At 41.4% G+C, this 72,089-nt stretch overlaps 1 long non-coding RNA gene, 1 other non-coding gene and 1 pseudogene across 2 annotated transcripts; all 3 read right to left on the bottom strand.

Moving 5' to 3' along the window:
- Positions 1 to 5,412: 5,412 nt before the first annotated feature.
- LOC149998741 (uncharacterized) lies at positions 5,413 to 14,016 on the bottom strand. The gene is made up of 4 exons (XR_016514365.1): positions 13,992 to 14,016; positions 7,852 to 7,967; positions 5,785 to 5,922; positions 5,413 to 5,533 (listed from the first exon to the last, which is right to left on the bottom strand). It is a non-coding gene; the product is annotated as an uncharacterized LOC149998741 (long non-coding RNA).
- A 26,400-nt stretch (positions 14,017 to 40,416) lies between these two features.
- Positions 40,417 to 57,850, bottom strand: LOC149998740 (proline-rich protein 11-like; annotated as a pseudogene).
- Positions 57,851 to 70,913: 13,063 nt separating this feature from the next.
- On the bottom strand, positions 70,914 to 70,986 carry TRNAK-CUU (transfer RNA lysine (anticodon CUU)). Its single transcript has one exon. It is a non-coding gene; the product is annotated as a tRNA-Lys (tRNA).
- Between the last annotated feature and the right edge of the window lie 1,103 nt (positions 70,987 to 72,089).

Here is a 72,089-nt window from a genome sequence, read left to right as displayed (position 1 = left end):
TTTACCCTAAGGCCACGTGGCTTTTCCTATCCCTCCCCCAGAGCTTCTACCACCGGCAGGAACAAGTATAACCAAGACCTCCCCCTTTGTTCCCTGTTTCCTTAAAGGACCAGTGGCAGCAGATGCATCTGTGCCAGTCACACACTCTGTCAGCTTTGGCTACGGAGCTCATTTTGCAAAGTCCAGGCAAAGCACCAGAGTGAACAAGTGTTGTTTCCAAACTTAGCGGTTTCCTCACTGTAAAATGAGACTGAGGTAGAGTTCTAAGTTCTCCTCTAGTTCTTTCTTTTCTTTTTCTTTTTTTTTTTTTTAACTTTTCTAAGCATTTATTTTATGATAAATTTACTTTCAAGTCTTTCTTTCTTCAGTTCCTTATGGGACTTTTTATTTTTCTTTTATTTTCTATGCATCTTCCTCTTCTGGTTCAGGACCAAGCTGCTCTTTTTCAGGGAGGAGCATCTCAGTGCGGCAGGCCTGAGAGCCCTTGTGGGGGTTAATCCACCATGAGCGCCGTAAGCTCTGCGCTGCATCTTGGGAGCTTTGCTCACCTGGATGTGCTCAATGCCCAGAGAGTCTGCACCCCAACCCTTAAGTTCAGCACTGCTCTCTGCAGTTTTAAGCATGTGCAGCAAAAACGCAGCACTCTTTTGGGGGCACCAACCTGCACCCAGCCCCAGTCTTTGGCCTGGGCACTCCTACCAACTCCACCATTGTAAGGAGAGAATGGCACATATTGCTTCTGCAAAGTGACATCCTTTAGCTGCTTGGTGGCTTTTCAGATATGCATACCCTTTTGGCCTGGCAGTTTCCCAAGTGTTCTCAAAGTGAACATGAATATTTAAAACTCTTGATTTGCATGATTTTGTGGGGTTTTCTGGGTCAAATGAGTAGCGCACCATTTTCAGAGGTCACCTCAGGCCACCTCCAGGAAGAAGCTCCTCTAGTTGTAAACTCCTACTTTGAAAACTGTCAGACTAATATTTACCTTGGCTTTCCTCCATCATTGTCCGCAGGTGTTCTTTTGGCACAGGACTGTTTTAGGAAGAAAGCGACATCACAATTATTCATCACAATGACCACTCTCTCTAAATCTTTATTTGTTCCCTTCTAAGTAAGGTGATAACTTTCTTGAGGACAGGAATTTGTTGAATATCCTTTGACTCTTCTTCCATAGTCCCTAAGTTAGGATCTTGCAGGGAGCTGGCAATGCGTTTCATTGGCTGCTTTGGATAACATTCAGCAGTTAGTCCCTAATAAAAGCTCTTAGAAGTAGAAAAAGAAACTAAAAGTATCTACCGGAAACAACGCAGCAGCTTTGTTTTAAGTTCAAGAACAAGAGTAGGATGCCTACTCTTATTACTGTTACTATTCATCATTGTTGAGGAGGTCCTAATCAATTTAATAAGAAAAGTGAAGTATTGGAAAGAGACAAAACGCATGTGCATAGGAGATGATGCCAAACCTAAAAGTGCAAGAGCATCGACTAGAATTTTAATGTCAAGTAAAATGGCAATTCAGTAAGTAAATCCAAAATCAAATGATTAATACGCAAACCTCAAGAGTTTTCCCACGTACCACAAAAGACTAATTAAAAAATGAAAGAAAGATCCCACTTGCAACATCAATAAAAATGCATCAAGTACCTAGAAACGGACTTAACAAAAAATGCGTAAGACCTACGTGATCAAAACATTAAAATTCTTCTGAAGGACATTAGGAAGAATACACGACGTGAAGATACCGTGTTCCTAGTTGTTGTGAAGATGTCAGTTCCCTTCAAATGAACCTACCGATGTAATGCAATCTATTCAAATTCCAAGAGAGTTTTTAAACAAAACCTGGCCAGCTGGTATTTGGCAGAGAAAATATGCAGCAATAGCTACAAAATGTATGAAAAAGAAGATAAAAAAGCAGCAGCTTACCCTACCAGACATCAAAATATGTTATAAAGAAATTGGAATTACATAGTGATACTGTCACTGGTACAAAAAAAGATAACTAGATCAACAGACTAGAGTCCAAAGAGAGCTTTTTAGACCAGGAAAGAAAGAATGAGTCATTCAATAAAAGATTTTAAAACAATTAAATCTTCACGTAGGGGGAAAACAGTCAACCACACTAAAAACAAAACCAATACTAGACAGACTTCTTTTTTAAATTATGAATAAAAGAAATATTATAAAAAGGACTAAAAGACAATATCAGAGACCACTTTCATGCCATGAGGTAACAAAGGCCTCGCTAACAAAACCCATACCCCATAAGCCGTGAGATGATCGGCAGATAGGGTGACAGAAAATCAACACACATCCTGCTCCGCACAGCCCTTGCCCTCTTCTCCCCTTGTTTGTTTGTTTTCTCCCTGTTGATTTATGGAAGTCCTTTGATATTAAATATCTTCATAGTTTCAGTGGTTTTCGTTGAATTTCAAAATTTCAAATATTTCTCAGTGTTGTGGTCTTTAAGGAGACAGAACAGTCAGGCAAACCATCCTCAAAAAGCTTATCATCTAACTGGGGAGAGGAAATAATGAAACCACATAAATAAACACAAATGCGAGATTAAACTCCATAGAAATTAAATGCATTATAGGAGTTTATAGAAAATCCAAAAAAGCAAAGGCCATATGCTCACTAGAGAGGGAGAGGGTATTGTCTGGGCACTGGCCAATGACTTCTTCCCAGAGACCTTGGCAAGCCGCCCTCATGCTAGTCCCCAGCCCCTAGGCTCAGAAGTCAGACTCTTCACCAAGAGAGGGCTCACTTCTTCCGATCGGGGTAGTCTCACCTTGTCAATACTGCAGTGCTAATAAAAAATCAGAAGGCCGAGATTACGGCCTGACAGTGAGAATTACATCTGTTCCACAGACAACACCTGTGTCTACACGATCAGGGAAATACACTCAGAAGCACAGTCAGAAGGCTACTTGGTGAGAACAGAATTAGAACAATAGGAATCAGCTGAATCCCATGTTTAAAGGAAAAGACTGCATTAGCTGGATCCATGCATCTCCCCAACAGGCACAGCCTGGCTAGTGGGACGGACTCTCCGCATCTGCTGCCTGAGGTGCCATCTCTACTCTTAGGCACTGCTAGGATGGGCAATGCCCATGTCAGACTCTCCCTCACCTGTTCTGAGCTTTTATTGCTCACCAACCCTCCTGCAAATAGACATGTTTTCTTTAGCAGTTACACATCCAGCCAGGTATTTCTCAAGTCTGGTAGACCAGGAGGCCATTTGGTCCGTACACATCTCTGCTCTGCTCCATGATGTGTTGACCTTGGGGAGCTGCCTTTTAAAAACTTACTTACCATATTTTTAAGTTCTCATGGCAGGGGAATGCCTCACTACTGCCCACGCCCTGAAAGGGTGATAAATCTCACAGAAGAAGGAGGACTAGCAGGGCTGAAATAGGAATTTGAGCTGGCTTTTGAGAGATTCACAGGACTTGCAGCAGAGGCAGAGCAAAATAAGGGAATTTTAGATGGGCAAAGGCATGAACAAAAGTAGAAATGGGCATGGTGTGGCTAGGTTATGGTGGGGGGCTGCCATGACCATTGAAAATGTAAACAAGGTATTAGGTTGGATTAGTAGGGTAGTCAAGATTGTCAGCTAATTATATCACTTTTAATATTAGCTCCTACCTGTTGGGAAAACAAGCCATTGTGTAATTGAAGAAAAGGCACACAGGCAAGCTCCAGGAAGAGGTGAGTATAAATACGACATGCTTTAGAGAGGCCTGATGCAGGATTTAGTTTGCTATGTTTTAACTGAACCTATTTACACCATGCTTTTTACACACTGGAGAAGAAAACCGCTAAGTAAATCTAATCAATTGACAAGATCACACTTTTATCTTTTAGCCATGTCCTTTTGACCAGGGTGACATAACTTTATGAGGGTGGAGAGTCTAAATCTCTCCTCAGTTCAGCCAACAAGAAATCAATGGTAGAAAGAGAGTAATTGGTAATACATCAAATCAACATCATCCATTTTGAGTTGAAGAAATTTTGCTGTCATGTCTACTCTGCCCTAGTATAAGTTCTCACAATAGTACAGTGGCTTGTTATCTTGATTTCAGTTCCACACAATCTCTGGGAGTGGGCTTCCTTTAAAAATCTCTGGAATATAATGTGTAATAAAATAATAAAGCATATCTCAGCATTCATGACTAAAGAAAAATATCAAGGAGGAGTAGGTGGGAAAGTGGCTTTGATTTTCAGTTTGTGGGTTCTGACTCTATGCTAAAGACAGAATGTATTCTGGGAAGCTGAACGAACCGTTCGTTGTCTTACCGTAATGAGACAGAAGATTGCAGTTAAACCTGTCGCCACTACGATAACAGGAGAGGCTAATAGGAGTATCTCCTTATAGCCATATCTTGGCACATTTCTGATGACCTTAAAAGAGAAAAACAAGCAATAGTTTTAAAAAACAAACCAAAGAGATGGAAAAGATAAAAATTAACTATTCTTAAGCCTGTGCTAAAGAATAGCTAACTATTCTTAACTACCACTCTAAAATCCCACTCTTTCAGGTGAATGGCTTACGAGGAGAGACCCCAAAACCCCCAGAATTTATTTAAAAAATATTGTGTGTTTATCCTTACATGCTTAAACTTCAGTCCCCTTTACAGTACTCTCTATTTGATGCAATACACCTATTGAGACATTTTTTTCCACTGCTCAAAACGGTTTTTGAACTTGTCAATTTTGATGCCATTTAGTGCTTCTGCTGTTTTTTTTGTTTCACTGATTCCACATTGGCAAAACAAATCCCCTTGAGGAATTTTTCATCCAGGGAAACACAAAAAGTCACTCAGGGCAAGACTGGGTGAATAGGGAGGGTGGGGTGTGGGGGTCATGCCGTTTGTGTCCAGAACGGCTGAACACTCAGCAAGGTGTGCGCAGGCGCACTTGTAAATCACCCATCAAGTATGTTGAAAGAGTCTTCCAAAAAAAATTCACTGATGCCTAACACACCCTCTCACAACAAAACCAGCTGGTACACTCTTACAGATGGGTTCCTAGAATACTCCCCTAGTGGAGGAAACCTGTACTACAAGGGGCCCGCCCTCCAGAAGACAATTCTGGGTTTTGGGGGGTTCCCTCTCATGTAGGTTCTTAAAGAGCATATCGTATCTAATGTGTTATGCAATCATAGTATTAGCATTTTCTTGTGCAATTTATTTATCTTGTGTGTTAGGTCCTCTTGGTGTCTACCCTAGGAACAGTGGCACCACTGTCTAAATGAGCAAAGTAGAAGATCACTGTCATGGGTCTTGGCCAAAGTCACATGGCTAAGACAAGAGACAGTGTGGGTGCCTCTGGTCTTCCTACCTCAGTGCTTTCATGGCACGTCCTCACTAACTCACTGTCCAGGCCTCGTGCCTCAGGAGCTGTCCTTACCTTACGTGGCTCCTCCTCTTCCTCTTCACCCTGGGCTCCTGTCTTTCCATTTGCCCATTTGTTCATGTCCTCTGGCTTGGAGACCTCTTCTTTTTCTGGTTCCCTGAGCAAATCTTTTACTAAATCTGTTCCAAAAAATAGTTTCCTCCATTTATTTTTGTAACTTGAATTGTAAAATTTAGGTTTAAGAAGGGTCCCTCTGTTGTTTTTCAAATGACTCAAGGGCATACCTCCATCTTGTACATTTGAAAAAGGGAGTTTAATGAATGGTAATAACATTGATTCTATACCTGCTTTTTAATCTCCGAGAAATAAGGCAGTCTGTACTGTAGTGCACTAATGACATCACTGTTATCATTAAAGTCTAGCTGCTTACCCAGAATGGCTAACAATTTCTTCTCCTTTTGGCCCAAGGAGACCTCCTCTGGCTGAATTGTCAGCTCACTGCCCGCATTCTTATTGCCTTGTAACCCTCTCATGAAGGAGCCTTTTGGATTTTTTAAATGTGGTTCATCTGTCAAAAAAGAAGAGACCATTTTTGATCATGAAGGACTCATGGGACAGCTTTTTGTCAGTCCAAAGCCCTACATGCCAGTCAAATAAGTTGGGAATCAGCAAATATCGGAATGTTGTTCAGAGAGGAGAAAAATAAACCCCAACTTAAACCCGATTGGCAACACAACAAAAGGAGAAAAGGTATGTTTTTAAAGGGCGTTCCACAGCATGAAATAGAGTAACCATATTTAGGATGATTCCCTTGATCCCCAAGGGCCAGTTGCCAGGTACTGAAGAAAAACCAAGGCTGGAAGACCCCACTCAGTTACACTCGCTGCAGATCTACTGCGATTCCTCACGTTCATGGTCCCCACCCTGTCCTGCTCAGATGCAGAGGGAGCATGAGGCTTCCCCGCTCCGCCTCTTCGTGTGCTCGTGTTCTTGCCTCCATCACAGGTGAGCGTGATTAAAACCCACGGCTAACAGGTCTTCATCTGGACATGCCCTTCTCCACTTACCCACCAAAGCATTACTTTGGTCATTGCTTCTACACATCCCTGCCCCCAGAACAAAAGGCTCTATACAGAAAAATAACTCTATGTCCACTCTTGCTCTGTGCTTAAATTTAGGCACGCATCTGGAATGTGGGTTAAGAGACTTGGCAGGTTGTGTGCCACTGTGGAATGTTCAATACATCTATGGAATAATACTTTGGGGTCCTAATATACAGAAGGGAAAAGGCAACTGTTGTCAGATGCCTGCTTTGCTTTCCTTTCATGTCTTTTCTTACATTTTCAGCTTTACTTGGGGAACCATCCAAAACTTCTGACTGCATGAAGGTCAAGTGTATCATTGTACAACTGGGTTTCCATTCCAGAATAATGAAAGTATTGCTGTGGAAGCTGAGGGTCAGAGAAGGAGTTGAGGGTCCCAAAGTGGGGAGCTTGTGGAGCCCCAAAAGGAAAGCCAGAGATCTGAGTACTAGGTGACAGCACTTAACACTCTCTAACCTTGTTTTTACTCTCCTGTTAAAGGAGATTAAAATGCCTGCTCTGCCCACCTTTGGGGTAGAAGAGAGTAATATAATAGGCCAAAAATTTGTTTTTGAAAAATGAGCCACACTCTCTTAATATAAGTAGCACAGTGTTATTATTTATGATGTGCCCCAGATCACTGCCAGAGACCCACATTCACACTATCTGGGCATGAAAGCACATTTTGGAAGTTATCAGATGGTGTGAATAAGCCTAATTTGTAGAAAAATACTTAAAAGCACCCAAGTGTTTGGTGGATAGAAAACCGTGCGCTTCAGAGCAAGTTCAGAGTTGGACAGTCTAAGAATACAAGAGGCCTCCCACCCATTAGAAGGATTTGGTAGTCGCTTCTGATAATAAAACCAGAAATTCAGATCCCAAATAGAATTTTCATAAAATACAATCACTCGTACTCTTTTTATAAAATTGCAAAACAAACAAAATAAAAACATAGCTCTACCTGTCCAACGAGGCAAAGGACAGACGAGGCCTAACGCATCCAGAGCCAGTTTACAGGCTGTGCCACTGACCAACAGGTTCTCATTTGGACGGAAAGCGCCAGCTGAGCACCGCACGCACTGTGTGCTCATTGCTGTTAATCCCCTGCCCCCTTCCTTTCTCTTTTTCCTGCGTCTCACTTTTAGCAAGGAAGCGATTCTCAGAAATATAGGGAGTTAAACTCTGGATGAATGAATAAAAATAACACGGTGACCTTATTTGTTTAAAAACTTACCATCACTGGGACAACTGTAATAGAACAACAATTTTAAAAAAGAAAGAAAAAAACAAAAACAGCAACAACAACGAACCTTCGAAAGGTATTTTCAAAGGAAAACAACTTATCATCATCAATCAAAAATTAAAACAAATAAAATGAAAATGAAAGAATTTACCACTGGGCAATTCAGACTCACCACAAGTTGTGTGTGTCAGACAGTCAGCGGGGCAGTGTAATTTCACTCTCTGGCTGACCCTCTCAATGTTCTCTCTGAATTTGCAGAGGCAGCAGGCCAAATTATGAGGGAGGATCCTATAAAGGGAAAGGCAGAAAATTAAATTATTGGCAGAAAAGCTATTTGAGCAGGTAGAAGAGGTGGGCAGAGGCTACCAGAGGGCTGTGCAAAGAAGCGTTGTGGGGGCTTCCCACCTGAACAGTTTGGGGGGCATCAGCTGGCCATCGGTTATTCTTTTGGTAATCCTCACTGGGGAATGTGCTTATTGATTTTAGAGAGAAGGGAAGGGAGGGAGAGAGAGAGAGAGAGAAACATCTATGTGAGAGAGAAACTAACCGGGACCCTCAGCGAAACCCTAGGCTGGCTGGAAATGGAACCCGCGACCCTTTGGTTTACAGGAAGACTCTCCAACTCACTGAGCCACACCAGCCAGGGCAGCCATTTGCTCTCTTGAATATTGTCAATAAATAGAGGGGAGGACAGAAGAGTAAGAATGGCAGCGGGTATGGTATGCCTAGACTAAAGGTGATAGGCACTAGAATCGGTGACACTGATCTGTAGTTATAATTCAGATGTATCTCCTTCTCCCAACCCAGAAGTCTCACTTTGGGTGGAGAGTACACTAGGAGGGGGAAATCTTCTAAGAAGGCTCTGGATAAGTCCCTAACTTATAAATCCCTAATTGTGAGTGGTAAATGTATTAGAAGTTACTCTGGGCATAAAGAAAAACATTACGTGGTTAAATAGTAGCAGATTGCATTGGGCAAATCTAGGCAATATGAACATTCAAAAGAATAATGATAATAAGGTATAACATAATTAATTTAAAGAAGAGCCCATGAGTTCACAATAATACTCAAAAAGAAAATAGGTAAACTATTATTTATAGAATAATTCCAGCTAATAAATGTAGTAGGAATAATAAAATTAGAAAAATAGTGTCACTTTGTAACCACCAATGTAGTAATCGATCAGACACAAATTATTACTGATGCGCAATTGGGTAAAAAGTTGAGAGGAGAATGTTCACTGATCTTAAAGCAACATTCAACAGATTATTTATTAATTACCAAGGAAAAAATAACTTTACAATGGAGGGATCTGGAAAATACCATGTTCACCAAAAGATCAAATTTAGCATTATAAGCCACTTAAAATGATGAGGTAGAAAGGATATATCACTTATGTAGTATTCCTTCCAAAATATTTTACTTTGAATCTAATCATGAGCAAACAGACAAATCCAGACTATGGGACAATTCATAAGACAACCATCTTAGACACATCCAAAATGCCAGTGTCATAAGATACAGAAAATAAAAAGGGTAGATAAATATTTTAGATTAAAGGAAATGAAGACAAGACATGCGATGCCTGATCTTTGATTAGATTCTGGATCAAAACAAAACAGACTTAAAAAATATTATTGAGGCAGGGGGGAGAATATAACTGGCTTTAGACCAAGATGGGATCAATTTGACCTCCTGCCTAAAACAATTTAAAAACCAGACAAAATATATGTAACAACAGTTCTCAAGAAATTGAAATTCAGGTAATGAAGGACAGTGACTCCCAAGAGATAGGAAACAAATTAAGTAAGCCCTCTGATGCATTGTTCTAGCTTACTGCTCTGAGCTTCCAGGTCATGATGTAAGGAAGAAAAAAACCCACAGAGACTGGTTAACTCCCTAAGGAATGGATATGAGAGTTGGGGAAACCAAGGTGACTGGAATGCACAAAGCAGAATACTAGGAAAGAAAAGAAGTACACAGACAAGCACTCTGGGGATATGCAGAGAGATCTCTTGAGTATTCAACAAGGTACTGGATGGTGCCTGTGTGTGAAGAGTTGCTTGAGCCCAGGAAAAGAACCACATGAAAGGATCAGAGAGAAGAATAACTGGATATCACCCACTGTTAGGAATAGTGCCTGCTCCAAGAAGCTGGAGATTAAAAACTACAGTGTCTAAATGAAAAAGACACTGGAGGGGGGATAAATGGTAATGGGGGAAAGATGCAATAAATGCCTACATAAATATAAAACCCGAAAAGAACAAGAAAAAGACACTGGGTAGGGTTACTGGCGTATTAGACACTGCAGAGGAAGAAAAGACCGGTGACTTTACAATGTAGCAATACAAACTATACAAAATGAAACGCCAAGAGAAACAACCAACAACAAAGATGAACAGAGCCACAGGGAGCTGGGCAACAACTTCAGGTGGCCTAATGTATGTGTGCTTAGAGTCCATGAAAGGGGGGGAGACATAAAAGTCTGCATAAATAGCCCCAAATCGTTCCCATTGGTGAACACCGAACACTCACATGTCCAAGAAGGCCAGTGAACTCCATGCACAAGAATTATGCCCAAAACTATACTGAAGCACATCATAATCAAATTGCTCAAAACCAGCAATAAAGAGAAAATATTAAAATCAATCCAAGGGGGAAAATAAAACCACTATATAAGAGGAACAAAGATAAAAATTACAGTAGATTTTTTTGTTGGCAATAATGTAAGCCAAAACTCCCAGTGCAAAAATATATATATATATATATATATATATATATATATATATATATATATATATGGTAGTGAAGTGGGGAAGGGGACCCAACAACTATCAAGCTAGACATCTCTACCCATGACCTTTCAAAAACAAAAGCAAGATACTCTCAGACATCCAAAAGCTGAAAGAATTCTCCACTAGTAGATCTGCACTGTAAGAAATGTTAAAGGAGGTCGTTTTCAGCAAAAGAAAACTGTTACCAGATGGAAATACAGATTATTACAAATTCTGAAGGACACTTGAATTGGTAATGACTTAGGTTAATATGTAAGATTTTTCTTATTATTTAAGTATCTTTACAGATAATTGATTATTTAAACACAAAATATAGTGTGGTGTTTATAATGTAAGTAAAAGTAAAGTGTATTGAAAGCAACAGCACAGAGGCCAGGAGGGACAAATGGAAGTACACTATTGCAAGGTTCTTATACCATTGATGAAACCATAAAATATCATTGGAAGAGAGATTGTGAGAAGGTAAAGATGCATACTATAAACCATAAAGCAATCACTGAAATAACAAAATCTGAGCTATAGCTTTTTAGCCCACAAAGAAAACAAAATACTCAAATGTATTCAATCCAAAAGCACAAATGAAAAGAAAACAACAACAGGCAAACAGATGGGACAAATAAAAAACAAATAGCAAGACAGTAGATTTCAATGTAATTGCATCAATCATTACATTAATTGGAAATGGTCTAACACAGTTATCACACTAGATAAAAAAAGGAAAAGCCATCTTTATGTGTCTACAAGAACCAACTTCAATAGAAAGATACACATAGGGTAAAAGGATAGAAAATATACTATGCTAACACTAACCAAAAGAAAGCTGGAGTGGAGATATTTCCATAAGACAAAGTCAATGTCAAAGCATATTACCAGGGATGAAGGAGACTATATTTCATCAAAATAAATATGTCAAATAATGAAGACATTACCTAGAAACTTATACACCTGATAACAGAGCTTAAACATAGATGAAGGAAAGTGAGAATGACCAGGAGAAACGAACAAATCCACACTTATAATTGGATACTTTAACATTTTTCTTTCAGTGATTGATAGAGCAAGTAGATAGAAAATCAACAAGGATATAGAAGACTAGAAGAACACTATCCACCTACATGATGTGTGTAAGACACTCCTCCCCAAATCAGCAGGATGTACACTTTTTTCAAGTGGATGCATAAAATTTGCCAAAATAGACCATATTCTGGCCTATTACCAGAACTTACTGGCTATAAAGTCAGTTTCAATAATTTAAAAAGGATTTTAGTTATTCAATATACGTTCTCTAACAAGTAAATCAGAAATTAACAGATCTATAAAAAAAAAATCCATAGTTTTGACAACTAAAAAAAAAACATGCTTCTGAATAACCCTATGGGTCAAAGAAAAAATTCATAAGGGAGATTAGAAACTATTTTGAACTGACTGAAACAGAAAACATGAGATGTCAACACGTGGGATGTTGCTAAAGCAATACTCAGCTTCTGCAGCTTCCATCTTAAGAAACCAGAGAAAGGACTTCAGTCAAGTTGCAGGTATAGCCAGACATGCTTCAGCAGCCCCTTGCACGAGCATAAGAAATATCACAACTATCCTCAAAACAGAAAACACCCAGAACGGTCAGAAAATCGAACTGCATGGAAGTCCGACAACCAATGATTTAAAGGAGCCATATTCGTCCAGACGGGTATGAGGGATGGAGCCGGGGCGGAAAGGACACTGTGTGGTGCTGGTGAGGAAGCACCAATGGCTGGCAGAACAGGCAGTCCTACATTCATGTGTGGTGCATAAAGATCGAGTGATCCCAATCCAAGGCCAGACCACACAGCCCAGGGCGCCAACACCAGAAAAATAAAGCATAATACCTTCTGGCTATAAAAACCAGTGTGGGTTGGGGTGGAGGAAGAAACCACCCATCACTCAAGAGAGTCTGCTTAGAGGGCCCCCACAGTTCTAGAATGCACTCAAACCCACCCACTCTGGGAACCACCACCAGTGCAACAGCTAGAGGGGTGCCAGTGGGTGAAGTGACTGGAAGCAGGGTGAGTGCCGAGCAAGCCTCCAGAAGCCAGGCAGTGGCATTGTCCTCTCTCTGACCCCTCCTCCACAAACAGAGCCACAGAGTGGTGAAACGGGTTGCCCCGCCCTGGCAAACACCCAAAGCTCCACCCCATACAACTTAACAGATGTGCTAAGACAGGGAGTCAAAGCAGCTCTACCTCGTACACAGAAACAAACACAGGGAGGCTGCCTGGTTGAGGAAACAAAGGAATATGGCCCAAATGAAAGAACAGAACAAAACTCCAGGAAAAGAACTAAACAAAATGGAGATAGCCAACCTATCTGATGCAGATTTCAAAAACACTGCTGATAAGGATGCTCAGAGAACTCACTGAGTACTGCAAAAGCATAAGGGAAGAAAGGAAGGCTACACTAAGTGGAATAAAGAAAAATCCACAGGGAATCAACAGTGAAGGGAAGGAAGCCAGGGTGCAAATCAATGATTTGGAACATAAGGAAGAAATCAACAGTCATCCAGAAGAGAATGGAGAAATATGGAAGTTAAAAAAATGAGGAGAGAATAAGAAAACTCTGGGACACCTCCAAAAGTACCAACATCCGAATCATAGGGATGCCAGAAGCAGAAGAGGAAGAGCAAGGAAGTCTATTTGAAAAAATAATGAAAGTAAACTTCCCTAATCTGGCAAAGGAAATAGACATACAAGTCCGGGAAGCACAGAGAGTCCCAAATAAGTCGGACCCAAAGAGGACCACACCAAGATACGCCATCATTAAAATGCTAAATGGTAAAGGTAGAGAGAGAATCTTAAAAGCTGCAAGAAAAAAGCAGAGAGTTACCTACAGAGGAGTTCCTTTAAGCCTATCAGCTGATTTCTCAGAAGATACTTTGCAGGCAAGAAGGGACTGGCAAGAAGTATTCAAAGTGATGAGAAACAAGGACCGAAACCAAGATTACTCTATCCAGCAAAGCTATCATTTAGAACGGAAGGGCCAAAAAAAAAAAGTAGAAACAACGCAAACATCCATTAACTGATGACCGCTTAAACAGACTGGTATCTTCACACAACTGGAAAATTACACGGCAATAAAAAGCAATGAACTACTCATAGATGCAATAACATGAATGAATTCCAAAAGGATTATGCTAACTGAAAGAAGCCAACACAAAAGGCTACACTTTACATGATTTCATTTATAAGAGACTCTGGAAAAGGCAAGACTATCGTGACAAAAATCAAATTGGTACTTGCCAGGGACTAATGGTGGGAGGAGGAACTGAGTGCAAAAAATCATGAGGAGCCTTTTAGGTATGATGAAAGTATTCTGTATCTCAAATATCATGGTGGCACATAAATACACATTTCTCAAAACTCACTGAACTGTATACTTTAAAATAGTGAATTTTATTAAATAAGAATCTGACTTAAGAAAATAATAAGGCAAACCTCCTAAAAGAACAACTAAGTGAAAATAAATATAAGAAAAATCAACTTACAGTTTTTCCAAATTAGTGTTTAGCGCGAGGATGCGCTCAACTGTGGTGAGTGACACATCTGTTTTCCCCAGGTCTCTGAAGGAGAAAGTCCAAACATGCATCAAATGAACCCAAAGACAAAATTCTGTACTTGAAAGGGCACTTAATATCTGCTTACTTCAGTTTTGGCTTCTCTGTCAAGCCAGCTCGAAAGTTTACTTGCTGTGGATAATAATTTCAGAGAGCTCTTCTTGAAGAAATTTAAATTTATTTGAATCATCAAATTAATGATGTCGGTGAACAGTACAATCTACTTTTTTTTAGCCATTATTCTACTTCTAATTCTCAGTAGCATCCACCACTTCATTACTCTTTAAAAAATACATAATGTACAAGTTATTCCTTTTTCCTTTCTGAGATCAATGGTATTTCTACATGCTTCTCAAGTTACATATCAGTGTGTGTTCTTTAACACCGCTGCCTTTCTCTGCTGGCTGCCTTGTCCACCTGCTTTCTCTCTTAATCATTTTTCTGTGCCAATAACTTTGTTTTTTTCAATAGGGAAAGATATTTTATTTTTTTATTTTTAAAAATATTTTTAAATTTATTTTTAGAGAGAGGGGAAGAAAGGGAGAGAAACATCAATGTGTGGCTGCCTCTCATGCTTCCCCAACAGGGGACCTGGCCCTCAACCCAGGCACGTGCCCTGACTGGGAAGAGAGCTGGCTGCACTTTGGTTCACAGGCCAGCGCTCAATCCACTGAGCCACACCAGCCAGGGCTACTGTGCCAATAACTTTTATGCAATAAACCAGTTATAATTTAAATTATGACTTTTTAGTCAAAATGCAAAATGCTAACTCTTTGACAAAAGTAGAAAGGAGCAGAAATCATCTCACGAACCAAGAGATTGTTGCAATACTTACAGATATTTTAATGCTGGCAAATTAAAAAGATAGGGATCATCAAGACTTCTCAAAGGGTTATGGCTGAGGATTCTGAAAAAAATGCAATAGAATAAAAATTATCTGCATTTTCAATAATTGCCCCGAAAATTTATATTCATTTTATTGGTACAAAACTAGAAGGTTAAAAAAATATTATTTTCTGTCTTTACTAATAGATCACCCAGAGAATCTGTAAAACACTCTTTGTTGGGGAGCTACCCAGGTCTCTAAATGATAAAGTGGGGGAGAGAACGTGGAAGAAGAAGAAGAAGAAGAAGAAGAAGAAGAAGAAGAAGAAGGAGAAGGAGAAGGAGAAGGAGAAGGAGAAGGAGAAGGAGAAGGAGAAGGAGAAGGAGAAGGAGAAGGAGAAGGAGAAGAAGAAGAAGAAGAAGAAGAAGAAGAAGAAGAAGAGGAAATAAGCGGATAGCAAAGAAAAAAGTATGCCAAAGAACTTTCAGATGGAAAACCCTAGAGGTGACTATGCTGACAGGAAACTCTTGCTCTACAGAAAATACTTATTGTGGCATCCTCCATAATTCAAGTTGCTTTTCTTCATCTACAGAAAGTTTTTTAAATTCCGGTTTAAACCACCCAGTTAAAAATAAAAATAGGACCAACTCCTTGGTTTTAGAGCCAAAGAAGGGATAAATCTTAAGAGGAACTGGTGAAAACCACACTCTCATCACATACTCCCATGTGTATTCTTATATCACAAGCTTCCTTACATTTCATGTAATCACCTGTTTACTTGTCAATTTCTTGGACTGTTAGTGCCTAAAATTTTCTAGGTATTTAATAAATGCTTGTTTAATAAATAAATAACATTTTAACTACATCTCAATAAAATGAACAAATGTGTTTTTTGACAAAATTTTGTATTTCAAATGCTGAAATAAATTTTATTCTTGACTCTTTAAAACAAGCAAAACAGACAAAAATAAGAAAGAAAAGAAAGTCTGTTTTTAGGTTAACTCTTCTCAAGAATCGTTAGTGTAACCCTCACAATAATCTTACTGATAAATATTATTATTACCCCATTTTACAAATGAGAAAACTGAGGCACAGAGAGGTTGTATTGCTTGTCCTAGGTCATCAAGCTAGTAAGAAGCAGAGGTGGCATTGAACCCAGTTCTGACTCCAAAGCCTGTTTAACTTCTATGAAGAAAAGGGGTTTAAAATAACTTGTAATTTAACCTTACTTGTGAGACCACTAAATAAAGAAATAGATTTTCAAATTTCATGTACCCATCTGGGAGACCCTCAATGATAAATTACATTTTCTGTTTTTATTTCTGTTTCCTAATCATCCCCCACGATTAAATATTTAACTAACGTATAGTCAAGTTTAAAACCATGTTGTAGGCAAATTAGTAAAAATTATGAAGTAAGGACACCTGAAAATTCGTTTCTACAAAAGCAACAAAAAATACAACTGGAAAAAAAAGACTCAATTGTTTTTAAAGTGAAAATTTAACCAGCACGCTTGCAGGAATCCAGGGAACACTTATTCAAGAAAAGTGATTGGTTTCTGTAAGATCAATGATCTGTGTTGCTTTAATTCTTCTTAGAGCTTTGTTCTCCACCCCATGGGTAACATTGAAAAACAGCCCACATGCCCAGTACCACAGGGAACAGAATGGAATACAATCTCATTCCCAAAGAACTGTCTGGTAGTTCCCTGAAGACTCACTTAAAAGGTTTGTCTTTGACGTGACTGAGAGCTGGGTAGTGCCAAAAGCCTCTCTCCTCAGGGGCAATTTTGTGAAAACAATTGCAGGTAAATGTTTTAAGAGGGCAGCCGCTGAGGCAACAGATAACAGTTGGTGCAAATTTAAAAAAAAAAAAAAAAGAGAGAGAGCCTAACAAAAAAGCTTAAAAATCAAAGCTGAGAAATGAGATATCCATAAAAACTCTGAAGGGCTTCAAAATATGCTCAGGAAATTGGAAGACCATGGGACACATTCCTGAGAATCTAGGAAAGAACTATTAGAGCTAATAAATGAGTTCAACAAGGTTGCAGGATACAAGACCAATATGCAAAAATTAGCTGTATTTCTATACACTAGGAATGAATAATCCAGAAATGAAATAAAGAAAAAAACTCCAGCTATAACAGCATCAAAAAGAATGAAATACCCAAAGAAGTGTATGACTCACATACTAAAAACTACAAAACATTGTGTAGAGAAACTTTTAAAAGATGTAAACAAATGGAAAGACATGATGTGTTTGGCATTGGAATCATGTTTGGCATTGGAAGATGATACTGTTAAAATGACCCTCCTCCCCAAATCAATTTATGGTTTCAATGCAATCTCTATTAAAATTTCAACTGACTTCTTTCCAGAAATTGACAAGCGATTTTTAAAATCATATGACAATTCAAGGGACCAAGAATAGCTAAAACGATCTTGATAAAGAGGAACAATGTGGAAGGACACACACATCCTGGTTTCAAAACCTAATTCAGAGCCACAGCAATCACAGTGTGGGACTGGCATAAGGCTAGACATAGCAATCAATGGAACAGGGTTGACAGTCCGGAAATGAACCCTCACATGTGTTGTCTATTGAGTTCCCACAAGGGTGCCAAAGCTATTCAATGTGGAAAGAACCGTCTTTTCAAATGGTGCTGGGACAACTGTGTATCCCCATGCAAAATAATGAAGTTGGACTCTGCCTACACTTCACACACCATATGTACAAATTAACTCAAAATAAATCAAATACCTTAATGTAAGAGCTAAAGTTGTAACATCCTTAGGAGAAAACAAGGGATAAATGTCTATGACCTTGATTAGACCAACAGTTTCTTAGATATGATACTAAAAGCACAACCAAAGGAAAAATAGATAAATTAGACTTTATAAAAATGAAAAAAATTTTGTGCCTCAAAGGACACTATCAAGAAAATGAAAACACAGACTTCCCGCCAAGATGGAGGCCTAGACTGATATGCTCCGTCTCTCTCCACAACTAAGAAGGACTATAACTACCACAAAACCAGAAATAACCAGAAGTTCCAGAAAATAAAGCTACATGGAAGTCCAAGGTATGAAGTTATAAACAAATGGTGCTCGACTGAAGAGGTAGGAGAGGCGAAGCATGGGCGGAGAGGTCAAGCTGTGCTGGTGGCAGCAGCTACAGCGATGGGCGGAGGGACTGCAGTAAGCACAGACACCCGTATTTAAGGGGAGGCAAGAAGCACCTGGGAGCACCCCTGGCTGCAGACCAAACCCGTCAGCTCATGATTCCAACGCCAGGGAAGGCAGACCCCATTGCCTCGGACTGTGAGGCCCAGAGGGCGTGGGGACGGAGGAGGAGGCTCCCGGTCTCTCAGTGGAGAGAGAACGGCAGGAATCCATCTTGCACCCCTGCCCCCATGCAAAGCACCGCAGTGTGGTGAGAAAGGTTGCCTGGTAGTGACAAATGCACGGGGCTCCACCCCCTATAGCATAGAAGGTGTGACAGCCCCGCCCAGGGAGCAAAAACCTGCCAAGATGGCAGGGTTAATGATAGAGATCTCAATCATGCAGCTGACTAGAAAGCAAATACATGAATTAACAGACGAACTGATAGATAACATTTCTGAGGCTCAGTTCAGAGCTATAGTTATAAGACAGCTTACAGAAATAACAGCGGGACTTAATCAAGATGGGGAAGGAATGAAGGCTAGTCCTGCTGAAATGAATGAAGACACATATGAAACAAGTGGCGAGGGAAGGAAAACCAGGGATCAAATCAACAAATCAGAACAAACAGTCAACAAATGCAGAAAGAGGAAACAAAAAGTGAGGAAAATGAGGAGGAGCTCAGAAACCTCTGGGACAGCTATAAGAGAGCAAACATCTGAATTGTAGGATTGCCAGAAGGTGAAGAAGAACTAGAAATTGAAAAATTATGTGAAAAAATAATGAAGCAGAACTTCCCTAACTTGGGGAAGGAAACAGACTTACAGGTCCAGGAAGCACAGAGAGTTCCAAAAACACTGGACTCTGGAAGAACCACACCAAGACACATTATAATCAAAATGTCAAAAATTAAAGATAAAGAGAGAGTCTTAAAAGCAGCAAGAGCAGCAAGAGAGAAGAAGAGAATTATATACAAAGGGGTCCCAATTAGACTATCAGCTGATTTCTCAAAAGGAACTCTGAGGGCGAGAAGAGACTGGCAAGAAATATTCAAAGAAATGAAAAGCAAAAACCTACAACCAAGATTACTCTATCCAGTGAAGCTCTCATTCAGAATGAAAGGGCAGAGAAAGTGCTTCCAGGACAAAGTAAAACTGAAGGAGTTCATGAGATCCAAACCACTGTTATATGAGATGCTAAAGGGACTTGTTTAGGAGAAGGAGGATCAAAACTATGAACATTAAAATGAAAATTGTATCACAACAACCAACAACAGAAGCTAGGGAATCAAAACAAAGGGAAACTAAGTAGGCAATGAGAGCGGGAAAAGAATGATAGGTATGGGGAACATTATGGGGGGAGGTCAGCGGAAAGGGGGAAGGGGGGAAGGGGGGAAAGGGAGGGAGATGATGCAGGAATTAAGACGCATAGTAGGAGGGAGAGGAGTAGACAGGAAGATGTTGAGAAGAACTATATTCACAACTAATGGGCATGGACTAAGTGGGGGGTACAACTGGAGGGAGGGGGGTCACAGGGTGGAGGGAAGCAGAGGAAAAGTAATTGGGAGAACTGTAACAGTAAAATCAATAAAACATATTAAAAAAACTGAAAACACCACTCAAAGAATGGGAGAAAATATTTGCAACTCGTATCTTTGATAAAGGCTCATATTTAGAATATCCAGAATATGTAAAGATCTCTTACAACTCATTAAAAAGATAATAACCAAATTTTAAGATGGACAAAAGATTTAAAGAGACATTTCTCCAAAAACGATATACAAATGGCCAATAAGCACATGAAAAGATGCTTAATGTCTGAAGTCAGCAGGCAAATACAAATCAAAAATACCCTGAGATACTACCTTACATTCACTCAGATGGCTATAACCAGACAGACAGACAGTAACAAACGCTGGCAAGGATGTGGAGAAGTTGAAATCCTCACACACTGTTGGTGGGAATACAAAATGGTGAAGACACTGTGTACAACAGTTTGGCACTTCCTCAAAAAAGGTAAACGTATAATTGCTATATGACTCAGCAATTCACTCCCAGGTATGCACCCAAGAGAATTAAAAACATGTCCACAGAAACACATTCCTAGGTATGGGACTGTCATAGTAGCATTATTCATAATGGCCAGAAGGAATAGCAAATTCCTTGCAAAGCTCATAAGTGGCTCTACCACTTATTAACAGTGTAAGCCTAGGTAAGTTGTTTAACATCTCTGAGTTCCAATGGGAATAATGATACCTGCATCACAAGAGTTGTTGGGAAAATGAGATACAGCCTGAGGTAACACGTGATGAGCATTTACTGTGTGGAAAGCACTATTCTAAGAACTTTAGTCACGATATCTTACTTGTATCATAATTAAAAGTACCAAGTATACTGCCTGAAACATAATAAGCACCTAATAAATGTAAGTGTTAAAGAAACATGGGGCAGAGGATGAATTACTATGCTTTTGAGAGAAAGAAAATACCTTCTTATAAATGAGAAGACTAAGATGCAGTTGGAAAAAGAGAAGTATCATCGTAAGCTGCTGGGTTTGACAATCTCAAAACCTTTGTACTATTACAAATAAAACGACCCCCCCTGGATGATCCTAAAGGACAGATTCCTCACTGCTATTTTTAGTGTCTTGTTTATGCCTTTCAGAACCCAAGAATAAGCTGCCAAGATTCCAGTCCATACCAAAAAGGGCATCCTTTAGTTGCCCACAGCTATCTAAAGGAACCCAATCAAGGTTAGTAGACAAGGGGAGCATTAGGGTGTCTCTGTGATCAATGCTCAATTTGCCTTCAGCGTGTGGCCTGACTTACCTCACTGATATTCTCAAGAGTGGGGTCAATAATTCAACAGGGATAAGGCTTGGATTTTCCTCTCAGATCCTCTCAGTGCCTATGATCTTGGCACAATATGGAGGTACCACGGACAAGCCAGAATGTGAATGCGCTCTACCTGGATGAGGTACAGCCTTTCTGCATTATAGAGTCCTTTGTTTTCTAAAATCATGGAGCTTGTATCGTTAGAATCACTGAAGTGAGATAAAAGCATTTTTAAAAGTATTTTATTTTACTTTTAAAGAGAGGGGAAGGGAGGGAGAATGAGGGGGAGAGAAACATCACTGTGTGGTTGCTTCTTGTGTGCCCCTTACTGGGGACTTGGCCTGCAACCCAAGTTTGTGCCCTGACAGGGATTCGAACCGGCAACACTTTGGTTCACAAGCCGGCGCTCAGTGCACTGAGCCACACCAGCCAGGGCTAAAAGAATTTTTTAAAACAAGCCATCAGCCATGGCTGGTGTGGCTCAGTGCATTGAGTTTTTAACAGTAATATTATTACTTCATTCAACGACTTCCGGCCAAGATGGAGTCCTAGACAGACACCCTGCATCTCTCTCCACAACTAAGAAGGACTACAACTACCTCAAAACTAGAGACAACCAGAAGTTGCAGAAAATCAAGCTGCATGGAAGTCCAACAAACAAAGATATAAAGAAGAAATACTCATCCAGACAGGTAGGAGGGGTGGAGCTGGGGCGGAGAGGACGCAGTGTGGTGGTGGCAGCAGCAGCAGCAACAGCAGTGGCAGCAGCAGGCCGGCAGAAAGCGCAGTCACACATTTCAAAAAGCAGGGAGGGACACCTGGGGAGCGCTCCCGGCCAGACTGCACAGCTCAGGGTCCCGGCACCAGGGAAAATCAAACCTCATTGCTTCTGACTGTGCAAACCGGTGGGGGTTGGAGTGGAGGAAGAAACTGCTGGTCTCTCAGCAGAGCCTGCTTGTTTAAAGGGCCCCCACTGTCCTAGAATGACTGCAGGCCCACTCACTGAGGGCACAATGGGCAGGGCAACAGCTAGAGAGGCGCCAGTCCCATACAGAAGTGGGAGAAGTGCCTGGAAAAGGGGCAGGTGCTGAGCAAGCGGCATTGTTCCCTCTCTGTCCCCTCCCCCACATACAGCATCACAACGTGGTGAAACGGGTCTCCCTGTACTGATGAATACCTCAGGCTCCACCCCTTGCAACAAACAGGAGCAACAGCTCTATCTAAGACACAGAGGCAAACAAACACAGGAGCCTGTCAAGATGAGGAGACAGAGAAGTATGGCTCAAAAGGGGGAACGGATCAAGGCTCCAGTGGAAGAAATAAGCGATGAGGAGATAGCCAGCCTAAGAGATGAGGAGATAGCCAACCTAGCAGATGCAGAGTTCAAAACGCTGGTGATAAAGATGCTCACAGGCTTGACAGACATTCTTGTGTACGGCAAACGCATAAGGGAAGAAGTGAAGGCGATGCTAAGTGAAATGAAGGAAAATCCACACAAAACCAATGCTGAAGGGAAGGAAATCGGGGTTCAAATCAATGATTTGGAACACAGGGAAGAAAAATCAGTCAACCAGTACAGAATGAGGAAACAAGAATTGAAAAAAATGAGGAGAGGCTGAGGAACCTCTGGGACAACTTTAAACGTGCCAACATCTGAACCATAGGGGTGCCAGGAGAGCAAGAGCAAGAAATTGAAAGCTTATGTGAAAATATAATGAAGGAAAACTTCCCAAGTTTGGCAAAGGAAATAGACATACAAGTCCAGGAAGCACAAACAGTCCCAAACAAGCTAGACCCAAAGAGGACCACACCGAGACACATCATAATCAAAATGCCAAAGGTGAAAGATAAAGAGAGAAACTGAAAAGCAGCAAGAGAAAAGTAGTTATCTACAAAGGGGTGCCTATAAGACTATCTGTTGATTTCTCAAAAGAAACTTGGCAGGCAGGAAGGGACTGGCAAGAAGTATTCAATGTGATGAAAGGCAAGGACCTACAACCTAGATTCCTCTATCCAGCGAAGCTATCATTTAGAATGAAAGGGCAGATAAAGTGCTCCCCAGAAAAGATAAAGCTAAAGGAGTTCATCATCACCAAGCCATTATGATATGAAATGTTAAAGGGACTTATTTAAGAAAAAGAAGATCAAAACTATGAACATTAAAATGACAACAAACTCACAACTATCAACAACTGAATCTAAAAAATAAAAACAAAATTCAACTAAGCAAAGCAGAATAGGAACAGAATCACAGGTATGGGGATAATTTGGAGGGTTATCAGCTGGGATGGGGAAGAAGTAGAAATGGGGAAATGGTGCAGGAATTAAGAAGTATAATTGGTTGGTACAAAATAGACAGGGCGAAGTTTAGAATAATATAGGAAATGGTGAAACCAAAGATCTTATATGCAAGATCCATGGACATGAACTAAGGGGGTGGGATTACTGGGGCAAGCGAGGTACCGGGCAGAGGGGAGCAAAAGGGAAAAAAATTGGGACTACGGTAACAACATAATCAATAAAATATACTTAAAAATAAAAATGACTTCATTCAAGAAACTTACTGAATTATAATTACCTGAACCCCAGGGGTGAATCAAGATTTTGTGGAGCTTGAGCATCATTTGTTCTGGGAAATCCAAATACAAACATGCCAAACTAGAAATATGAAAATTGTTAGTGCGCCTCCTAAAACTTTGAAAGGCGCCCATGCAAGTGAAGAGCTCTGAAGCTTAAGTTTCATTCAGTTCATGATAAGTCTACCTCAAACTTGTCACAAACTTGTTTAATGCAGAGAAAAGTATCGTTTCAACGTATAAAAACACCAGTAATACATTGTATAGACGATCAAATGACTCAACTTGAGGGGTGGCATCTTCCCTGGGCAAGTTGCCTTTGGAAAAAGATGCAATTTAGTTTACACCTTATTGTGGCAGATGTTTCCTGAAGCAAATTAGCCTTGTCCCTAACAAAGATTTGGCCCCAAACAAAGGAGCCCAGCCTCCAGAACACACTGATGGCATTGCGACAAGCTTTTGAAAATAACTGTGAATTAGTTCTAGCAGTACAGCTCTATGCAAATCACAGGAGTATTTTTATTTCTAACACCTTTTCTTGTCGTTTAAGATGAACCCAGAAACTGAAGAACTGCAAGCTGGTGCCTCCTGGATGACGAATCTCTTCTAACCCACCCCCCACTTCCCACTTAGTCTCCCTCCTCTCCCGTTACCCTGCTGCAGAGATGCTGGCGTGGGTCTCCTATGTTCTTCCCAACAACATCCGTCTTCCTCCTTCCAGTATCAAAGTTTCTTGGGGATAAAGTCCCTGCCCAATTCTTCCTTGTACCCCCAGCACTTAGGACAGTGCTGATACACAGGGGGCATGGCGCCCAGGAAACCTTTTTTCTTCCTGTGCTGCCTTCCTAACTATAGTGAAACTCAGGTTCTTATAAGAAACTCTCCGTGTTACACAATGCTTGGCAAAGCTGGTGACTTTATGACATTGTACTCATACTACCGAGACCTCTGGGTGGGAGGACCCCAGAAGCCTGCTGCTCTGATGCGCGCGCCAAAGGAAAACTGACCCTCAGTCTTCTTTCCCCAAGTTAGGGATCAGCAAACTAAACAGGGAAAAGGAAGGCTGCTACAGATTGGACACCTGCAGGAACTGTCAGTCCAGCGCCAGACACACCCTGAACACCTGCATCTAACCCGAAACTGTGGGAAATTGGATTTCTGAACCATAAGACGGTAAGACAGTCTTTTCAAAGGCAGGTGGAGGGGACAATCTTCACCATAAGTTCAAAATCCTGTTCAGGACCCTGAACATATGCATTCTGCTTTGCTCGTATCACTGAGAAATCACAGAATTTTTGAGCTGCGAGGGGATAAAACCCACACTTCCCACTGACGAGTGGTCAGGAAAGAAATTGGAATTAGGCTACAGCGATGTATTTTCTTTATGACTATTTTTTCACAGCACACCTTAACATAAATAGCATATTTTCCCATACCTCAAAGGTTCCCATTGCCACAGACAATTCGCTTCAGAGTTACATACTTTCTCAAAAAGATAACATTCTGGGTTATTGAGGAGAGATGTGCCCTGTGGCAGGTTTTTAGGAAGACTTCCTGCTTTACTGTTTAAGAGACCCATGGTTGAGGAGAACTCTGAGCTAAGCTTAAACTCTTTCAGTCCTATGTTTCATACATTTACGCAGTCAGAGACTTTGCATATGAGCAGGAATCTAAATTCAATTCAGAAGTGGAATTTCAAGGACCATTCACAAGTCAGAGCAGCAGCACCGCTGGGATAGCCAGGACGATGCTACTTTGAATGATACTTGCTTGCTGCCTTTTATCGCCCCCGCCGAAGGTCAGTGCTGGGGAAAGCGGAGCCTGTGTATGAGTCCGGCAAGTCCTTGGCCTCTTTGTACCTTAGTTTCCTCATTTGAGAAGAATGAATGGCTCTTAAGCCATACTTCTCAGAGTTCAAACTGGGCTTACACCCAGCTCACCAATCACTGGATGATGTGTTTACCCATAGCTTTTTACGTGTACTTATCTTCTATTTCACTTACAAGGTGTGTAAGAATCTCATTCCATGCCAGGTTTGAAATGTCCCGGGGCTCAGTTCTCTGATTGAATTGCCACCAAGATTTCTTCAAAAGAAGACACAAGCAAAAAACAAAGAAATAAAAAATATTCAGATCTTTTGGCTGTGATTCTAATTTATATACGATAAAACAACCTCAATACTCCCTCTATGCATTAAATAAATCTCACTGTGGGAGATATCTCATATGAGCTAGGCTTTCATGCGTACACATGCAGTGCATTAGATACAAAACAGTAAGTACTTGAAAAAAACTTGCATTAAGTGGTCTTTATTTCTCTAGCACAGGGTTACATAACTTAACATTTTGGGCTAGATAATTCTTTGTTACAGGGGCTGTCCTGTGCGCTGTAGGATGTTGAACAACTCCGGCCTCTGCCCACTACATGCCAGTAGCATATCTACAATCGTGGCAACTAAGAATGTCTTTGGATATTGCCAAGTGTCACCTGGGTGCAAAACCACCTTGGCTGAGAATCACTGCTGTAGAATGCGTCATTCCGATCTGTGAGATAATTCTCACACTAGTCTGGGCTAGAGACAAAAACGACTTGCTACATAACTTTAGTAGCTTTCTACTAATACAATTTTAATCTTACTTCAAAAGAAATAACAAAGAGATTTACAATTAAGTTTTATAAAAATTCTAGACATAATGAAGTTATAGTTATAACTTACAGAGTTTCCAGGAAAGGCACCTCTTGAAAAGATTTCTTACCAATAGATTTTATATTATTGCCAGATAAATCTCTAGAAAAAAGGAAAGGAGAAATATTCCCTGAATTAGCTATTAGATACCTAAATAGTAGAAATAATTGGTAGAGGTTGGAATGATAATATTGAATACGTAGCTTTAGTCTAAACTCTAAACCTTAGGAATTGGGATTTGAACTTCCAGAGCTCGTAAACCTGCCCTCACCTCCCTGAACAATCTCACCCTCATGATCTTTATAAAGAAAATATACAACTATAGATCTTGATAAATTTTGAAGATAATCTTTTCTGAGAGAAGAATTGATTAGATGACATTTCGTGGCCTCATCAAATTTAAATTATGAGCTGAAAGCTTTTATCTTTATATTTAATTACAAATTTCTAGTATGAAAAAGAAATAGCCTCACACTTACACACCTTCCTGGCTTAGTTCTGTTTTTCTCGGCCAATTCAATACCAGAAGAAATAAAAGATCTCTTTTCACATAACTGAAAGAAAGTTGCTACTTTTTAAAATTCAGAACTTTGAACTAATTCAGAACGATACTTCCTATTGTTTTAGCAGAAATTCATTTTTTATTTTACGTTGCTTTAATAACCCATGAATTTAATTGCTTCAGTTGTACGGTGGTGGGAAAACAAAAAACCAAAATGGTACTGGATTTTTATTTGAAAACACCCATTCTGGTCTATAGTTACTCTTATTTCCATTGATTCCAGCTTAGTCCCTCAGTGTTCACCTAGATGAGTATAACTGTCTTCTCACTGGTGTTTCCATTTCTAGTCTCTCCCTTTCTAATCCATCCTGCACACAGTCACCAGATTAACACTCTGGAAGTGGTTCTCCAGTACCGGCCAGCATCACTTGGGAACTTATTGAAGATGCAAAATCCAAGCCCTACTCTGAACCGACTGAATCAGTAACTGTGGGGGTGGAGCTTGAGCTTTAACGGGCTCTTCAAGTGATTCTGTTGCAGGCGAAAGTTTGCCCTACAGCACAGGTGTGATAACATGGTAGCCTGGCATGTTATCCTTGGCTTGGCCTTCAAAGCCCTAGAAGATCTGGCTCTAATATTCTGTTCTTCCTAGCTGTACTCCACAGGCACTCAAGGTATTTTTACTTGTACTCTACAGGTACTCAAGGTATTTTTCCTGTATTTTGCCTTTCCCCATGCTCCTTTTGCAAGATTACTCCATCTGAGATGTCTGTGTGATTATCCCTAAGGGCCCTTCAAGGTCGTCTTCAAACAGCATTGCTCTAGTAACATCTTTGCTGATCCAACTTCAAGTGTCTTTTCCCTCTGCTGTGTTCCAAAACCAATTCATATTTCTCATTGCCCATCTCCATTTCTTCTTTTTGATACAGTTATTCTTGCATCCTATTTCCTCTGAGCATAAACTCCTTGAAAGGATGGATGAGGTCTTGCTCACCTGCACTGTCTACCATGTTTAAAAGTGGCACATGAACATATGTAAACTCAAATATTTATAAAATAAACAAATAGCTGGGGAGTAGAGGGAGAAAAATAAGTGTTGTAAAGGAAATGTGGTTTTATTATTTTATGGCTCCCTCTATGCGCCTCTGCAGCACTGTCTTCTGTTTAGTACTACTGCATTGTGGTAGGAGCTTGCACGTTCATTTTCCCTGTGAGATCATGAGTTACCAGAGGGCAGAAGCCATGTCTTACCCATATTTGCGCCTACAATACTAGCGACAGTGCTTGGCATGCTCTTTCTTAGCTTGTTTCTTGGTTGGCCTTTTTTAATGAATGGGCATACTTAGGCCGGCATGGAATAATTAGCTTACAAAGTATTTCACAGCAGAGGGGATGAATGACCTAATCTATTGAGCGGTTAGTTACCTCATTTGTCTTCCTCCTGTTTGTAAGGTTTGGAACCCAGATGGCGAGATACCCCAGAAGACCAATTCAAAAGTGCTTATGCCCTGAGGCTTGAAAAGTTTCATAATTCAAAGGACTGTTTTTAGTGCCTCATGAGGCTCTTTCTACCCACTTCCCTTAAGCCTTCTATATTTGCAAAAGTCATCTATTTGCTAAAAAGCATCATTAATTACCTTCAAAAAATTAATGACATACACATCTCTGAATGCCATGGACAAAAAATAAGAATTGAGTTCTTATAGCAAAGGACATCTCCTTATCTCTAAGTAAACGGAATCACTAGGCAAGCGTTTCTCCCTTGGCAAGGAGGCTGGAGAGATCTTTATTTTGTAATTAATGAAGTTAGGGGCATTTCTGATATGCTTATTTGGTGTAGCCATTTCTAAGTATACCACTTAACCATCATTTTAAACATTGAAATCCTGAACACCAAATCTGCTCTCCTGGTAACTTAACATGTTCATAACAATACTGTTTACATAGTTCATCTACTTAGTTAAACATTTGATATGTAAATGTTAATCTAATTTAGATTAAATTATTGAAAATTTCTGGGTTAATAGCATTCAAATTAATGTAAGTGTTCTATATTTTCTTGTCCTTTAGGAGACAATTTGACGTTAACCTGAATGCTTCTCATTTTACTAAATTAACATTTTAAAACCTTTTCTGTAAAGGCAGACAGTAAATATTTTATGCCTTGCAAGCCACAGACAGTCTGTCTCGCATATTCTTCTTCGCTTCTTTCTTTTCTTTCCTTTTTTTTGTTTTTTTTGTTTACAGCCCTTTAAAAGTGTAAAAAGTATTCTTAACTTATGGGCTGTATGGAAACATACCTTAGGCTCTATTTGATCCATGGGTCCTAAATTAAATGTAAATACAGGCAGATGATATATGAACACTTATATAACAAGGTTCATATGGGTGTGTATAAGTACTAAGACATTATTACCACTTTTCCTCTATAGCTGGAGACAATTCCCTACCTATATCTTGTCTATATGATTAAAAAATTGAAAATGCATTGAAGATAATAAATGCTCAAGATAGGCTGGGAGCCCTATCCACACTTACAGAATTGTAGCATTTTATTGCTGGAAGAAATTGTAAAGATTATCTAATTTGAACCCCTATGTATCTTATAGATAATATAACTAAAAAATTATAAATAAAAACAATTAACTTACAAAGACTTGAGGAATAAAAGACGTCGAAATGAGTCCTTATCAATTTCTTTTAACTTGTTGTTACTCAGGATTCTGAAAAATAAAAAAGTTATTTCTGGATCAAAAGGCAAAATAACTACAATTATTTACTATACAGAAATATATATGGAGAAACCTGGATGGAAAACAAAAACAAACATAAGAGTTTACAGCCAATGAAACGGAGTTAACGGAGGAAGCACAAGAGGATTTCAGGATAGCACAATTAATATCCTCAGAGAGCTGTAAGCAGCCAGCACATCCACTGAAAAGAATGAACTGAGCCTTATACAAATGGAGTGTTGTCATTCATAAAAACAATGCTCAGTATATCGCAGCAGAAATGACAGTTGAATAAATTAGAAAACTGAGCGATCTGGCCAGAATTCTCCATAATGAAAGAGGAAGGGAACGGGAACGATCCACAGACAAGCCTGACACCTGGTCTGCCCAAGGAATGTGAAGGCCTTTGCTTTATCTAGTCTCTCAGTAACGACGAGGGACATGCTTGGGGTTAGGGGTGGGAGTGAGGGGAGTTTCACTCATTTCCAACATGTGAGGAGCAGAAAGGCACAGGGCCAGTGCCTCCAAGAACGGAGCGAGGGAGTGGTAGAGAGCCAGTTTGGAAGCAGCTCTGCCGAACGTCAACGTGGGTGTCTCTTGCAGGAGACTCCGCGCTCCTTGCACATGACATTAGGTGGTGCCCTCTTCAGGAGCCTTGGAGACTGGAGAACATGCTGTGTCGCCTTGTGAAGCTATTTCCATCAAGTTCAGCGTTTGAAACATTCTGCTTTCCCTCAGTGTCTGTTGGCTACATATTTTTATAACCGCATCTTGTAGCATCATTCTACCCCAAAGCTTAATTCTTTACTCATAGCATATGGCAAAATATTATGGCCCAGAAACTCAACAACTAAGATCAGGGACTGTTCTCAGTTATAAGGTAGTTCAGATGACACAGATATAGTTACATTTTTAAAAAAAACATGAAAATAAAAACACAAAGACTTTAATTCCAACAAACAAGTCTTGGAGTCCTAAAAAGGCATCAAAGACCTTGGCCTCAACTTGAAATTCACCACATTATAGGGAACAGCAGTGATGGTCAGAATGTGTATGCAGGGGGAATGGTCAGGGGTGATGCTCTGATTCACTGTTTTCTCACCTCCCTTAGGTAACGCTTTCATATTTCCATAGAAATGGTCCAAAAAGAAAAAGCAAAAAAGCTGCCATGTCCAACAATGTTTATAGTAAACCTTTTTCATAAATATAAAACATTGGAAAAAATGGTACCTCCCTAAATCACTTAAAACTGTATGCGTATTTTCAAATCACACATTTGTTGCAGATGTCATTCACATCACTACTTAGAAACTATAACCAGTTATTAGATCTACCACTATAGCTCGTTTCTTAGTATGTTAAGAGAAGCAGATCTATGACTATATCGATAGCTTTAAAAAATATTTGAAAACTTTTTTCAGTAATAGTTTTCCTTTATTTTCTTATATATTTTTTAAATTTATTTTTTATTGTTTTTCTATTTCATTTAAAAACATAGAGACTAAAGTAAAAAAGAAGAAGGCGAAGAAATCCTGCTCTGGGGGGTCTATTGACCCTAAGTTAGAGACCTCTCCCTCATAAGGTAGAGATCTCAAGCTGACTGAGAAATCTTCAACACTTCCCAGATTCATGCTATTGTCTATCAGATCCCAAACACATGTTATTTAAAAAAACGAATGTTTAATTTTTAACTTAAAAAATGTGCAATGTATATTTTTCATGGCTCAAAATTCCATAGGTATATAGTTACACAATCCAAAGTTTTTTCTCCTACACCATCTTTCAGACTACTCCGTTCTCTCTACTCCTTAAAGAAAACTAATCTTATTTATTTCTTGTGCTAAATGACTTTCATTTTTCTTACAAGTTTGGGAAATAAAATTTCCAATTCAGACTCTATCATGGAAAATATAAACTATATATAATTTCAAAGAAATTCATAAGTTAAAAAAAAGAAAAACACCTGCTTGGTTCTAGCATTTTTCGTTACCAATAAGATATCTTAGAGGGTGATTGTAAACCCTGTTTTTAGATTACTATGGCTATTTGGTCTCTTATTATTAACTCAGAGGTTGTTTATGACATCTGTTCGAGTTGACCTAATAATATGACACACAAACTTGTCATAAAAAATGCCAGTTAATTACTTTGAATGTAAATATTTTTTCCCAAACTACCTGTGTACCCAAATTGACTTTTCTACAAATTGATTTAAAAAAGATAAAAGAGAAATAGGCAAAAAAGGACAGGGCAAAGTCAGAGAAGAAATATAAATGTTCAATATTTAAAGATTTCTTAAAATTCTTGTTCTCTTACAATTGTCCCCATTTTTCCCCTCATTGCTCTCCCCTGCCCTGCCCACCCCCAGCCCTCTCCCACAGACAACCCCCTCCCTGTTGTCCATATCCATGGGTCATTTACACTAGTTTCGTCACTAGACCCTTCCCCTTCTTTCCCCCCTTTTCCCCTCTCCCCTCTCCTCTGGTCACTGTCAGCCTGTTCCTTGTTTCCATGTCTCTGGTTCTACTTTGCTCATTGGTTTGTTTTCTCATTAGATTCCTGTATGAAGTGAGATAATATGGTATTCTTCTTTCACCACCTGGTTTATTTCACAAAGCATGATACTCTCCAGTTAAATTTACAAGTAACCAGAAAAATTCAAATTCAGATGGGACCCCTTTTATTCACTCATTACATCAGCCAAGAAATGGAGACTATCAGTGCTGGAAATGAATGTTGTCGTGGCCTACTACTGCCTGGAGCATAAGTTGGCACAACTTCTTTGAGGGCAGTCAAAATGTTATATCAGTATACTCTTCGCCCCAACAACTCCATTCCTAAATGTCTATTCTGCAGAAAGCCTGTCCATGTTCACAAAGATGCATGTACAAGAATGTTCGTTGCAGCAATACATGCAACAGGAAAACTAGACATAATCTAAACATCCACCAATAGGGGGATTTTTAACTGTAACACACCCATCCTGTAGAATATTATGCAGGAGTTTAAATGAATTGGTTAACCAGGAAGGAAACAAATCTAAGACATAGCAAGAGGTGGAAGGACCGAGTTGTTACCATTTATGTAAAAAAAAAAAAAAGAAAAAAGAAAATCACACACATGCCTATTGTGGTATCAGTATGTAGGCAAAGGCCCGGGGAAAGATCTACAAGGGCACACAGTAAACAGCTCAGAACAGCCTCACCTTAAGGGTGGGGGACGAGGGCAGAAGCGAAGGTTTCACTATGCCTGTATTTCATTTTTATATACTGAGAATATAAACATGTATTACTTGTTACAGTGAAGAATAAGGTTAAATTGACTCATTTTAAAGAGAGCCTGCCAATTTAATTTTTTAAATAAACACAGACTTGGAATCAATAGAGGTTGATTTATGATATGGAGGTGAATACCTTTTCTCAGAGCTAATGACCTCAAAATTGGGGACCAAGAAGGACCTTACAATGCAGTCAGGTTTGCTTGTTTGTTTGTTTGTTTGTTTGTATACATTTTTGGAGAGAATATACTCACAGTTTCTCAGTTACATGGAAGAACCTCCATGAGTCCTTATCAAGGTGAGAAATAGAGTTGCCTTTTAAATCGCTGCAAAGAAACACAGTTAGTATCTTTAAATAGGCAGGAAAAGAACAAACAGAGTAATTAAAACAGTCATGGCAACCTTGTGGGGATTAATCAAATGAAGAAAATACCAGCTTTCTAATTTCCACAGCTATCAGCTTTCCCAGTCTGCACAAATTAATAAAGACATAATGTGGGGCCCCTGGCACAAACCATGAGGCATCTCCTCAGAACCTCAATTTCTTATTTGGCTAGGTGTTGCCAGTTGATTACTTTGAATGCATTTTCTCCAAAACCACCTGTGTCTAAAATGACTCCTTGTACAAACGAATACAAAAATAATAATTCCACAGAAAAATACCAAAAATGTATCATTATCAGCAAATTAACACAAAGAAACCTTGCGTCAGCCAGGCCACAGCAAAACTTTGGGTCAGTGCCCTCTGTGGGAATCTTTCCAGGTGTTAGAAAGATAAGGGCAATTAGAAATGAGAAGGACTGATATGGAAAGATCTGACAGACATATGTGACAAGGGAAAGCACAAATCACTGAGCAAGGAGTAAAGTATTACCTCTTTAGGGGGGAAACTGCAAAAGAAAAGGAAAAGAAGAAAAAGAGAGAGAGATTGCAAGAACAGACACATGCCAAAGTGGTAACAGGAGTGGCGGGAAGTGCTGTGTGGGATTTTCACATTTATCCTGTGTGTTTCTGTGACTTTAACACCAACACCAACAACACAGGGAGGCTGTTCCCATGAATTACAAGCATTTAAAAGAATCTGTGAAATTCCCGAGGTTCAGTCTCAATCACTAACTCCGTGGGTAACTTTGAATCTTCACCTTTAGCTTTGTCCTCGTCCCTCAGCGACAACTTACCTGTCCAGTTTATATGCGCGTTTCCCATGAAGGTGAGAAAAGTCAAACAGGTCCCTGTCTGTCCCTCTGCACAGTGGACACTTCCACCCAACCAGAATCCTTTGGTTGCTTTCGACTCCCCAATAAAAACTGCCCAGTCTGAACTCATGGCCTTCAATCTGGCTCTCCTCTCCAACTGCTCTTTGTCCACCTCATACACCACTGTGGTTCTCCTCATCACCCAGGACAGAAACTTTACAGGGTCGTATTTGATTTTTATCTTTCCTGTACACCCCATTCCCCAACTCCAGCCAGTTACTACAGCCTGTCAGTTTTTCTTTACACTGTTCCCAGGATGTTCTTTCTCCTCCTATCACAACCACTCTTCTTGCTTTACTGCTAGATTTTGCTCAATTATTCTACCAGTCTCCCTGAATCAAGCTTTCCTCTTGAGATCACTCTACATATGGAATTTAAAATAACCCTCTTATTTTAATCACCTGTCTCTCTCACTTGAAAACATTCAGGGGCTCTCCCAGTCTCAGTGCAACTTCCAAACTCCTAGAGCCAAAGTTTTTCATAATCATATTTTTCACCGCTTCCTAAACCAATTCTTGACAGCAAGACTAGCCTAATAAGTCCTGGTCGTTCCTGCAGCCATGCTGTTGCCAAGACTGTACGCATTATTTCTCCTCTATGTAACAAACCACAGGCACCTTTAAGTCCCAGTTAAAGTTATAGCTTAACCATGCAGTCTTCCGACTTCCATAGGCCAGTGACTACCGATTCTGCTGAATTATACCACCTCTGGTCTGTATCTTTTTTAGTACTTAACTATATATCATCTCCCTTTTTAGTCATATTCCCTTTCTTCCCACCTGTCATTGTCATGTTTCATAGACAATGTCATACTTCTGTGGCTCCCATAGTACTTAGCCCTGGCTGGACACAGAATGGGTGATATATTTAGAAAGCCAGGTGGCAAATGTGAGTTCTGGGTATAACTGGATATATGATAGGCACTGACATAGGTGAACTCATCTAAATCTCACAACAATCCTAAGAGATGGTAACTATCATAATCTTGACTTTACAGATGATGAAATTGAACCCAAACACTAATATATGGCATAACTACATTCAAACTCGGGCACTCTGGCTCTAGAGTCTCTTCTCTTAACCAATTTGTTGTATCACCACCAATGAGATTCGGAGAGGGCCACGAAGCTGTAAAGAGGATGACATAGAAGTGGGAGGAGAGTAGAGGATTAAGGAATGAAGTGATGGGGCTAAAGAAAAACCAGTAAGGAAACATGCGGAGGAGGAAACAATGGTGAGAAGGAGAATGAAGATAAGGACTAGATGACAAACAAAATATAAAAGCAGGAAGTAGTCAGTGTGGGTTTGAGAAGCTGAGGAAGGCCCAGGGAGACCAGGAGGAGAAGGCTGGCAGGTCAGGCAGGTTGCGGAGAACAAAGGAAGAAAGGCAGTTCTTACAAGGTGGTGAAGATGTCCTTGTACATGTCGGAGTCTGGCACAGGCACTCTGTGGAGCGCCTGCGTTGGGCCGAGACCAGAACAAGACAGCGTCTCATTTCGGCAGGAACAGATCTCACATATATGGATGACGGCCTTCTGTTCAGGCATTGGAGGACCGACCTCAGATGACACTGCTTGATGGGCCCTGAGAAACTGCTCAGACCAGGGTGGCTGCTGGGGCTGAACAGTCTCTGGACCTGGAAGCATCGCCTCAGGGTGTTTCGGAGGAGCGGTGGTCTGCTGCAGCGGTGTCGGTGTCGGACGTTCAGCCTCCACCGTAGCCTCTGGCTGAACAGTTAGCTCCAGGTCCAAAGGCCGACCTGTCACTCTAAAATATGTATTTGGCTTGGGAGGCTGAGCTGGAGACTTCTGCAGGCCTGTGGAAGGTTCTGCATTGTCTCCTGGGTAAAGAGGCCATTGGAGCAGAGCTGAGCTCTCTTGCTCCACCTCAGGAGGGTCTCTCGTCTCAGGGGCTTCTGGCTCCTGAGCTCGGATCTCCGTTGGCGATGGTTCGGCCAGCAGCCACAATAGCTGCCAAAAAATCAATGGGGCCCAGAGGTGCAGCCCGGACATGCTAACAGAGGTCCGGGAGACACAATGAGCAACCCAGGAAAGCTGGGGCACAAGGAGTGACCCGGAGGGGCTGGGGCACAGTGAGTGACCTGGGGGCCCAGGGCACAGTGAGCGATCTGGAGTGGGGGTCAGGGGGTCTGGGGCAACGCAATGAGACCCAGACAAATGAGGTGCAGGCACACGCACTGAGCAGGAGCCTACAATTTGCAGCCGTGTCACAATTGGCAGCGGTGTCACAGTTGGCAGCTGTGTCACAGTTGGCAGCCATATCATGCACGTGCCCCTTAGCACAAAGCACCCCTCCCCCGCCTCAGGTTCCAACCTTCACTTAGGCAGTTATATTAGTCTGGGGTGAGAGTACTACAGGAGAGCGAGCCTTTTTCTCCAGAATCAGGGTCCTTTTCCCTGCAGAGGGGACAGCTCCCTCCTGACGGGCCTCCCCTTGCCCCTCACAGTGAGGCAGGATTGGGCTGCACACCTGGGTGACCACGGACTCCAGCAGCCAGGGGTGGTGGGACGCGGGCGGTAAAGAGGGTGGGAAGTTGCGGGGCAGGCGTGCGTGCTGCATGCAGAGCTTCCCAAGGAAGCCACAGGGCCTGGCATCCCAGGAAATGCCCAGGTGCCGGTCAAGCTCCTGCAACCTGAACTCCCCCTTAAAGCTGAAATCTGAGTGACATTCGTCCTCCCTTTGGCTACACTGCTCTCAGAAAAGTAGCTGGCCTACAGAATAAACACCAGTGTGGGTGGCTGGGAAGGGGACACACTTTATAGCTCTAAAATGTTGTCACTTCCTGGAAATTCTCAGAATCCACGTCTGGTTCTTCACTTGCCACTCTGTTAGGTGGGGGCTACCACTGAGTCAGGGATGACTCCAAAATTTCTGCAGATGGGGTTTGACAGTGAGCAATGCACTCTGGGAAACAGGGTCTGAAACCCAGTAAACAATGCTTTACAATGGTTGGGGAAAGGTGCCCCTCCCACTTGGCTCAACACAGCCATTGATCTAGCAAAGTAAGGACGGCCCTTTCAGAGGTCTGCCCTGTGCGCACACGTGGAGAAGACACTCCGGTGTGAAAGTCGGCACATTAAGTCATTTTCTTCAGACACTGTAAGTAGCACCCAGTTTGCTTCCCTCACAGCCCTTTTATATTCTATTTTACTTCACTCCTTGTTTACTGCCTGGCACAACCTCTGGCACATAAATCCAAGAGAGAAGGAGCAGCATCTTATTCCCAGTGTCTAGCACATAGTACTGGTTTCAAAGTGGAACTGATTCCAGGATTGCCCTCATATAGCAATGGCTCTCATGCTAGAATCAGGTTTCTGAAAATTTAGCATCAGTATGGAATCCCTTCCTCACATAATTCAAAGGAAGACAGGCTTCTTCAAGCCCAGGACAACACCAGAGCTTTTGTTTCTGTAGCCATCAGAGGTTCCAAATTCAAAATTCCACATAAGTATTCCCATCAGGCTCACACAAGTTAAATGCAAGAACTATTCTATTTCAACTACAAGTTAATTTTTCTTTAATTAGCAAATGCTTGATTTCAAGGTGCTGACAGTACTTTACTAAATACCTATTCTAAATAGGTTTTCTAGACCAGCCTTCTCAAGATATTGGCAAAGTATATCATAAAACCTATAGGCTGAAATAACTTTGAATTTTAACAAGAAAAATAAATAAAAGCCTTATTCAGTCAAGTACCTCTAGCTTAAGCAAGGCTAGATGATTTTGATTTTGTATTAACAAGTTGGCAGCCCTGCAAAATCAGTGAACTTTTGTGCAATCATTTTAATACTAAAGATAGAAAATACACAACATTTTGAGCACATATGCTTTATTACTGCAAAATAGGTAAAAAAAATGCAACTGAAATATTTTTTAAATTGTGTAGTGTGTGGAGAAGGGGCTGTGACTGATCGAACATGTCAAAAGTGGTTTGCAAAGTTTCTTGGTACTGTTGACATTTGAGCCAAAGAATTGTTGGCTGTGGGGTTATCTTATGCATTGAAAGAAGTTTAGCAGCACCCCTGGCCTCTACCCTATAGAAGTCAATAGCAGGAGGTAGTTCACATACTCAAATATCCAAGTCAACAAAATTACTGGTGAAAGTTAAAAATGTGTCTTTTATTTTATGGAAAAATCTAAACAGACTTTTTGACCAACCCAATAGTACTGAACAATGACATGGTTGAATCTTAAAAAATAAATGTTGATTGAAAGAAGACAGAAGAATATATAATGTATGGTTTTATTAATGTAGAGTTCAGAAGCAAACAAAACAAACCATAGCATTTAGGGATGCATTCTTAGAGGGCAAAAGCAAGAACTATGTATTGTAACAAGTATATCAATAATTAGTTTAGAGGAAAGGTTATAATAGGGGAGGGAGACAGGGCTTCTAAAGACATTTATAATGCCTCTTTCTTGATGGTTAAATGGGTGTTTGCTTTATGCTTCATTAATTTATATATTTGTATTATATACCTTTCTGGATGTGCTATAGTTCTAGTGAAAACATTAAAAAAGAAAAAAAATCAAAGGTTTTTTATTATTGCTCTTTATCTAAAAACATAACCAGATACACCTTGGTAGTTTATGTTCTCTGGTTGTCATTTAGTCTCAGGATAAACAATGGGAGCATATGATCAGCAACAGTTTAATGAAGCCATAGCATTTACAGGATTCTCAAATGGGTACAATATAAAATATGTCATAAAAATTATTAAGTGATCCAAGGTAGAATACATTTTAATACTGGCACAATGGCAATAGCAGCTTTACAAATATTTATCTACAGTATTTCTATAACATTTTTAATGAACCTTTATTCCACAAGAATGATCAAATCATTTAAATTAAATTGATATAATACACAGTGGTTTACTAACATTAGAAACACTATGAATGCCTCATAAAATAGTTTGTACAAATATTCAACTGCTTTATTCTCGGTAATCATTCTTTTTACTCACATGTAATATAAATGCAGCTAGCAGGTTTTAAAAAACTTACTGGAAGCACATGTTTCTTAACTTTATTATCTGTTGAATTTTTATCTATAAGTGTGTTGTAGACATAAATGTGGGTGTCATAAAAACAAAAGTGTCCCCAGGTCTGCTTCCCAGTCTGGTAACTTTTATAACACTATTTGGCACCTCAAAGCAACATTCATCTGGGAAATTGCTAAAATAACTTTTTAGCCTCAGCTAACCAGAGATATTTCATGGATATCATGTATGTAGCTGCTTCCTCGCAGGCTAAAAAGTGCAGTGAATATGTGAAATCCCTTGGTGACTACCCATGAAAAACTGTTGGCCTTATTCCCGGAACTGCAGTGGGGGTTACAGCATTAAAGCTGGTCCGGCCCATCCAGGCACATTCACGCTAACGAGCGCTCCCCTCCCTCCAAGGCACTGAGAGCATCGGTGCTGGGCCTGGTTGAAGCTACAATGACGCCCACTGCTAAGCAGGTGAGTCTGACACGCTGAGGGCTCCCAGAAATACTTGGCAACTTTGCAGGGGACTGACCGACAGGGTCGCCAAATAAAATGTAGAATTTCCAGTCAAATTTGAATTTCAGGAAACAATACATTTTGTTACATGTCCCATGTAATATTTGGGACACAATTATACAAAAAAAACGGTTTGTTCATTGTTTAATGGAACATATTATATTCAAAATTCATTGTTATTTATCTAAATTTCAAATTTGATTGGGTGTTACATTTTTGTGTTTACTAAATCTGGCAACCCTGGACTGGCAGGAAAGAAAACAAATACAGTTAGGTATGCATTACTACTGTTATTGAAACAACAGGGTATTGAGGACAGGGTATCAGGCCTTATAGTGAACCTTCTATAGGACTTGAAGAATCCTTCACGGGGTACTGTGGAAAATACAAGGTTCGTGTTGAGTCTTCATGAAATTTATATTTAGCTGTATGAATGTGGACAGCAGACATCAAAATAACAAATATCTCAGAATTCAGTGAGTCAGATATCCACTACCTATCTAATATACTAAAAGTTACACATTCTAATTTTTAAGGTCACATTAGATCTTTTGCTTCCAAATCTCCTGGAAAATAGTTGGGTTTCGATGGAGGATGGTCTCACCTCTTAACTGTTTATAATGAACAGAAATCAAATCCAGCAGGTCTTTTTAATTGATCAAGTTCATAGTACTTAATGAATGCATGACCTTTACAGGCTTTACAGGGTAAAAATACCCAAGATGAATGAGAACTAGCTTATTATCTGAAGGTTATAACTGCACCTACAGAATACAAATTAGAATTATAGTTAAATTTGAACAACCTCTCTAGCCTCAATTGAGTAGTTCCAGGATAAACACTGCTTTGGAGATTGTATTTTCCATTCTGTTCTCTTCCTGATCATGCAAACTAGAAAATATCCAAACACCCACTTTATACCACAGTATACATGGGCTCCTTACATACTGTAATTCTTTAAATGGAATTACATATTAGAATAATTACACGTACTACATTTCTTAAAAAGGAGTGAGGTGATTTTATCAGCATATTTTACGGATGATCACAGGGAGTCGGACAGCGTTGGCATCAGTTTTGTTCATCAAAGCTGCTTGTAGAAAGGGGCAGAATTTGAGTTGGGCTTCTAGGGTGAGCCAGCTATGAACAAAAAAGAGGGGTCTCAGTTATAATGTGGACTATGTTCCTGTAGCCTGCACAGCTCTCCTTCTTCCTCACTAACAGAACCCAGGCTTTGTGCGAGGAGCAATGCATCCAGATTCCAAAAACCAATTTTCCCAGTTTTCCTGATATAATCAGGAGTTCCTGGGTAGCAACTGTTTAAAGAGATGAGGGACAGCTTAGCAAGTGCACCCTCCTATCCTTTGACCTTCTTATCTTGCTTAGAACATAGATATGAGGATTCAGGAAGCAAAGCCATTCTGCACCCTCATCAAAGCCACACATTAAAGATGACATGGTGAGGCTGCTGTACAACTTACAAACTGCCTACTCTCCACGGAATATGTAGGTAAGAAAACTGAGCCTCTGGTAGCTGAGACACTGTTGTCAGATTTCTGTTACCTGCAGCCAAATGAAAGACCTAACTAAAGCAGTTGCTTCAGAGTTAAAGGAGAAAGGACGCCTAAGGGCTGGGTAGGAAAAGTCATTCGATGCCCAACAAGTTTTTACTAGTCACCCTCCTAGTGAGTGACTTTTGAAGAGCACACATAGGGTATAGGTCCTATCTGTGATTATTGATGTTGTTGCTCAATACGTGGGGATATTATTTATTACATTTTTATTTGTTTCTACATTACGCAGCCCACTATAGTAGTTATGGGCTGGCACTGGGACAAAAAGGATCCCAGAGCTGAACAAGGAAAAGAAGGGGCTTAGTCCTTCAGTGAGGCCACTGGCTTCTGCCCCCGCCCTCCACAATCTGTGGTGTCACCGAGGAAGGTGATCTGGGGGTAGATTCCTACTGGATGCTCCAAAGGGAGGAAAGAGGAAGCTGGCCACACCTCCGAAGAACAATGCATAGCGCCCAGGACAACCACGTTGAATTGGCAAGAGAGAGACCAAGGTGTCCTGCCAAAGGCACTCATTCTTAATGAGGAAATGAAGGGAGGACAGTGTTGGAATGGGACGATGCCAGCAGTGGAGTTCTGCGGTGTGTCCCTGCTGCCAGAGGGACACACAAATGTCAGCCTCATAGCCAAGAAGGCCAGCTGCCCCGTGCTCCCGCACTCTAGCAGGGGTGGCAGGAGGCAGGCTGCTCCTTACAGATCTTACGGCCCTGGGGATGTCAGAGACAAACAGGGCTTGGAACAACATCACACAAGGCGAGCGGCTATACGGGACTTTGGTGCGTGGGCATACACGTAGGTGACAGAGAAAAGAGCTGACGAGACCCAGCTATATCTCCATCCCTGTCTGTCAGGCTCGCTCCCTCTGTTGTAGCCATACTGGCCACGTTTCAGTTCCTCTGATCAGCCAGCATTAATCCCTCTTTCTTCCACGACATCCATGGGGGACCCACCCCCACACCCCATGGGCACCTCCACAGTTAAGGACTATTCATCTATCAAGTCTCACCGCCTCACTTTCTAAGGGAACCCGTCCTAAATCAACCTGGCTGGACCAAGTTCCCCTATGGGATCCTTTCCTTCACAGCACTCAATTCAGTGCAAAATCGTACGTACGTGAGATCATCTGATTAACATCTCTCTTCCCCACTAGACTGAAAGCTCCAAAACAGTAGATCTGTGCCTGTCCTGCTTGCCACCATATCCCCACTACTGTGGCGCAGAGCCTGGCATAGAGGAAGTGCTTAATCTTTACACTTAATAAGGGAATTTTACAAACCAGACAGTCATTGCTAATGTGAAGATGAGAATCCTCACTATCTCACAGACTTCGGAAGTCTAAATATTTGAGTACGTTGTAAAGCATAAAGTGCCATTAAAAATTATTATTAGTATTAAGAAAGCTGCTGAGATTATGATTCTAAATAAATGATTTTGAAGAAAAGGAACCAAAAACATTCTTTTTTCTTTTTTTAAAGGCTTACCTGAAACTTTTTCCTCAACGCCCTTGTCATTACTGGGGTCAGTCCAGTTCCTGTTTCCACATTTTCTTTATTGGTAAGTGGGGTCCCACCTGGGCTCCTGCAAAGGTAATGAAAATATCAGAAACTGTGTTTTATGCCAATTACCAAGTGGATTTAGAAAGCATAAAGGTAAGAGAGCATATTACCTTTCTACATCGACTTTTCTAAGTAGTTTCCGCAGATCTATCTGACTTTTACCAGGAGTACTGATAAAATAAAGGCATCAGAGTTAGCACTTGCTAGATTTTATCATTTTTCCCAAAGCAAAGCAGTCATTTTTATAGGCAACACCCTAAAAAGTAGTTCTATTTGGTACATTGACAAATAGCAGTAGAGAGGACTTCTTAGTTGTGTCTCCTCACAACTAAGAAGAAATTTACAACCACTTTAAAACTAAAAAAAAAGAAAGAAAAAAAGAAACCCAGAAAATCCAGAAAATTGAAACTACAGAGAAATTCAGCAAAGAAACAAAGAAGAAAAACCAGCCAGGAAGGTAAGAGGGGCAGAGCCGGGACAGAGAGAAAGAGAAGCGGAGCAGCGGCTGCGGGGGCACCTAGCAGTAGCCATGGTGAAAACACAGTCCGTTTAAATGCAAGAAGCAATCCCAGCCCCAAACCAGACCACGCAGCTTGCGGTTCCAGCACTGGGAAATATAAAGCCTCATTGCTTCTGACTGTGAAAGCAAGTGGGGGCTGGAGTGGAGGAAGAAGCTACTAGTCTCAAAAAGGAGGCAGCTTGCTTAGTACCGTTAGGGATAATGAAGCCAGTGATTCTCAAACCAGAAGGAGATAATTAACAGATGAATCGTGGAAAAGGGGCGAGGAAATTACATCCCACAGCTCCTCACACATATCTCTGGGATCAAAAGGAGGAAGACTGTCCTCATCAAACACAGAGAAATGGGAAGATGTAGCAAGATAACTTTGCAAATAAGTTGGAGATAGACCTATAACTAGATTAATCACACCCTGAATTAAGTAGTTAATTGTGTTCGATTGTGAACCTGGATTAACCAATAATGGAGAAATGGGGAAGAAGGAGAGGGGAGGGTGAGCCAATCGTGTTAGGGAGGGGGAGCTAATCGCATTAGCATAAAACTAGTTTTCTTTGTCTACTTCACGCACACATGCTCCTGGCTGGTGGTGTCCCCGACTCTGCAGACTCATGAATAAACGCCTTGCTTTGCGGCTCAAGTCCTGTGTCCCGGTGTTTCATTGTGAGCATTTCTCACAGTATGGGAAGGGGGAGAAGTGCCTGGAAAAGCAGCAGTGACCAACACTTTTCCCTCTCAGACCCCTACCCCAGATACAGTGCCAAAACACAGTGAAACGGTTGCCAGTGCTAACAAATACCTAAGGCTCCACCCCCTATAATGTAAGAAGTGTGACAGCCCCACCCAAATCACAGAGGCAATCACAGAAAACTCATGATGAGAAGACAGAGAAGTATGGCCCAGAGTGGGGGCAGATCAAGGTCCCGGTGACACACTAAGCAACAAGCAGATAGCACGCCTAATGGATGAGGAGATGGAGAGCTTAACAGATGCACAGTTTAAGGCATTGGTGGTAAAGATGCTCATAGACTTGACAGCAAAGGTTAAACAACAGGGGAAAGAATGAAGGCTATCCTGGCTGAAATGAAGGAAAATCCATACAAGACAAGTGGTGAAGGAAAGGAAACCAGGGTTCAAATCAACAAATTGGAACATAAGAAAGAAACAGTCAACCAGTACAGAAGGAGGACATGAGAATTTTAAAAAAGGAGAGGAGGCTTAGAAATCTCTGGGACAGCTATAAACGTGCCAACATCTGAATCATAGGGTTGCCAGAAGATGAAGAGGGAGAGCAAGAAATTGAAAAATTACGTGAAAAAATAATGAAGGAAAACCTCCCTAATTTGGGGAAGGAAATGGACATATGGGTCCAGGAAGCACAGAGAGTCCCAAACAAACTAGACCCAGGAAGGACCACACCAAGACACATCATAGTCAAAATGCCAAAGGTTAAGGATAAAGTGAGAATCTTAAAAGCAGCAAGAGAGAAGAGAAAAATTACCTGCAAAGGGGTACCTATAAGACTGTCAGATGATTTCTCAAAAGAAGCTTTGCAGGCAAGAAGGGACTTGCAAGAAATATTCAAAGTGATGAAAAGCAAGGACCTACAACCAAGACTATTCTATCCAGCAAAGCTATCATTTAGAATGGAAGGGCAGAGAAAGTGCTTCCCAGACAAGGTAAAGCTGAAGGAGTTCACCATCACCAAGCAATTATTATATGAAATGTTAAAAAGACTTATTTAAGAAAAAGAAGATCAAAACTATGAACATTAAAATGAAAACAGTATCACAACTATCAACAACAGAAGCCAGGGAACTGAAACAAAGGAAACCAAGCACAGGCAGAGCAGGAACAGGATCATAGGTATGGGGAGCATGTGGGGGGAGCTCAGCTGGGAGGGGAAAGGAGGAGTGTAGGGAAATGGTGCAGGGATTAAGAAGCATAGTAGGAGGGTGTGGAATGGACAGGGGGATGTTGAGAAGAGATTTATGCACGACCCATGGACATGGATTAAGTGGGGGGAACTGCTGGAGGGAGGTGGGGAGCTACGTAGAGGGGAGCAAAGGGAAAAAAAATTGGGACAACTGTAACAGCATAATCAATAAAACATACAAAAAAATAGCAGTAGGTGCTAATAAGAGCATAAGATGATATAATAATTCTTATATGAAATACCTTTTAACTTAGTAATTACATGGGCAAAAATCCATCTTAGAGAAAAACTCAGCTATGCACATAGATGATAGACAAGAATGTTCATTGAAGAGTTACAGAAATAAAAAATCATAAACAACGTAAATGTCTCAAAATAGGATTTTATCTATGAAATTTACATATAATAAACTAGGTATTAAAGAAGTAAAAATGATTCTTTAAACTAATTTTTAATAAGCTGGGGGAAAGCTCATGACACATTGAATGGGAAAAGTCATAACTACCTACTATATGATTAGGCACAGGTATGGACACATATATAACAATATTGCCTTGATTCTAAGATAGACTAGTTTTCATATTTTATTATTTCTGAAATTGAGCTGTTTTAAATTTTATTTTAAGGTATAAGTTACTAAAATTCTTGATAGTATTTTTCCCCTGGAAGACTGTTATTAAATTATGTTGTAGCTCATAATAAACAATAATTATATGCCTAGAAAACTATTACAATGATAAATAATGGTATGTTAACGGTGGCAATCTTCAATGATATATTTATTTGGATGATTTTTTTCTTCTTTGAACTTTTTTATAGATACCATTTTTTCTATACTACACATATATAATTCTTAAAGTGAGAAAAAAGCAAAAATATCATTCTTTTAAGTAGTGCCAGAGCATGACATGGTGTAATTCCTTACATTAAGACATTTGTCACTCGAGTCGATAACACTTTGGAGTTGAGCTTCAGGGTGACACGCTGCAGGTCAGAGACTGTAACTAGTGGATTCCATGCCTTTGGTGATACGACCAGCTTTAATCGCAAAATGAGACATTATTAAAAACACATAAAAAATATTCAAAATGTAAACATGCTGAAACAGTGCATATTTGAGTGCTAAGCATGTGTAAGCTATACCTATTCCTCCACTCAAATTTTTATTTCAAAGCTACAAAGTACTTGTATGTCTCTACTTCTTCGTTCAGACTAATGGTTGGTACATGAAACGGCCTAATTAAGTAATTTTGCAATCTACACATTTTGTCGCAGAGATCCACAACTACTTAAATAAGACATCAACCACTTACCTTGGAAGAGCTTCTGTACATAAGGCTTATATTTTATTTCCATAAAGGGATAACCAGGCTAATAACTGAAAGACTATGTGTATGGTCAATGATATCATACCTTCTTCCTTTCATCAAAACTCTGTGTTTTCTTTAATTTCACAGTCTGTAGATCTTTAACTGTCATCTGCATGGGTCCATCTTTTTTTAATGGTCCAGCCTTAAAACACATGGAGAGATTAGAATTCAATTTGGAACCATGACACCTAGTCAAATGCAAATGCAAATATAGTTTTTAAGGACCTAGAGTTAAAAGTTAACTCTTATTTACCCTAGGAACCTACCAAATTTTTTTCACTCAAACAAGAATGATACTGTTTTCACTACCCAGAGATATGAAGGCTATTGTAAGTATTCTTCAAAAGGTACAGCTTTGATAATAAGACGGGCTAGTTCCCTGCTACCAGGCATCTTCCTCAGCGGTCATTACACTAGGACAGGAGTTGAGGTAGGTCCTTGAATCAAAGTGAAGTTTACCTGAACTACATAAAAAGATGATTCAGTTCCCATAAGCAAAAACACATTGTCAGAGAGGTATACATTAGGGCAAATGTAGCCATAAGCTTGCTCTGGCTTTAAATCAGCGATTATAAATGAAATGTATCTACGGTGGAAATTCAGATTTTAAAACAGGGCCCTGCCTATTTTAGCGATTCACAAATATTCCAGTCCCCTTGGCAAATAAGAAAATCTAACAGAGGCTGGATCTCCCACCTAATAGTATTGTACTTTAGGACCCTCCGACTCTTTTTATTCTAAGTTCATTCACTAAGCCATCCTCTGTTCTTAATTTGGTTTCCCAGGGAGGTTTTCCTTTCGGTTAAAAGATATGCTCACAGTTTTCAAGGGAAACAAAATGGTTTAGTTGAAGAGAAAAAAAAAAAACAGATATGCTGAGAAACCAACAGAAACCTTCCACTCCAACAAGTTTCATTTGTGTATCCTTACAAAAAAAAAATCACTTTCACTTCTATATCCAACTTTTGTGAGTTCCCAGCGGACTGTGTTTTTCTAAACACAATAATTGACATAATTAAGATATGGAATAGAAAAATATATAGCTTTCCTGTCCAAGTCCTTAGCCCAGTTTAAAGGGACACGTGTCTTTACTGCTCCATTACACACTGACCAATACACCCTTTTACTAGGTGGTTTTACCTGAAGTACTTTATTTAGTGAGATTGGATTTTCTGAGCAGCAACAGCGCTGTGGGTGGTGGAGGCGGAGGCAGAGGCGGGGGCGGCGGGGGAGCAGGAGGAGGAGGAAGAGAGCCCGCCGGCTGTAGCAGTGCGGCAGGAACAACGGCCCGGGATTCTCCGGGGGGCGTCAGCGCACAGGCAGGCACATTTGTAAGTTTACCGCTCCTGTAACACGTTTGACCACAGCTTGGACAAGAATTTTCTGAGATGATCTGAAAGAAGACATTACATCTAGCAAAGGAATACCAGATTAATTTGCTTCTTGTAGCTGAGAATCATTAAAATAGTAGCTCCTATACTGAACACCTTCTCAGTATACCCCGTGCTTCATAATATTTTCTCATTTATCACATGCTTGTTTGTTCATTCATTCATTCATACCATGGGTCAATGTGAGCCCTGCCTGCCACCTCACGGAGCTGACAGTCGGGTGAGGAACACAGACACTAAACGCACACAAATAGAGTCGAAGCCAAACAAAATAATAACTCAGTAGGAGTGATGAAGTGTGCTGAGAGCACGGAGAGTGAGAAGACCGGGGAGTAACCGTTAGCCACAGTCTCGAGAACAAATTCAGATTTACCAAATGAAGGCAGATACGGACTGGTGAAAGGAGGTTCCCAGCAGAGGGAAAAACACTTAGCAGCCAAGAAAACAGTATATTTAAGGAATTGATAAAAAGGCCAAGGGCTGTAACATGACTCTATGAACTGAATTTTGTATGTCCCCCACCCCCAATCATGTGTTGAAGTTTCAACCCCCAGTACCTCAGAATGTATTTGGAGATAGTGTTCTTTAAAGAGGTGATTAAGTTAAAATAAGGCTGCCAGGGTGGGCTCTCATCCAATCTGACTGGTGTCCTTATAAAAAAGGAAGTTAGACTATACAGCAAACACCAGGGAAGGTGAAAACACCATGTGAGGACAGTGTAAGAACGCAAACGATAGTCAGAGGCCTCAGGAAAAAAACAACAGCAACCAACCAACCTTGATTTCAGACTTCTAGCCCCCAGAACTGTGAGAAAACAAATTTCTGCTATACAAGCCACTCAGTCTTTGCTACTTTGTTATGGCAACCCGAGCAAACGAATACAATGACCCTGTGAAGGAGAATGGTGTATTAGTTTCCTGTGGCTGCTGTAACAAATTATCACAAACTTGGTGGCTTAACATAATCAGACTTCATTTTCTCACAGTCCTGGAGCCTAGAACTCCAAGATCAAGGTGTCAGCAGGGCTGTGCTCCCTCCCAAGGCTCTTGGGAAGAATCTGTCCCTTGCCTCTTCCAGCTACTGGTAACTACCAGCACTCCTGGGATAAGGCCGTATCCCTCTGATCTCTGCCTCTGTGGTCCCGCTGCTCCTCCTTTTCCACGTGTTCTGCTCTGTGTGTTTCTTTTATAAGGACATTTACCATTGGACTGAGGGTCTACCCAGGTAATACAGAATGACCTCCTCAACTCAAAATCCTTAATGTTATCTGCAGAGACCCTTTTGTCCTAAATAGGGTAGTATTTACAGGATCCAGGGATTAGGGCTTAGACATATCTTTTGGGGGGCCACCATTAAGCCCATTACAGATGGCATCATTCCCGTTTCATAGATGATGAAACTGAGGCCTAGAGGTGTGAGGTGATTTGTCTTCCCCCCTTTGGCTAGTTCATCCTGAGGTATAAATTCTGGGGAAAGGAACATAACCCCAGAAACTTCTCTCCAAACCAATGAGTGTAAAGTTTATTCTTTGAGTTTTGGTTGTTGAGAATAGAGGCCTTGCTTAGGAGAGTCTGGAGAGGGTAGATAGTTACAGGGCTTTCTCCTGCCTCTATCAGTCAAGGACGGCCCCGTGCGACGGCAGAGAGGGGGCATGTAACGTGGGCAGTCGGCCCCACGGCTGATGGAAGAGCTGAGAAGCACACCGGGGACGGTGAGGCAGCCCGGAAATCAGCAACGGGAGAAAGCCATGAGCGCCCTGACGCTGGGGGCACACAGCAAAGAGCAGCAGAGCCAGCTCTCCGGAGCTCGGTTAACCCAGAGAACCAAGGATGCGGTGGACTCCCCGTGTGGGAGCCGGAATCTGAGAGACAACTACGACCACTGCTGGAGAAATTACCCAACACAGAGAATGAAAGGGAAAAACACCCCGTCTTCCCCCTCTGTCCAGTCTCCCATCAGTGTCTACCGTTAGCCCAGCACCACGGAACCAGGGGACACGGAGCGTGGGAAATACGGCCCCCAGCGGTCAGCATCCCTGCAGTGCGTGGCAGAGCCTCCAAGTTTTCAGGGACGGGTCTGAGGGCAAACAGGTCCGGGACTAGCGCTCTCCTGTAGCCATTCCTTCTTCCAGTGAAAGCGCCTGTGGACGCCTGTGGGAGACACCCCCCCTCCCTCCTTACCTGATCCCAGACTTGTCTTTTATCCGACGGTACTGACCTTCAGTGCTTCCTGGAGCTTGCACAGTTCACTTTCCAAAATGCAAAACCGTTGTTGCAGACTCTGAAGTTCTTGTTGGCAGAAACGGGAAGGAATGACGGTGTCTTTCAATACGTCTAAACTCTAAAATTCAAAAATACACAAGCTTGACTCTCATGAGCAACAAGATAAGGACAAGGCAAGAGGACAGGAAAGTAGTTCGATGTATGTTTTATAAAAACGAAGGCAGGCATGACGCCACAATTTCATCATATCTGGGCTTAGCCTGAGTGCCATGCTGACCTGAGTGGACACGCATAGCAAGTGTGTAGAAAAACCAACCGTATTGCTGAAAACAGGTACGTCGAACCCATACCTGGGCTATGCAGTTCTGGCACCAGCTGTACATAGACCATCCTCTACTTGTCCAAAGTTTTATTGCATCTTTGATACTGGGAAATTTGAAGTTCCAGGATGAGCTTAACCAACTTCTGCTAAGGGGTATATTTGTTGAAGAAATAACCACTCTGTAGGAAAAACAAAACCAAATAAATTTTTAAAAACTCCTGAGTTGGAATAATAGCCTTTAATTAAACAACAAGCTAGTTTTATAGTATAAGTCAGAAACAGAGGATACCTAACACCCAATTCTTCAGTAAATCCTAGAATTCTAGAAACTGCTTATGCAACAAATATTTGTTGAGTAAATAAACAGCAATAAATAAAATAGTAAATAAATAGGCATCAGGGATTCAGTAATGAACAAAACAGGCAAAAGCGCTACCCTCATGGAGTTTATGCTCTCATGGAAGAAAGGTAAAAATAAAAAAACAAATAAATAAGTAGCACATATGGGTTGTTAGTGAATAAATACTAATAAGAAAAAGATAAAGCAAGAGAGGGGAGATGTGACCCTGGCTGGTGTGGCTCAGTGAATTGAGTGCTGGCCTGGTTCGATTCCCAGTGAGGGCGCATGCCTGGGTTGCAGGCCAGGTCCCCGTTTGGGGGCGCGAGAGAGGCAACCACATCACATGATGTTCCTCTCCCTCTCTCTCGCCCTTCCCCTCTCTCAAAAATAAATAAAATCTTCTTTAAAAATCAGGGGTGGGCGGTGGGGAGGATGTGAAATGTTGGATGGAGGTGAGATTTCAGATAGCAGAGCCAGGGAAGGTCTGACTGAGAAGGGGACTTTTGAGAAGAAAACACCTAAAGGAAGTACAGAAGCTAGCACGGCACAAATCTGGGAGAAGAGCGTTCAGGCAGGGGCAACAGCAAGTGCAAAGGCCCTGAGACGGCAGCCGGAGCTGTTCTGAGGAACAGCAGGGAGGCCTGGATGACTTGAGTGGAGAAACGGAAGGGAAGAGATGAAGAAATAATGTCAGTCACATCATAAAACACATACAAAGGACTTTAATTTTTACTCTGAGAGAGGAAGACACTGAAGAGCCTTATGGAGAGAAGCCGCATGACATGAGTTTGACAGGCTCACTGCGGAGGGGCAAGGGCAGAGGCAGGAGACCAGTGAGGGGGCCTTCTCAACATTCGGGAGAGAGGAGAGGATGGTATCATGATTACTGGTTTTTTCAGGGTCTGTTTGTCATAATGTTCTTCTGTAAAGACAGCTATCACAACAGTGTGTATAAAACACGTCATTGTGACACCTAGTACTCTTTCAACAACACATTTAAGCCCTGAGTCCCAGTCAATAACTGACCAAACTTCACCAAAACTAAGACGTGAATTCTACTATTATTCCTGTCTTTCATCACTTCATTACCGTATTTATATAATTAAATTGACTAGGAAAAGAGAAAATAGATATTGTGCACTTTCAACACACTACCTTGTGATTATTACTTCACTTGAATTCTTAAACTATGGTTGCCACACAAAATTCAAGGATACTCGGTTAAAATTTAATTCTGATAAATAATAAGCTTTAGTATATTATAAATGCTGCATGGGAAAATACAGAAGTATTCATTGTTTATCTGAAATTCAAATTTAACTGGGAATTCTATATTTTAATTTGCTGGATCTAGTAACTTTATCCTAAACTGATGGGATTTTAAATATTTTCTCTGTTCTACATTGTACCTACCGTTCTGCTGAGGGTGGTGGAGGGGAAGGTGTAATTAGCTTCGACCGAGAGTGAGAGGCTTTTTTTTTCTTTTTGAATAATTTTTTCTCTTTTGTTTTTAGCTTTCCTCTTTGTTGTTTGAACTTAAGCATGATTTCTGTAGAGAAAAATTTTTTTAACATGTTTTCTTGAAGAATACTATAAACATACAGAAAATGTTCGAATCTTGAGTGTATTGTTCAATGAATTATCACAAAGTAAACTAGGACACACCCTGTAACCACCACCTTGATTGGGAAATAGGCCACCACAAGCACCCCAGAAGTCCCCTGATGTAGAGAAAAATTTAAACCCAGATTTAAACAATCTCTAGAGAGACTTTGGCTTTGGCATTACATGACTAATTTTATTTCACTTGTCTCGCTTTTCTTCATTAGGTGACTTTCCCTTTCATTATAACTGAGAAAATAGCTGTAGTTGTTTAATGAATGGTATGCTACTCAAAGGATTTAACGTTTTTTGCCAGTAACATTCATTGAGCATTCACTGTGATAGATGGAGCTGGTAACAGAAGAAAGAAAATTAACCATTTACTGAATGCCCATTTATTTTAGGCACCACATACATTTTCTCAGTGAATCCTCTCTATCCTACAAGACATTATCCCTAAGGAAGAGGATTTTTATTCCCATTTTTATGTAAGAATGCGGCAAGGCTTGGCAAGGTTGAATGATTTGCCCAATGTAATGCAATAATGTATTGTCCTAAGTCCAAACCTCTCAGTCTCCAAGCACCATGTTCTTTCCAATGTTGTGGCACAATAGTTCAGCAGGCGATATACAACGAAATAACAATTACCCCACATCCCAAACCCCGAGATTTCAAAACATTTATTTTAAAGCACTGTTTAAAACTATCTAGTAGACTTAGATTTCATTCTGGATTCCTTTCTTATGAAAATTAAGGTGGAGCTCGCTTGATGTGAAGTTCCAGAGGCCCTCTCTGGGTTTAGTTAGTTGTAGCCCTTGGGGAACAAAGATGTCTTTATTCAAGTAGCAGAACTAAAAATGATCTCAAGGGCTGGTCCTCCTTCCCTTCATACTCACATTTGAATAGGAACAACAGGCCTTTAAAATACACATTCATTTCACTTTGGTTCACCTGGGAACCTTCCAGCACTCGTATGCAGCTCTAAGCTAGCTTGGCTCTCAGGTTCCATTGACAGAAGAACCTGCCCCTGGTCTGCTGGGGGTTGTAAAAACTGAGAAGTGGCCTAATTCCAAGAGCTTTGGACCTGGCAGAGGGCACCCCTAATGGCAATATGTGACAGTGCAAATATCAACAGCCTTCTAGGAGTAAAGATTCTTAACAGCATCTTATTGAACGAATTGCCAGATCTCAAATTAACAGAGCATTCTCCTTCGTCCTTAGAGGCTTGAAAGACACACCAAAAGAGTTTATTTTGTGCTAGGCAGTCAGACAGACAGGAGCAGAGCAAGGACGATGGGCCAGGTACAGTCACCTGGGTGGAATGCAACGGAGAAAAACTGGGAAAACAAAGGACCACGGTCTCAGGGTGACCTTTCCTCCCCAAGCATATTGCTGGTCATGTGGTTTAAAGCCCCTGACCTTTCCTCCACCTGCACAGCACTAGTCCTGAGGTTTTAGAGCCCCCTTCAGAGGAGGAGCACAGGGCAGGAGAATAGCCTCACACGAATCCCCATACAAGCCCTTGCAAAACCACCCTGTAAGCATCAAGCCCTAGAGATAACATCGAAGCATCAGTTGTGTTTCAGCTCCAGGCCCAGAAAAGCAGCAAAACCAGGCAGAGTAACACCTGCCACACTGACCTCAGGACCAGCTGCAATGACTTAATGTCCCCCATCCCTGGGGTGGGCCAATCTGTGGAGACCATGACCCTGAAAGGACACACCTGGAAGGCTGATGAGTATTCTATTGAGATCCTCCCCTGGGGCCTCCCCTAAAGTCCCTGCTCTTAAAAACCCTTACCAAGGGCTCAGTGTGGCCCTCTCTGTGGAGCATGCCAGTACCTTTCCCCACCGCCTTACCCTGGCACATTTTTCCTGGTCTCTCTCTCTCTCCTAAGCTCCAAGGGCCCTTCTTTTGCCTCAGTAACTTGTTTTCTGAGCCCATTTCTTCTACGGCTCACTTCTTCTACCTTTGTGACTTTCTGAACAAACTTTTTCTTAGGGTTTACCTTGGCTCTGAATTCTTTCTTAGCCAGAACTGAAGTACTGAGGTTGCTGAACCAACGCCTGGACCAACTCCACTCATCTAATACCTGGTGCCGTTTCACCGTCAATAATTTCAATTTTATTATATGACTTTTTCTTTCTGCTGAAATAATGAAGGTTGGCCAAACAGGGACTATTAAATACAAGGGATGTCTGAAGGATTAAGTTTAAAGCAAAAACAAAAAAACTTAACAAAAAATGAAAATACTCTGAATGCAGATATTTGGGAAGGCATCGGAAGAAGCAGCAATCTTGTGGCTGCCTGTAAATAAGGTTAAACAAACCTCATTGAACTCATGCCCACAAATGAAGAAATGTAACTGGAAACCTCTATCCAAGGCCCAGAGTTCACTTGAGATCCCTTGAACCCAAGACTCCCATGGTAACCTCCCCTTCCTTGCCTCCCATCTGCCCCTTTGCAGCCTCCCCCTTCTGTTCCCTCTCTACCCTTGATGTCTAACACAGAGAACTGGCTTCCTAACTCCCACTTCCTTTTCCCCCTCTATTCACCAACGTCTAAGTTATGAAAGTAGGCTTTACAAAGGGGATGCACATTCTGCTTAAACTTGGTGGATGGACTCCATATCTTTATCTCCACTCCAATGGTGTCCTGGAGTTGGCAAGTGCTACATTTCCAGGAAGTCTGCAAGTCAGTTTTAACACATCCACACTTACAATTAAATTCTGTAAAATTACAATTAGATCATCTATTTTAAAAAGGTAATCAGTTGCAAAACGCATCATTATCTAATGATTTCCTATTATCTATGCTCTTGAGGTTGTTTACCTTATTGTACCTATATAGTAAAAAATGCTACAGAATGCTGTATTACTGCTCAGTTTCTCCCCAACTCCACATTCAGTGACTTCACATTGGAAACTTGAAGTTGGCCATGATAGGAGTATTTATACCATTAGTACTATAAAATACTACAAGTTAGAGCTTGATTTGTTATTTTGTTGATTAAGAAAGTGAGGAAGAAAATGTTAATAATGCAGATTAAACTTAAAAGAGTGTCTTGTCTGTGGTCATTACATTGTGAATAGCACAAAAAATTGAGGGATATTATTCTAGTATTTGAAAACGATTATCTGATTTATCAGAGAAGTGGCTTACGTAACTAAAGATAAGTCCTAATCTTTGGGTTTTGCTGTTGTGTTACTCCATAGAGTAAACAAAAATATCAACCAACATTCACATCATCTATTATAACACCAACGATAAAGAGATTCTAAAAGCTTCCAAAAAGAAACAGAAGTCTAGATATAGAGGACTGAGAACAGAATGTCATCACACTTCAACAGCCACACTGGAATTCTAAAGGAAAATGTTTTCCGTCCTAGAAGCTATACCTGGCCAAACTTTCAGTCAAGTGTGAGAACAGAATAATGATAACTTGTGGGAATTTCCAGGATCATGGTGACCACAAGTCTTGGGAAGACAACTTTGAAGCACGTGTAGGGCAGGGATCAGAAAACCTTTTCTGTAAAGGGCCAGATTACAAATATTTTAGGCTGTACAAGCCATCCGGTCTCTGTTAAAAATCACTCAATTCTGCCACCGTGGCACCAAAACAGCCACAGACAATTCTTAAACAAACAAAGGTGGCTGTGTTCCAATAACACTGAAGTCTGAATTTCATATCATTTTCAAGTGTCACAAAACCTTATTCTTTTGACTTTTTACCCCAACTAGTACAAATTGTGAAACCATTCTTAGTTCATGAGACCTGTAAAAACAAAGTTTGCCAACCCCTGGCTTAGAGCGCACACAGCCAGTGAAGTGAGCAGGCGTATAACAGAGCTTCAGTAACAATGTCTCTAAGGAAAAAAAAGGAAACAGATAAATTACCTAGAGTAGCTGTCCATTCTAGAATTGACTGTACTTTTGTAAAGTTAGGGCCAAATTACTGCTAAGTGCTTTAAAAAATAAGCATATATAAATGGTTAGGAAAGAAGTTGCACAAGAAAAAAATGCAGTCATGCAATACTATATGTTCTGCTGTTACACAATATTTAATAGTGTGAGTAATGAATGTTTATTCAAAAATGATGACATAGGTATTTGGGGTAGAAAGAGAAAGTAGTAGTCAGTAGTTGTCTAAATTTATGTGTCTAATACTGAGAAAAAAAGAAGGGGGGGGAGAAACAGTATTATAAGCATGTTATTTAGAAGCATGGAGGTAAATGCCAGGGAGAATTACAAGAGTAAATAATGTTGCCTTTGGCAAGTGGGAGTCAGGATTATAGGGAGAGACTTCAGAGCACTGCCATTTTTTGTTTGTTTCTCACTACAATAAGCTTTGTTTTAGTAGTTGACAGTTAACTTTTGGTATACATTATTAGCTTGAAAAACAGAACACAGTACCACCATTCTGGAACTGGGCCATCTCTTTCTAGCTCTTTCCTGGTGGTTGTTCCAGTGCCCATGCACTCAAATTTCTCAAAAGTCCTACAAAAGCTGATGTATGTCATTCTGGAGATTATTTCTCAAAAAAAGAAAAAAGAAAACTCTAGGAACTAAGTCATCTTTTCTCCTCTTCTCTGGCTCTGTGCATGTGGTTGTGGGAGAAAGAGAGAGAGTGTATATCTTCGGCTCTGGGTCATTGTCACTCTAATAGACTTGTAAATAAATACAGTAATTAGCACATACAGAGAATTTAGAGACTAAGTCAAATCTGTCAGTATCAAAAGGTGCAGTCTGAGATATTCTCAAATTAATGTTACATTGAAATATAACCACAGGTCTATCAAAAATGAAAGATAATAATTCCTACCTGAAACAGGACAAAGGACCCGGCAAGCTAAGTTTTGTTTGTATTATCATTGCTTTATTAAAAGTATTAGATACTCCGTAGAGGACAATTGTCCAACTGAAAGAGTATACAGCAGTCTTCCTCGAGGTTAAAATACATAACTAGTTCCCTTTCCAAAAGAGTAAGGAGACTACCTGGCCCGCCCTGGCCCCAGGGCTCAGTTGGGTGGAGCGCTCTCCCACACACCAGAAGTCTGTGGGCTTGATCCTGGCCAGGGCACTGCCTGGGCTGCGGATTTTAGCCCAGGTCGGGATGCAACCGCTCAACGTTTTTCTCTCACTCTCTTCTCTTCTCTATCTCATTCCTTTCCTCTCTCTCTGAAATCAATAAATATAACCCCGGGTGAGGGGTTATTTTTTTAAAAAAAAAAAAAAAAAAAAAGAAGTATTAGAAACATGGTGAAGGTGGAACCCGGCATGACAGTCTTAACCCCTCAGACCCACACCCGGCTCCATCTCCCCTGGAGTCCAGCCGGTTCCCACCTCCGTAAACCTTAACAACACAAGCAGCCAACAGGCCCAGCCATGGAAGACGCGAGCCCGGGTAACACAGGAAGACATCCCTGCACTTACTGGTCTAAGAGCCTGGGGATTAGATGAAGTCCAGGGAGTGGCCTCGTCCTCGCCATGAAGAAAAATTCAAACTTAAAACCTTACGGTGGAGGGAGCTATCCTAGCCAAGGTCTCTCCAAGGATAGCGTTCCCACTGCCGTACAAACACGGCCTGGCTTGTGATTGGCTGAGAGAGCAGCACGCTCCGGCCAATCAGAGCTGAGGCGCCTCCGGTATGAATGAGGAGAAGGCGGGAGCGAGGGGAGAAGCAGGAGAGGAAAGAAGGTGTGTCGCTCCTCCTATGGGGTTTGTGGAAGCCGTTGTGTAAATTGCAATCTTCTCTGCTGAGCCCTAACTGAGAAATTGAAAGTAGCGATGAGGGTGAAACCAATGAAAAAAGTAAGAGAACAGCAACCAATCTTTCTGTTGAGTTTTGAATCTTTGCCCAAGAGGAAAATGTGTTTCATGACGAAAGGCGTTACCTAGTCGCCGTTGGGCGGGTGCCGGTTTAACGGTGGAGCCAACGAATACAAGATGTGAGTGACAGCTGTCCAATAGGGACCCTCAGTGCTAGTTTGGTTTGCGGCTTAAGCGCTGCTTGCCCTGGGTGTCTTCTGCTCTCTCAAATTAACATATTAGAACCTATTTAATCTACAATCTATTTAGGCTACAAGCCTCGGATGGCCGCGCGCCGGCTCCAGGAAGCCGGACAGGGCGCGGCGGCAAGGATGGCGCAGCGCGGGCCGCGCGGCTAGACGGGCGCCGAAGGAGCCGCTGGCCCGCGCCCTCCATTCTCTCTGTCCCGGAGGCGGCAGCGCGCGGAGTCGCCTTCGCTGACGCTGGGCACCTGGACGCTCCCGAGATGCCCAACCCCAAGAACAGTAAAGGCGGCCGCAAAAACAAGCGCGCCAACAGCAGCGGGGACGAGCAGGAAAATGGAGCCGGGGCCCTGGCGGCAGCGGCGGGCTGCGGAGCGGCTGCGGCGGGCGCGCCGGGCACCGGGGGCGCGGCAGGCACCGGAGGCACGGGAACTGGCGCAGCCAATGTAGTTGCCGCCGCGGGGGCTGCAGCCGCGGGCGACGCCAAGAACGGTAAGACGGGGCGAATGCCAACTTCCTCCCCGACGGGGACGGCGCGGTGGCGGGGCTCCGGGTGGCGCGGGCGATGCGTGGACAATGCGCGTCAGGAAGTGCTCACCCCGCCTCTCTGCCCCACCGCGGCTGCCCCTTCGCGGTCCCCACTCCTGACGGCGACGATTTTATCTGCGGCCCCTGCCGTGTGTCCGCGCTGCGCAGCGGTCGCGCGCCTTGGGCAGCCTGCGCCCAGACTGCGAGGGTCGGTCGGGTGCCCGTCTGCGGCAGCGCTACCCTCGGGCCCTGCCCGTGGTAATCTCTGCTTCCTAAGTCATGGGTGTGTGTCGGGCCCGGAGGGAGGGAGGGCGGGAGGAAAGAAGGAAGGAAGGAAGGAAGGAAGGAAGGAAGGAAGGAAGGAAGGAAGGAAGGAAGGAAGGAAGGAAGGAAAGAAAGAAAGAGCTGCCCAAGTTGAGAAGAATGATCCGATTGAAAACTTAGGCACCAGTTCATTCTTCCCTGTGATCCCCTCACCTACCCCACCCCCAAGTGAAGAGCCTTAAATCGCAGCGATTCCGGGCTGGCTGTGTCGATCACCACAGGTGAAAAGGCCCCAGAGACATTTTTTTTTACTGTAGGGCGTGTGTGTATATGTGTGTGTGGGTGTGGTGGGGGTGCTCTTTAATTCTGTTGCTCGGTTGAGGTAGGAAGAGAATCTGAACTTCCGTTCTCAGCCGGAGTTAAAAAAAATCCTCTATTTAATACTGCTTCACATCTTTGGAAGGAAGCCTAAGAATCTTAGGTAGTGCCTGAATGCACCTTTTGGGGAGCATTGATGGAATAGTGAAGATGTGACAGTATTGGTTGATGTCACTACAGAGTCAAGGTTTTTGTTGGAGGGCGCAAGCGCTTTACTTGGACAGTTTCTTTGAATTCTTCTGGTCAGCCAGTTTTTCAGGGCAGGGAATATAGGTAGCTTATAATGGAAGGAGATTAAGATCTTAATTTCTGGCTTTTAACTTGTAGACGGTCACTTTTCTAAACAGGGCGCCTGCACTGAGAATAACTCCATAATGAAGTGTTGGGGTTAGAAACTGAATGGTAGGCCCCGTTGGCTGTGTCTCTGCAATATGGAAATAGGAAGTTTCCCAAATTTATCGCATATGAGAATGTTCGATACTACAACATTTGGCCAGACTGTCTTCTCCATGTCCTTTTGTTTTCCTAGCTCTAAACTTCATTTTGGTTTTGATGTGACAGAGGGGAAGGAAGACAGACTGCTGGCTCACCATTTAGCACTTTGTCATCTTGGGAAGGTCAGTCTTTCTGAGCCTCAGTTTCCTCGCCTGTAAAGTTGAAAAAAATACTGATTATATTGCCCCTCTTATAATCTTATGTGAGGCTCAGAGTGTTCTTTCCTTACCTGGTCTCTAATTCTTGTCGTTTTAAAGGCTTGTTACATTTGTAAGAGCTTCAGTTTCCTGAGAAAAGTAAGTGATGAACAATGATAGTAATCATTCATTCATTCAAAAACTATTAAGCACTTGGCAGTGTTACAAGTACCATGTTAAGCAGTAAAGGATACAGTGGTAATCAAGAGAGAGGGCATCCTGGTCGTCATGGAGTCTGTGTGCCAGTTCTGGGGGCCGTTGTGGCTTACCCTGCTGTTTTCATCTGTATGGAAGGAAGCTTCACGCTGGCTATTTCCTTTTCTTCTTTGTCCAGAAGATGAGACCGCTTGAAGGTGGTGTGAGGAAATTTTTCCCTTAGGCTGGAGGTATCTCCTCATTTTTAAACATTAATCTGGTTATGATGTTCCTATTACTACTGTCCTCTGAAGTGGCAGACTCAAGTATATTTAGCAGTTCTGTGTACATCTTTGTGAAATTAATTTTGATTTGGAGCTTGTTTTGTTGAGTAGGGGAAAAAGGGAAGAAATGGGCCATACATTGCCATAATCAGGGTTAGAGAAGCAACAAACAACTTATATTAGAGTTGTGAGCTGAAGTTTATGATGCTAAATTCTTGGTGCTGACATGGTGTCAAGTCTCAGTGAATGATCCACCTTAATTTGAGGAACTCAGATTAATTTGATGATACCTGAACTTAACATGCTGAGGCCTCTTGTGTGCAAAATAGATAAATGAGAAAATTGCCAATGCTTTTTGTTTTTACCATTTAAAGCTGTCCGTTATAAGGTAGGAATGGGAGAAATGGCATTGGTGAATTTTTAAAGGGACAACAGATATGTGACAACTCTCAAAATCAACTGATAAAGCCCACTTATTTTGAATTTTAAAATGAGGTTAATGGGACTGTTATAGAATTTCTAAGTATATTTCAATTTTTTACTTACCGTGATATTAGATTTTGTGATTATAAATACTACAAATTAAACAGTTCTTTCAAGGATGTAGTAAAACTACGTTCTATTAAACTTTAGAAGGTTTGTTCTCACTGTTGAAGTCATTTGTGATCTACATCACAAGTATACAAACTTAATAACTTTACTTAAAGTTGACACATTTATTTGTATGAGTAGTTATTTGGAGTTCATAGAATGGTTTTATGTCTTGTAATTTCTTGGACAGTGTGGCCACCAGGGCGGGGTAATATTAGTTCTTAGTTGTTCACTATTTGTCAGTAGGTATAAAAACTGCTTACTCTATAAAAGCAGATTACTAGCTAGGGAAAGCTTGGGGAAGCTTGGTCTGGTTGTAGTCAGAGAAGTTGAACCGGTTGCTGTTGAGCTTCTTGTGTAGGTTGACTATTAATGGTAAAGACTTTGTACCCCAAAGAAACTTATTAGCACATTTTCAGATAATTTTATATATGTTTATGAAGCTTTTTGCTGGGAGTGGAGTAAAAGATGTGGAAGCACTGTCCTCCTCCTACACAGTAAACATCAGTCTGCCCGTATTGTAGCATTTTGGTTATAGGTGGACAAGATTTGCCACTCATTACTTTTAGGATCCAGTAATCATGCAGTTGATTATTATTATGTAGTTTAATTCTGGAATTATGGTTCTACTAGATCTCTCTCCTGCTTGTCCCCCCTCCCCCGTCTATATAAAATTATATACATATATATATATATATAATTTTTTTTAGCTTCCTGTTTCCTGGATGATCATGGTTCACTGCTCCACTCATTCCTGACTGCTACCGTAACCCCTGGGCTGCTGAACGGGCCTTAACTCATTCAACAGCTATTTCTAGGAGATGGAGTTAGTTTACCTAGCGATTGGCTTTGCATTGGGTAGACTTAGATTCGCATCCTGGCTCCTCAAATTACTTACCATATGATCTAGGGTAAGTCATTTGACTTCTCTGACCCTCAGTTTCTGCATATTTGAACTGGGATTATAGTACTTACCCATGCATATGTAGTGAAATATCTACCTCTGTTTACCTATTATATGTATATGTAATATATATTAACATTATATATACATTATATATGTATATGTATATGTATGTATATACAAAACAGTGCCTGAATTATAAAATGCGCATACTGTGTCAACTCTTTGTCTTAGATCCTGGAAATAGTCTCTGAGATGGAGATTTACACGCAGGAGGTTTACTGGGGCTGCTCTTGGCATCACTAACAGTGGCAGAGGGAGGGAGGCAGGCTTGGGCAGGGGAAGGAGTTGAACTGCGATGCAGCTATCATGGTGCTCAGGAGTAGGCATGGCCCTGCAGTTATTCAACCTTCCCTCCCCTACTGACTGGTTATTTGGCCTGGTTGGCCCCCTGGGAGGGAGGATATGACCTGGGGAGGTCTCTTAGCTGGGGAGCCTGTGTGGAGAGGGACTCAGCTGAGAGATCCTTTGGTTCTGAGTGGACAGCTGCTCTTACTCCCCTAGCATTATGGGTTTCTTCACTTAGACTACGAGTGCCATTCACCTAAAATGCAGGTGTGGAACAGTTCTTATAATGACTAAAGAGTCTTCATGGACCAGGCTGGGAGTTAACCACAATTATGACATTGTTTTGTTGGGCATATGTGTTCTGAATGCATTCATCTGTTTACAAACAGATATTTTGGAGAAACTATAAACAAGATTTGTAATTTTTGGCATACTTAGGCCACTAAACACCCTTTTTATAACCCCAGGTTTATAGTATGTTTTAAGTAGTTTCTCTTTTTAGGTGTTTTCTTGAATTCTTACTACATTTAAATTATCTTTATCAATTGGAAGGAAAAGGAAGAGTGTTTGCCTGCCTCCTGTTTCTTTTTTAATCAAGGAATATTTATTGAGGCTCTGAGGTATGTAGAGAACCATTGTGGTGTTGGAAGACATTTTTTTTTGCCTTATCTAGATACTACTTTTGTCACATCTTTAAAAATATTTGCTACTTTTGGATCTTGTCTTTTGAATCCACCTTTGTGATAGGCATTGGTAGAAAATACTGCCTCATCCATTGAAGCTTCATCTTGTGTACTTTGTATATTATAATAAGAACTATTCTGTGCTCTGAAGAACTATTCTGTGCTCTGCTAATGGTGTTTTATACACAGGCCTCCCTTTTTCTCCCTTGACTTGTTCCAAGACCTGAGCTTAAATTCTAGAAACTAAACCTTTGATGTTAGCTTTCCTTCAAGTCCAAGAATATATAGTTTCTGTAAAAAATTGAAAACAGGAGATAAAACTGGGAACTCTCTGCTGCTTAGTCCTCCTATGAGCAATGTAAGGAACTTGAAGGTATCAAAAGGAAACCTTTAGGAGGAAAAAACTCTCCTGATTGATTTTTATCACTAGCTCTTCAGTATTGTTAAGGGGTTGATTTAATTAAAAATATTTTGTCATTTCATTATTTTACCAGTCATAAAATGGGCATTATGGAAGAAAATTAAAGAAAAATAAGATAGGTAAAGTTCTTTTTGACTTTCTAGTCAAACACAAAATCCCAGCAGTTAGATCACCATTGTTAATATTTTAATATATATTCTTATAGCCTGTAAATTTTTTCTTAGACAGTTTTTGAAATCTGCTTTCTATACATACATATTTTGTGGGCATTTTAGCAAAGCAGTAAATTTACTGGTGTATCGCCACTTTTAATGAGTGCATAATATGCTATCATATGTCTGCATCTTAGATAATTTGATCCTTCTGCTGTTTGATCTTTAAGTTCTTATTCTACATCCCTGGGCATTATCCAGTTGCTTCCTATGGTAAATCCGTACCTGTGGACTCGCTGTGTCCAAAGATATGCATATTTTTGTGACTTTTAATACATGCCAACAGAGTGCCCTGTGGAAAGGTTGTACCAGTTTGACCCTGCTGTGGTTGGAGTGCCTTTTCTTATGGCCTCTCTAGTTCCTGGTTCTTATTGTTCTAAAGGCATGCTGGAGAATTTCTAGTACCCCAAAACGTCTCAGCCAGAGGACATCATTTGGACAGACAGCCTGGAGCAGATGCCTCCACTCTTAGGGGGACTTTCCAAGGCTGCATTTATTTCTGCTGGGGATTTGTGTGTTCTTTAGTGATTTGGTGGCTAACAAGGATTCAACAAAACATCTAATAATGGTGAATGATGTTTTAGCAGCTGGTAATAGTGAAGATAAAAGCATTGGCTTTTGAAATCCTGTTTGTACCATTATTCTAATCTTCAGAAGTAAGGCCTAGTATTTTTAAAGTTTTAGTCAAAAACCATGTGGCATGAACAGACCTGGGTGTAAACCTTTGTACTACAGCTTACTAGCAAAGTGACTTTGGGGCAAATTATTTAATCTTTTTTGGCCTCCATTTCCCAAATACAACTCTTTGGAGTGTTTTTGAAGATTAAGAAAAATATATGTGAAAGACCTTGGCACAGGGCCTGGCAGATATGGTCACTATCAACAATAGCCTTATAGTTTTGTGGTTTTTTCCAATCTTATTCAGTAACAAAACTTGTTAAACTATTACACTTTTGAGAACAGACACTGAGAGACCATAAGTTGGTGGTGAAGGATCTGTGACTATTATTAGAGAAAAAGACTGGTATATACAGGTTTTTTGTTCAAGCACTGATTTAAGTGCAAATGACCTTCTGTTCTTTTCTCATTATCTCTCTCTGATCATAGTTTACCTGGAAAAACCAGATGATATACTTTAAAAAGAAAAGAAAACATAAAAAGCAACTTGTGAAAACTGTTATGCCTTCTTCATTTACTTATTCATCTTGTATATATTGAGTGTCTGCTATTTGTCAGGCACTGTGCTAGACTCTGGATTACAAGGGCAAAAGAACTGGGCCCAAGGGTTCTTGGTTTAGTTGGGAGACTTCATAGAAACAAGTAGAAGTAGGTAAATTACATATACTACACAGGGCAGCTATGAAATACAGTGCAGGATCTTCTGAGGTGGTAAAATAATTGGCTTAAGCGTGGGAATTGGGTTGGAAGATAGGGAGAAGTGAAATGAGCATGTGGAGTTGAAAGTGGAAAGGAGTTAAGGAGCCCACTGTGTTCTTTAGGGATCGGCCAGGGCTTAATATTGCCAGAGATCAAACAAATACCCTTCCCTCTCTAGGTAACAATTAGAAAATTCATTCATTAGTTTACTTGTTCATTGCTTTGTCCATCTATGCACTCATCCATTTACTACACATTTATTATGTGCTTACTCCGCTGCCTTGCGGCATACCTCTTCAGGGGAAAGGCTAAGGGAGTAAACCCCGACAGAAAATCCGGAGCCGGAGTCCCTAAGGCGGTTTGACGTTGTAGTCAACACCGGCAACTCCTGCGGCGCACCTGAAGCCAAGCTGTATTGACTGCGTCTTTCCCTTGGACCCTTCAGCTGCGAAGAGAGGGGGGGTCTGCTGCATGGGCAACAGCAGACCCTCCATATCACCCTGCCCAGGCTCTGTAGCTTCAGCTTCACTGGAGAGGACACTCCAGCGTCATCGCAAGATGTCGATTCAACACGGGAGGAGACAGATACCGTGTCACTCCCGAGTCGGACTGCACAGCCATTCTCGGCGGTGCAGATAGACTCTTAAGAAGCTACACCATCGTCTCTTGAGACGGACGGCTGCCGACGACGACGACGAATCTATACAATGGGGCACTCCCCACCCCCCCAAAAAAAGCACAATTATCTTCTGGAGGGCAGGCCCCTTGTCATAGTACAGGCTTTTCACTCAAGGTGAGTGTTCTAGGAACCCATCTGTATCAGTGTACCAGCTGGAGTTTTTACGAGAGGCTACATTCAGCTACAGTGAATTTTTTTTTTTTTTTGAAGAGTCTTTCACTGTGTTTGCCCATTTCATGATGGGTGAATTATGAGTGAACCTGCCCACACCGTGCTGAGTGTTCAGCAGTTTTTGACTAATAACAGCATGACCCCCACACCCCACCCTCTATTCATTTGATCTCACCCCAAGTGACCATTTTTGGTTTCCCCAGATGAAAAAAGTCCTCAAAGCGAAATGTGGAAGAGGTGAAACAAACAACAGAAGCACTAAAAGGCATCAAAATTGACGAGTTCAAAAACCATTTTAAGCAGTGGAAAAAAAGTTTCGATAGGTGTATTACTTCAAATGGAGAGCACTTTGAAGGTAACTGAAGTTTAAGCATGTAAGGATAGATACACAGTATTTTATAAATGTCCCCCAGTGAGGAAGGAAAGGAGGAAGGGAGATTCTGAATAAATAAGGGGAACAACAAATAAATGTTTCTCTCTTTCTCTCTCTCTGTCTTCTTTCTTCAAGTTAGGGATCAGCAAACGAAACCGAGAGAAGGAAGGCTCCTACAGCTGGGGCATCTGCAGGAACTTCAGTCCAGCTCCAGACACACCCTGAACACCTGCATCTAACCCGAACTGAATTGTGGGAAATTGGATTTCTGAACCATAAGACGGTAAGAAAGTCTTTCCAAAGGTAGGTGGAGGGGACAATCTTCACCATAAGTCCAAAATCCTGTTCAGGCCCCTGAACATATGCATTCTGCTTTGCTCGTGTCACTGAGAAATCACAGAATTTTTGAGCTGCGAGGGGATAAAACCCACACTTCCCACTGACGAGTGGTCAGGAAAGAAATTGGAATTAGGCTACAGCGACGTGTTTTCTTTATGACTATTTTTTCACAGCACACCTTAACATAAATAGCATATTTTCCCATACCTCAAAGGTTCCCATTGCCACAGACAATTCGCTTCAGAGTTACATACTTTCTCAAAAAGATAACATTCTGTGTTATTGAGGAGAGATGTGCCCTGTGGCAGGTTTTTAGGAAGACTTCCTGCTTTACCGTTTAAGAGACCCATGGTTGAGGAGAACTCTGAGCTAAGCTGAAACTCTTTCAGTCCTATGTTCCGTACATTTACGCAGTCAGAAACTTTGCACATGAGCAGGAATGTAAGTTCAATTCAGAAGTGGAATTTCAAGGACCATTCACAAGTCAGAGCAGCAGCAAGCACCGCTGGGATAGCCAGGACGATGCTACTTTGAATGATATTTGCTTGCTGCCGTTTATCACCCCCGCCGAAGGTCAGTGCTGGGAAAAGCGGAGCCTGCGTATGAGTCAGACCAGTCCTTGGCCTCTTTGTACCTTAGTTTCCTCATTTGAGAAAAATGAATGGCTCTTAAGCCATACTTCTCAGAGTTCAAACTGGGCTTACACCCAGCTCACCAATCACTGGATGATGTGTTTACCCATAGCTTTTTACGTGTATTTATCTTCTATTTCACTTACAATGTGTGTAAAAATCGCACTCCATGCTGGGCCTGAAATGTCCCGGGCCTCAGTTCTCCGATAGAATTGCCACCAAGGTTCCTTCAAAAGAAGACACAAGCAAAAAACAAAGAAATAAAAAAAAGAATTCAGATCTTTTGGCAGTGATTCTAATTTATATATGATAAAACAACCTCAATACTCCCTCTATGCATTAAATAAATCTCACTGTGGGAGATATCTCGTATGAGTTAGGCTTCCATGTGTACACATGCAGTGCATTAGATACAAAACAGTAAGTACTTGAAAAAAACTTGCATTAAGTGGTCTTTATTTCTCTAGCACAGGGTTACATAACTTAGCATTTTGGGCTAGATAATTCTTTGTTACAGGGGCTGTCCTGTGCGCTGTAGGATGTTGAACAACTCCGGCCTCTGCCCACTACATGCCAGTAGCATATCTACAATTGTGGCAACTAAGAATGTCTTTGGACATTGCCAATGTCACCTGGGTGCAAAACCACCTTGGCTGAGAATCACTGCTGTAGGATGCGTCATTCCGATCTGTGAGATAATTCTCACACTAGTCTGGGCCAGAGACAGGAACGACTTGCTACATAACTTTAGTAGCTTTCTACTAATACAATTGTAATCTTACTTCAAAAGAAATAACAAAGAGATTTCAATTAAGTTTTATAAAAATTCTAGACATAATGAAGTTATAGTTATAACTTACAGAGCTTCCAGAAAAGGCATCTCTTCAAAAGATTTCTTATCAATAAAGTTTATTGTGGGGAACTAGAAAGTTCCTCGGCTAAAGTCTTGCTGACCGGCATCCTAAAGTTCTGCTTGGCATGGCCTCATTATCCCATAATAGTTGTCTGCTCCTAATTAAGGGCAACTTCCCTCTTTCTCTTCCTGGGAGTTGCTGTCCTTCATTCTAGCTCTTATCTGTTAGATGACACATGAGCAGGAATCTAAGTTCAATTCAGAAGTGGAATTTCAAGGACCATTCACAAGTCAGAGCAGCAGCAAGCACCGCTGGGATAGCCAGGACGATGCTACTTTGAATGATATTTGCTTGCTGCCGTTTATCGCCCCCGCCGAAGGTCAGTGCTGGGAAAAGTGGAGCCTGCGTATGAGTCAGGCCAGTCCTTGGCCTCTTTGTACCTTAGTTTCCTCATTTGAGAAAAATGAATGGCTCTTAAGCGATACTTCTCAGAGTTCAAACTGGGCTTACACCCAGCTCACCAATCACTGGATGATGTGTTTACCCATTGCTTTTTACGTGTATTTATCTTCTATTTCACTTACAATGTGTGTAAAAATCGCACTCCATGCTGGGCCTGAAATGTCCCGGGCCTCAGTTCTCCGATAGAATTGCCACCAAGTTTCCTTCAAAAGAAGACACAAGCAAAAAACAAAGAAATAAAAAAAAGAATTCAGATCTTTTGGCAGTGATTCTGTTACAGAAACAGGGGAGTCCAAAAATCCCCAGAGTTTGCTGCTGGGGGATGGGGAGAAGTAAGCAGCTTTTCAAATGCTTCCACATGCCTGAGGCTGGTGGCTACTGTCTTTCTTATGCAAATGGCTTTAATGCATCCAAAGCCTCAGGCAGATGGGAGGAGTCTTGAACCAGGGGACAGTATGGAAAGCACACAGAGCCTACGTAAGGTTCTGTGAATGGTCAGAACTGTTTGCAACGCCCACTGCGTCAGATGACGCAGTCAGGGATATATAAGCAGCTGCGGACATTTTAGCTCAGACTCTCTCTGGCAGGCTCGGGCTCTCACTCAGAGACTCTCTCAGACTCTCGCGCTCTGACTCTCGCTCGTGCTCTCACTCTGGGACTCTCTCAAGCTCTCGTTCGGGCTCTGGCTCTCACTGGCACTCTGGCTCTCGCTCTGGCGCTCTGACTCGGGCTCTCACTCGCGCTCTCAGGCTCTCGCTCTCTCGCTCTCCCGTGTGCTCCCTCCACGTGGCTTGGTGAAGGGGCCTTCTCCATGTGGCTTGGAGAAGGGGTCTCCGGGCTGCTTTAAGAGGCTCTCGCCATGCGGTTTTGAGGAGGAGAGGAGATCTGCGCGGTTTGCAGGAAGAAGGCAGTTTGCAAGGAGGCTGAGAATCCAGGCGATCCTGCATTGAGAGCTGGAGGGCACCACAGCACAGAAAGGACCTCCCCAATCAGGATTGAATGATTGGCAGCTGCTGGTAAAGCTGAACTGTGTTTGGAAAGTAGGGAAACAGTTTCTCTGACTTTCCGAAAACTAGCCTGGTTTGGAAGGGGGGGAGGCAAGGATATGTGTTTGTGGGTGTTTTAAAGAGCATAAGACTTAACAACAGAAATCCGCAAATAACTAAATCTGTATAACTGTTAAATAAACAATTCTTTTTCTTTTCACCAAACTCTGGTATTGAGAGTTATAATTTTGGCGGCGGGCAATCGGGCCCCTAACTAAAGAGCCCGTGCGTGCGTTTGTTTTCAACTGGAGCAGCCCAGGGGTTCTGTAACAATTCTAATTTATATATGATAAAACAACCTCAATACTCCCTCTATGCATTAAATAAATCTCACTGTGGGAGATATCTCGTATGAGTTAGGCTTCCATGTGTACACATGCAGTGCATTAGATACAAAACAGTAAGTACTTGAAAAAAACTTGCATTAAGTGGTCTTTATTTCTCTAGCACAGGGTTACATAACTTAGCATTTTGGGCTAGATAATTCTTTGTTACAGGGGCTGTCCTGTGCGCTGTAGGATGTTGAACAACTCCGGCCTCTGCCCACTACATGCCAGTAGCATATCTACAATTGTGGCAACTAAGAATGTCTTTGGACATTGCCAAGTGTCACCTGGGTGCAAAACCACCTTGGCTGAGAATCACTGCTGTAGGATGCGTCATTCTGATCTGTGAGATAATTCTCACACTAGTCTGGGCCAGAGACAGGAACGACTTGCTACATAACTTTAGTAGCTTTCTACTAATACAATTTTAATCTTACTTCAAAAGAAATAACAAAGAGATTTCAATTAAGTTTTATAAAAATTCTAGACATAATGAAGTTATAGTTATAACTTACAGAGCTTCCAGAAAAGGCATCTCTTCAAAAGATTTCTTATCAATAAAGTTTATTGTGGGGAACTAGAAAGTTCCTCGGCTAAAGTCTTGCTGACCGGCATCCTAAAGTTCTGCTTGGCATGGCCTCATTATCCCATAATAGTTGTCTGCTCCTAATTAAGGGCAACTTCCCTCTTTCTCTTCCTGGGAGTTGCTGTCCTTCATTCTAACTCTTATCTGTTAGATAACGCCCCAGCTGCGGCTGCGCTCCTCCCTAATGAAAACTTCCTCTTCTCCTGAGCTACAAAAATGCTGTTGTGACTAAGAATAAACGAGACTTGATCAGAGCACTGTCTTGTCTCCATTCTTTGTGCCTCTTGCCCCTTTCTCATCCTCACTCCCCCTCTAGTGTCCTCGTTACTCGACCTGCGGGACGGGTCAAGTGGCGTCCAACGTGGGGCACGAACCCACGACCCTGGGATTAAGAGTCCCATGCTCTACTGACTGAGCTAGCCGGCCAAGTAGAGAAGAGGAAAAGGCTACACGGGAACCTGCCGTGCTGACCTCACCTCGGTAAGTGAACGGCGATCATGGGGCAAGAAATGAGCCGACATGAGCTTTTTGTTGAACAGCTCGGACAGGCATTAAAGGCACGAGGAGTAAAGGTTAAAGTAAAACAGTTGCTGAAATATTTTGATTATATCAAAGACTTATGTCCCTGGTTTCCCACTGAAGGGAACATTGATCCACAACGGTGGAAAAGAGTAGGAGATGCCTTAAAAGACTTTTATGATACGTTTGGTCCAGAGAAGGTTCCTGTAACCGCCTTCTCTTATTGGAATCTAATAGATGAACTCTTATCTCAAAGACATAGTGATCTGGTACTAGCTAATGTAGTAAAAAAAGGTCAAAATATCTTAAAGACAGATCATAAGGAGGAGAGTAGAAAAAATAAGGGAAATGACAGCTGAGAGGAGGATAATTTAATATCTCTTGAAAATGACGGTGAGGACGAAGTAGTTAAACCGAAAGAAAAACAGGACAGTCCGAAGTGTAAGCCGTCAGAGTTTCAGATTACAGAAGGGGGAGCTGCGGCACCTGAAGAAGTGTCAGTGAAATCAAAAAAGAAGTCATATCCAGGCCTATCAGAATATACTGCAGATCATTCTGACGAGGGAGAGGTTGATTGGGATCGCTTGGCAGAAGAGGCAGCCAAACACCATAACCCTGAACGGCCGCCTCTGAAAACAAGGCCGCCGCCCTATATCTCACCCTCCGCTCCCCCCTCTGTGTACCCTGTTATTAATCCTCGAGAAGAACTGAGGAGTAAAATTGAATATTTAAAAGAACAAATACAATTAGAAAAGGAGCATCAGGAATTAATAAGACAATTAGAGGGGCTAAAAATAGGAAAGCAAAGAAAAGAACTTGAACCCTCTGTAGAGGGCCCCCAAAGACAGAGGCCCCCAGTCAGAGGAGCAGCCCCCAAACTTCCCCTTCAGTCAGGACTAATACCAGGCTTGGAGGAAATAGAGGCATTTCCAGTGTCAGAAACAGTAGACGCCCAGGGACAGGCCTGGCGACACCACACTGGATTTGATTTCAAAGTCATAAAGGAATTA

The sequence above is a fragment of the Furipterus horrens genome, unplaced genomic scaffold (genome assembly GCF_987537825.1).
Source record: "Furipterus horrens unplaced genomic scaffold, mFurHor1.1.pri manual_scaffold_11, whole genome shotgun sequence".
NCBI lineage: Eukaryota > Metazoa > Chordata > Mammalia > Chiroptera > Furipteridae > Furipterus > Furipterus horrens.
This window is presented reverse-complemented; position numbering and strand designations above follow the sequence as displayed.